Source organism: Garra rufa, chromosome 3, assembly GCF_049309525.1.
Source record: "Garra rufa chromosome 3, GarRuf1.0, whole genome shotgun sequence".
Classification (NCBI taxonomy): Eukaryota; Metazoa; Chordata; class Actinopteri; order Cypriniformes; family Cyprinidae; genus Garra; species Garra rufa.
Window position 1 is genome coordinate 52,967,592 of NC_133363.1, and position 60,948 is coordinate 53,028,539.

The 60,948-nt window shown below is 35.9% G+C and overlaps 2 protein-coding genes across 2 annotated transcripts; one reads left to right on the top strand and one right to left on the bottom strand.

Annotated features, from left to right (window-relative positions):
* Nucleotides 1-19,723: 19,723 nt before the first annotated feature.
* Nucleotides 19,724-30,566, bottom strand: rce1a (Ras converting CAAX endopeptidase 1a). The gene is made up of 8 exons (XM_073837321.1): nt 30,267-30,566; nt 29,385-29,487; nt 29,097-29,180; nt 28,814-28,892; nt 28,399-28,566; nt 25,050-25,121; nt 24,891-24,953; nt 19,724-24,032 (listed from the first exon to the last, which is right to left on the bottom strand). Exons 1-8 carry the CDS (start codon nt 30,428-30,430, stop codon nt 23,806-23,808), a joined length of 960 nt encoding a protein of 319 aa, XP_073693422.1. The 5' UTR covers nt 30,431-30,566; the 3' UTR covers nt 19,724-23,805.
* Nucleotides 30,567-32,771: 2,205 nt separating this feature from the next.
* On the top strand, nt 32,772-59,867 carry peli3 (pellino E3 ubiquitin protein ligase family member 3). The gene is made up of 7 exons (XM_073837324.1): nt 32,772-33,017; nt 41,461-41,654; nt 46,801-46,930; nt 47,727-47,828; nt 49,438-49,659; nt 52,707-52,895; nt 59,060-59,867. The coding sequence occupies exons 2-7, from the start codon at nt 41,482-41,484 to the stop codon at nt 59,675-59,677; spliced, it is 1,434 nt and encodes a 477-aa protein (XP_073693425.1). The 5' UTR covers nt 32,772-33,017; nt 41,461-41,481; the 3' UTR covers nt 59,678-59,867.
* Nucleotides 59,868-60,948: the final 1,081 nt, after the last annotated feature.

Sequence of the window (60,948 nt, forward strand, 5' to 3'; positions counted from 1 at the left end):
ATTTATGCAGAAATATAGAACTTTCTAAAGGGTTTACAAACTTTCAAGCAGTTACAAACTTTCATTGCCTCTAAAAATGTAACTACACATAAAACTCAAGTTCTATAGTGAACCTGGTAAAACACTGCACTTGCACTCGCTCGGTTATGAGTCCTGTTTGTGATGACACTCAATAAAAGAGTACAAAGACTTAGAAACAAGCTAAAACAATAGAGCTAACCTTTTATGTCCAAACTACTCAAATACGTACAAGCAACATATACATTTCTTCTTCTTTTTTTTTCAAGAAAAATTGAATATGCATTTAATGTCACTCATTGGACATTTTAGTGTCACAAAACATGCAAGCAGCAATCATTTTGCAGCGATTTTCCAATGTGTGTTGAAAAGAAAGCTTCATCAGTGCACAAAAATTCATACGACCACAACAACTGAGAAGGTGAGCAAGATAATGAAAATACCAGACAGGCATTTCTTCAGTCTGAAAAGATCATTGCAGGCGACCTTGCGAGAAAGAATGACAAGAGGTATGAGGTACAAAAACTGACATAAGCAAAGATAATGACAGAGACAGACAGAGGAAGACAAAGAACTTGATGCTTTGTCATTCATTACAAAAGGCACGGAGACTATCTTTACCAGAGTGCAATAAATATAAGTAAAAATGGGCAGGACATAAAGAATAAGAAAGATGGAGGAGGGGGTTTGTTCCTGCTGTGTGTATATATTTCAAAAGTTGTCTGAATGCTGAATTTGGCACAAGTTCCTGACCCAGTTTCCACAGACTAATTATTTTAAAGTACACTGACAAGCAAAAGAAGAGCACAATCTGTGAGTACTTCCAAAATCAGTGTCATGGTACACTAATAATTCAATTTGCACTTTTTATTACAGTATTCATGTTATACTACACTGTAAAAAAAGCCGTAAAATTTACAGGAAAACCCTGGCAGCTGTGGTTACCAGAGTTTTACTGTAAAAAATACGGTAGCAATGTTTTACATTTTACGGTTTTCACTTAAATATACAGGTAAATACCGTAATTTCTGATTTTTTTAAATTGATATAATGGTGATGTACCAACCTTTTGAAGTACTGAAATCTGTTTTGTACCTTTGCAATACACTGATAACCACCAAAAGCAGGTGGTGATGACAACATCACATGATCAACCAAAGCCCATTACAAGGGGATTTTAAATAATAATATATATAGAAGGTGCACAGTGTCATTCACACAAACACTAAACACCACCACGGTAACACACATAAAACTGATTTAAGGCAAAAAACATTAATTTAACAGCATTATATGTAACATATAACCCTAATGTACAAAACTGGCAAGAAAAATCTAAGAAGAAAAAGTTATTTCCACAAAAAACATCGAACAAAAAAAAAATGAAACACAGGGAATTCTGGGAATGTCAGTTTACGGTTATTCACTGTAAATTTTACCTTCTTTTTCACTTAAAAAAACGGTATACTGCCGTAAAATTACATGCAATGTCCAACACAGTTTTTTACCGTATATACAAGGGGAACTTACCGTTAACCATATCACAGGTTTTTACCGTAGCATTTTTACAGTTTTTTACCGTTAAATTCACGGTCATTTTTTAATAATGAATTACTATAATGACAGAAGCGTGTACTTTTATTAACGTTTGGTTATAAAGTGCATGCAAAAAGTTCAATTCCCATTGAATGCATGATCTGGTAAAATACTTAATGTTAATGCAAAGTCATTGAAGATAAAAGCATCAGTCAAATACCTAAAATGTACAAAAAAGGGAACAGTTGCTTTAGTAAACACCACAAATTATAATGTGCCTGTTGTTATTTAGAATAATTATAAAGTGTGACCTTGATTTTATGGTTTCCTATTTAGTTAAATTCTTTCTGAGTATCTAAGAGGCCACATTATTGCTCTATTGTTTCTGAAAACAATTACACTCAGTAGAAGAACATTGAATTATAAAACAGAAGCCAAAGCGGATTCTAAAAATACATTTTCACCATGTGGATTGTTATGTAGGACACTTCTGCAGCTTCAGATTAAATCTGTACATCATCTCTGAAAAAAGCTTTCATTTTATAAAGAAAAAAGTACTTTTGTTGGATCAGGACACAGTGATATGTCAGACAGTAATACCAAGTACTTTTATAAATATACCATGGTAATAATTAATTACATTTGCATTTAATCATTTGTGACCCTGGACTACAAAACTAGTCTTAAGTAGCACGGATATATTTGTAGCAATAGCCAAAAAATACATTGTATGGGTTAAAATTACTGATTTTTCTTTAATGACAAAAATCATTAGGATATTAAAAGATCATGTTCCATTAAGATATTTTGTAAATTTCCTACCATAAACATATCAAAACTTAATTTCTAATTAGTCATTTGCATTGCTAAGAACTTCATTTGGACAACTTTAAAGGCAAATTTTCTCAATATTTAAATTTTTCACACCCTCAGATTCCAGATATTCGAATAGTTGTATCTCGATCAAATACTGTCCTATTCTAACAAACCATACATCAAAGGGAAGCTTATTTATTCAACTTTCAGATACTGATTGAATCTCAATTTTGAAAAACTGAACCTTATGACTTTTAAGGTCGGGGCCGGGGGTCACATTTAGCAGACACTTTTATCCAAAGCGACTCACAAATGAGCACATGATATCCATTCAAAAAATCTAAAGTGCACTATTGGGGTTGAAGATTTTGGCAAAAGGGAACACTGCAGCCCTTATTTCTCCAGTCACATAGCACATATTGTTTTATTTAAAGCCAATCATGTTGGTGGTGAATTCCCTCTTTAAAATACTTACTCAGCAAACATGGATAATATTGAGGAATTGCTTTTAGATTATCAGATGAGTATGGCAGTCACACAAACTCTGTAAAAAACAAAGGACACTTGTTGGTACAGCTGCACAAATGAGTAATTATCTACTTGTATGAGTTAGTGGATACATTGAGACAGCACATATGCTCAACATATTACCTTTCACAGTAAGTGTCACATGTGATAGTCATAGCTCGTGATCACTCTCATGAGGGTTAAGGTCTCTATTGGGGCATTATGTGTTATGCAACCTGTAAATTCTTACCAACTTCTGCTCTTTAGGGCGAGATGGTTAAGTTATGGCATCTACTATGAGCCTTGACCCTATGGTTCAAACAAACAGATCAATGTTTTGAAATTGTCACTAGTGTATGAGAAAGTATTATATATTGGCCATTCTACAGAATTGGTTTGAAGTCAAAGTTGGAAACATCTTGAAAAAAAAGTGTCTTTTTCCACAAATTGTGCATGTATGCAAATTTTATAATATCTAAAATACACATTAACACGTTAATTGTCATATTGTACTTTTGGAAAGTTTTGAAATATTTTTCCACTCCCCAAATGTGTCACTACTGAAACACAGTAATATATAATTTAATAATAAGGGCTATAAAGTGGCCAAAAGTTTTGAGAATTACATAAATATTGGAAATTGGAAAAGTTGCTGCTTAAGTTTTTATAATAGCAATTTGCATATACTCCAGAATGTTATGAAGAGTGATCAGATGAATTGCATAGTCCTTCTTTGCCATGAAAATTAACTTAATCCCAAAAAAAAAACTTTCCACTGCATTTCATTGCTGTCATTAAAGGACCTGCTGAGATCATTTCAGTAATCGTCTTGTTAACTCAGGTGAGAATGTTGGCGAACACAAGGCTGGAGATCATTATGTCAGGCTGATTGGGTTAGAATGGCAGACTTGACATGTTAAAAGAGGGTGATGCTTGAAATCATTGTTCTTCATTTGTTAACCATGGTGACCTGCAAAGAAACGCGTGCAGCCATCATTGCGTTGCATAAAAATGGCTTCACAGGCAAGGATATTGTGGCTACTAAGATTGCACCTAAATCAACAATTTATAGGATCATCAAGAACTTCAAGGAAAAAGGTTCAATTCTTGTTAAGAAGGCTTCAGGGCGTCCAAGAAAGTCCAGTAAGCGCCAGGATCGTCTCCTAAAGAGGATTCAGCTGCGGGATCGGAGTGCCACCAGTGCAGAGCTTGCTCAGGAATGGTAGCAGGCAGGTGTGAGCGCATCTGCACGCACAGTGAGGCCAAGACTTTTGGAAGATGGCCTAGTGTCAAGAAGGGCAGCAAAGAAGCCACTTCTCTCCAAAAAAAAACATCAGGGACAGATTGATCTTCTGCAAAAAGTATGGTGAATAGACTGCTGAGGACTGGGGCAAAGTCATATTCTCCAATGAAGCCTCTTTGTTTGTAATAAATTGTTTGGGGCATCTGGAAAAAGGCTTGTCTGGAGAAGAAAAGGTGAGCGCTACCAACAGTCCTGTGTCATGCCAACAGTAAAGCATCCTGAGACCATTCATGTGTGGGGTTGCTTCTCATCCAAGGGAGTGGGCTCAATCACAATTTTGCCCAAAAACACAGCCATGAATAAAGAATGGTACCAAAACACCCTCCAACAGCAACTTCTTCCAACAACAGTTTGGTGAAGAACAATGCATTTTCCAGCACGATGGAGCACCGTGCCATAAGGCAAAAGTGATAACTAAGTGGCTCGGGGACCAAAACTTTGAAATTTTGGGTCCATGGCGTGGAAACTCCCCAGATCTTAATCCCATTGAGAACTTGTGGTCAATCCTCAAGAGGCGGGTGGACAAACAAAAGCCCACTAATTCTGACAAACTCCAAGAAGTGATTATGAAAGAATGGGTTGCTATCAGTCAGGATTTGGCCCAGAAGTTGATTGAGAGCATGCCCAGTTGAATTGGAGAGGTCCTGAAAAAGAAGGGCCAACACTGCAAATACTGACTCTTTGCATAAATGTCATGTAATTGTCGAAAAAGCCTTTGAAACGTATGAAGTGCTTGTAATTATATTTCAGTACATCTCAGAAACAACTGAAACAAAGATCTAAAAGCAGTTTAGCAGCAAACTTTGTGAAAACTAATATGTGTGTCATTCTCAAAACTTTTGGCCACGACTGTATACTGATCTATAAGCCCTTACAATTTTAACAATATTTCAAGTATGATTTTTGAGATTTGTTGTATTTTGAATCTAATCTTTTTTGTAAAAGGCATAAAGTTGATAATGATTTCAAACTGAAGGATTCATTACTGAACTAAACACTATCATAAGGCCTTAGTTGATAATTCAGTATACTTTATTTCTGACAAAACAACTCATGTTTCGGTCGTGACTACATATTCTCGCTAGTGACAGTAATGTTTTGGTAGCAACTACATCACATTACAGAATTTGCATACGTGAACTTGCATACTAAAACAGTACTAAAACTAAAAATTTGCATAACTGCCCCAAAATTTTGTTTATTTGCCCTAAATAAAGAATTACGTGTTCCCCTTTTGTCACTATCGAAACATGTTTGTGTTGTGACTGTTTTGGCAGTGACAACTTGAGGGAAAAATACCCAAAAAACAAGGATGTCACTATTAAAACTGTTTTGGTAGTGACAATTTTAGATACTTTTGAGCCTACCTCAAAGAGGCTAATCAGCACATGGTTAGCTAGCACAGTTTGGAACAGTTGTACACATAAAAACTAAATGTTATAGAATAACTCCCCCAAAAAAGTGTGCTTAATTGCAGAAAAACATGTTTAGTAGTGACGTTCCTTATGGTTACACACAGATTTTCAGACTTTTGAACACATTTACCTCAAAATGATGGGACCTATCTACTCATACCTTGTATCTATGAGAGAGAGGGACACATGAATATTTCCTGATCATAAATGGCTCTACGCACACTTTTTTTTAAGTGCACTTGTGCTCCTAACTTCAAAAATTTATAAGCAGTCAAAATTTCAGGAGCATCTTCTCAATCAATAATCAAAAAAACCTGCCTTCCCGTTACAAAGGTGATATTTGACTCTGTAAAGTGATTTCCCGGGGAATTTTGTTTTTACCTTTTTAATGGCATTTTTAGCAACTTTATTAAAAGTATGTAATCTTTTATGTCAAATAAAAAATATATATATATATATATTTTTAAGCTTTTTAAAAGCTCTAATTAAAACAGCAGAATAAGAACAAGTAGAATAAGTTACCATTTACCATCAAACAAAATCAGTATTAACAAAATTTATTTGTACTACAGAGGTGGCACAGAAGAACACAAAAGTGGCTTGTAGGTCTATTTTCATATGTTTAATGAGGCTCAGAGGTGGCATGAGTGCAATCAAATTCATGTTGAGATTAATGTTTTAAATATAAAATTTTGAATACAGAAATATTAAATGATTGAAATAACTTAAAGCAGCTCAGTTGTGACTTGTTTCAGACCACTTTTGACAATAGATCAAAATCAGGAAAAAGTGTTATAGTCAGACAATGTAAGTCACTTAATATTAACTTCTTGTTTGTTCAGCTGTTGTATTAAATCAATATCTCATTTACAAACTCTCTTAAATCATTAAAAGCTGTCACTAATCTCACAAAGTTCTATTATAATCAACAACGCTCTCTAGACTGCACAATGAATCTCTTATTTTCACTCTTTCTACACTTTTATGAAAGTATTTGTGTGATATGTCTGTGATACATTACTTAACATTGCAAAAACACAGAAACTTTTGAAGCTCCCCTCAGCGCAAACACAAATTGCTGATCGGGTCAGTCGCACATGGTGCTCCTAAATATTTTTTTTCATAGTCACACAGTAGTTTTCAAAATACAAAATTAAAATACAAACCTTTTTTTCACTATTGTTTTCATAAGTTGAAATTTAAGGGTTAGTGTTGGGGACACCCATCTCCCAATTGAAAGTACCCAATAAAAGATGATTGTACATATATTAAGCCTACTGATATTGTAAATATTATTTTGAGTTTCAATAGATAATAGAAGGATTTTAGTAAACATCTAAGATTTGAATTTTTAAACGTTTTTTAAATGTGTAGAATGGCCCATATTAGGGTTTTTCTGTTATCATTTTCTAGCTAACTGGTTTCTAAAATAGCACTAGTGCACAGATCATCATTAATAATAAGTCTCCTTGTGGCTGCATATAAGTGTCAGACTGATCCAGCTTCATTTGCATCCACTTTTCGCACCTGATTGCTGATTGGAGGATGAGAGGTGGCTGTAATGTGCAATCTGGTCTCAGGAGTAATTGAACGCAAACGCATCTTTGACTATTTCTCGGGTTGGACTTCAGTGGTTCATTGTAAAACGTTACACGTCAAGTTTCCTCAGCTCTAATCACAGTGGTTTTCGCATAACATGCTCTCACATACATGCAGTGTGTGAAGACTGCGAAACGTACAATCAGGCCAGCCGTGAATGGGCATGGCAATTATGTTGATAACAATTACTCTGTGTGCCTGGGGTACTTTATGCCCTGAACGTGCACAAGTGGTTGATTTGTGTGGGCATATCAGGGCACAGACTAACACAGGAGAGGCCACAGTGTTTGCTGATCAACTAAAATAAGCACAAACCACTTGCATTCATGCTGGAGCCCGTTTAAAACAAGATGAATTGTGATTTTGGTCAATGCTCTCGTGGAATTACGATGAGAACTAAAGTCATGCATCTCAAGTTTAATTCTGAAGCTGGCAAAACAGAACAAGACCCTTGAAATCTACAAAATGTAAATTATTTGGGGCATGCAGATAGAGATGACCTGAAGGGAGAATAGAGGCTTTTCCCGTTCAAAAGTTTACATACACTTTATTCTTAGTACTGTGTTGTTACCTGAATGATCCACAGCTTTGTTGTTTTTTTAGTCATAGCTGTTCATGGGTCCCTTGTTTGTCCTGAACAGTTAAGCTGCCCGCTGTTCTTCGGATAAATCCTTCAGATCCCACAAATTCATTGGTTTTCCAGGAGTTTTGTGTATTTGAACCCTTTCCAACAATGACTGTATGACTTTGAGATCCATCTTTTCACACTGAGGACAACTGAGGGGCTCATATGCAACTATTACAGAAGGTTCAAATGCTCACTGATGTTCCAAAAAGAAAAACAATGCATTAAGAGCCAGGAATATCAACTTTTGAACAGAATGAAGATGTGTACATTTTTCTTATTTTGCCTAAATATTTTTTTCCCTCATTTAATACTGCCCTTCAGAAGCTACTGAAGCTACTAGATACTTGCATGTTCCAGAAAACAAAATAAGTTAAATTTACCCTTATTGTCAAATTCAAAAGGTTTTCACCACATTTCCTTTTGAAGCATCAGTGAGCTTTTAAACCTTTTGTAATAGTTGCAAATGAGTCTCTCAGTTGTCCTCAATGTGAAAAGATGGATCTCAAAATCATACAGTCATTGTTGGAAATGGTTCAAATGTTGAAAAAACAAAGAATTTGTGGAACCTGAAGGATTTTTCTGAAGAACTGCATGCAGTTTAACTGTTCACGACAAACATGGGACTCATGAACAACTATCACTAAACAAAAAAACACAGCTGTGGATCTTTCAGGTAACAACAGTAGAATCAAATGTATTGTAAACTTATAAACAGGGTCGTTTTTTTTTTAAATGGGGTCGTCATGAATAAAAGAAAAATCATAATTTAAATTGCAAAGTAGAACTGATAACTGCCTTGAAAATTACACAATGAAAACAATCCTTTAAGGGGACTAAAAATAGATTTAATTTAATGTACACAAATCAGAGACATAGGAACAATCTAAAACCAGAACACAAATTATAACGCTTATAAGCTTGGCTTATAAATATTAATTAGGTGATTATTTGTTGAAAGGAAGGTAAATGGTCTCTATATACTGCTTGTACATTGATTTAGTCTCATGCTGAAATGATAATGGACTGCTAAATCCATGATCCAAAATATAACTTTTAGGGGTGGGAATCTTCAGGCACTTCACGATCCGATCCGATTCCGATTCTGGGAGTCACGATACGATTCCAAAACGATTCTTGATCTACATTTTTTCCCCAATTAATTCTTCTGCTGTGCAAATACAACTTTATTTTAAAAACATGTAAAATTGCAGTTTCTATGCTTTTTGTTTATAGTTGGAATCTCTGTAAAAGTAGGTGTGTCAATCTTCACCAGTTTCAAGATTCAAGTTAATTACTGTTTTCATTAACAACTAAATATCACAATGAACACATTCTCAGTTTTCAATAGTACTGCACATGGCTACATTTTCATATTTGTTTTATATCAAATGTAATTTGGGCCAACTTTACTTTATTTTTTAAATTATGTAAGCAAGGTACTTTTTAAAACAATTACTTATTTAAAATAAGTTTTCTTCAGGTATCCGAAAGTTTACAGACAATAGTTTTTCTTTTTTCCTCAGCATTACTGCCATTTTATTATTACTGATGAGATCATAGAAAGGCAGCTTTAACAGGCTGCATTCAAACTAATGCACAGCAGTGGCGAGAGGTGACACTTTTATTTACCAGGTATGCTGAGTGCTAAAACCACCAGTAATACCAAAAATAATAATATCTTTACATTATTTAGACACCAATAAAATCAGAGACGAAATCATATTTTAATATTTCCTCTTTTTCCTGTTTATTATTATTTTGAAAAATATATATACATTTTATATGGGCTATTTTTTTCTGTGGACTTTAAACTTTTGAATTGTTGAGAAATTATGAAAATATACATATTATATATAATATACAAAAATACAATACATTTTTGGCAATCAGGATCTGGCAGCAACAGCGCGTTTTTCCGCTTGGGCGAGCGCTTCTCGGACAGCTTACCCCGCGAATGAAATCACGCGCATGACAGCGAAACAGAATGCGCATCAATTCTGAGGAGTCGAGGAAGATACGGAGAATCTGCTTGCCCAGAAGATTCAAATAAGGGATTCATTTATAAGCATGTTTATATTATTTAACACGTGAACGCATTCTCTCTGACAGCCTGAGTATGCAGGGCAGCAGCTTACTGTATATGGAGGGAACGCCAATGATGCACAGATCTATTTCAATATATCAGATGTTTTGTCCTGCTCTGAAAACATAACTGACTGTATGTACAGTTTCGTTTGAAACTATTCCAAAATGCAAGTGCATTTAACCGCATCTGCAATCGAGCTTTAGGACGAACAAACACAAACCGCACGTGAGTCTGTCAGTGCAACAGTTTCTTGCATTCCAGACGGCAGAAATGAATGCATATCTAAAGTAAAACAGGACAGATGGAAGCACACTGTCAAGCATTATGCGGACGTGTCTCACAGTGCAAATTCTGTGCGCTGTAGCCAGCCGCGTCTCTCTAGCGCGCACACGTGCCATATGCACAAAAAAAAAACAAGCTCAGAATCGATTCTGAAATATTAGGAATCGATTCAGAATCGTTGAAGAGAGAATCGCGATGCATCGATTTTTTCTCCCACCCCTAATAACTTTTGATTTTTGGGGTGAAAAATTATTATTTGAACAACATTTCTTTCAAAAATGAGAAATTTGATTAAATTACCATCACTTAAAACCATTTTAAATACATTGCCTAATGCACATGGGCTAAAATGCTAATTAATCAGATATTTAAAACCATCACTGACATTCACTAAAGTTTTCTCCATGCTTTTGGCCCGTTGCACATTCTTGCTACGAGTTCCCAGCAAAAGAGGTATTGTGTTACTGTCTTTCAAGGAGGATTTTGTCAGTATGACTTCTGCGTTTGTGTGCTCAGCGTCTCTGGAGGACGATGGAATTAGGCCTTCCACATTTGGTCTTCCTAATTTACCCTTCACCCTGCAGTGTCCGTGGCCCTAGACAGCAATAACAACAGGAAACGTGAAAAGCGGTTCCGAGTGACATGAGAACGAACAAGGCCAAAGTACTGCACTGCATGGGCGGCACAACTCTGCTTTAAATTGAATTAGAGCAAACGTACTGGTTGATTTCAGAACACAGCACTTAAGAAGTCAAAGCAAAGCAGGTTGCTCATACTATCTGTTTCCAATATCTTTATGCTGCTCACTTTGGAGTGCTAGAGTAATAGCTTAGATTTCTCTCCGAGAAACATTTCATCTTAGTAGCTTATTTCCTGAGCAGTTTCTTTGCATTTTATTCCATTTGAGTGCCATTTTTTGTACCTTCAGGGTACAAGGAGATAGTACGATATGTCTCAAGTGAGCATATAGCCTGAGTTTAATAACCGTAGTTTCAATTCACTGGTGACCTTTAAAAGTGCCCTTATCACCTTCTCTTTCACAACTATTGAAAGAGAAGCGCTTTCAGCTGAAGCTTGACATTCCACGTACAAATTTATCACAGACAGCAAAGCTAGTGGTCAGTTTTATCACGACAAGGTCATGTGAACAGACAAAAACCTTATGCCCTTAGTAACATCAGCTGATACTCAGCCACTGACATTGAAAAGCAAGTTCCTAGAACCACCACAAAGAGTCACGACCAAGACCATAATCTCACCTCACGACAGCTGAAAAATATACAAGTGTGAGGGATTGAGTGTGTGCTTATGGATATGCACATTATTTATTCTCGTACCTTCATAAAATTAAGGTTAAATCACTGATGTCACATGGACTATTTTATCAATGTCCTTACTACCTTTCTGGGCATTGAATGTCTCACTTGCGCTGCTGTCTATGCAGGGTCAGAAAGCTCAGATTTCATCTGAAATATCTTAATTTGTGTTTCGAAGATGAACAAGGTCTTACAGATTTGAAATGACACAAGGGTGAGTATTCAATGACAGAATTTTTCTTTTTGTGTAAACTATGCCTTAATGTAAAACTGAAGCATTTTCACAAATGCATTACAGACATTTTAGTTTAAAGGATTAGTTCACTTTCAGAACAAAAATTCACAGATAACGTACTCAACCCCTTGTCATCCATGTCTTCTTTTCTTCAGTTGTAAAGAAATCATGTTTTTTGAGGAAAACATTTCAGGATTTCTCTTTATATAATGGATATGTATGGTGCCCACAAGTTTGAACTTCCAAAATGCAGTTTAAAGGAACACACTCCACTTTTTTTGGAAATAGGCTCATTCTCCAACTCCCCCTGAATCCTGTTAGACCAATAGCATCGCGTTCAAAAATAACCAATGAGTTTCGGTATTTGTCCTATTTAAAACTTGACTCTTCTGCAGTTATATCGTGTACTAAGACCGGCGGAAAATATAAAGCTGCGATTTTCTAAGCCGATAAGATTAGGAACTACACTCCATTCCGGCATAATAGTCAAGGAAGTTTGCTGCTGTAATATGGACACAGCAGGCGCAGTAATATCACACAGCGCCTGAAATTAGTTCCCATCTAGGTAACTTCCAACGAGGAACGCTCCCTGTGCATGCAGTTGGTCACGTTGTGCTGTGTGATATTACTGCGCCTGCTTCGGCCATGTTACAGCAGCAAACTTCCTTGACTATTACGCCGGGATGGGATTGTAGTTCCTAATCTTATCGGTCTAGAAAATCGCATCTTTACATTTTCCGCCGGTCTTAGTACACGATATAACTGCAGAAGAGTCAAGTTATAAAGGACAAATACCGAAACTCGTTGGTCATTTTTGAACGCGATGCTATTGGTCTAATAGGATTCAATGATCTATGCTAAGCTATGCTAAAAGTGATATTGCTAGAACAGGAGAAGGGCTGAATGGATTTCAAAACGGTAAAAATCAAATTACTACCTCGGGGGGAGTTGGAGAATTAGCCTATTTCCAAAAAAATTGGAGTGTTCCTTTAATGTAAAACTAAAGCATTTTCAAAAATGCACTACAGATATTTTTAGTTTAAAGGATTAGTTCACTTTCAGTACAAAAATTCACAGATAAAGTACTCAACCCCTTGTCATCCAAGATCTTCATGTCTTTCTTTCTTCAGTTGTAAAGAAATTATGATTTTTGAACAAAACATTTCAGGATTTCTCTCCATATTATAGATATGTATGGTGCCCCCAAATTTGAACTTCCAAAATGCAGTTTAAATGCAGCTTCAAAGGGCTTTAAACGATCCCAGCCAAGGAAGAAGGGTCTTATCTAGCAAAACGATTGGTTATTTTCGAAACAAATTGACAATTTATATACTTTTTAACCTCAAATGTTCATCTTCTCGTCTTTGCGATACGCATGCTTATTCATTATATGGAGAGAAATCCTGAAATGCTATTGGAGAGTTATGTGGAGAGAAATCCTGAAATGTTTTCCTCAAAAAACAATTTCTTTTTACGACTGAAGAAAGAAAGACATGAACATCTTGGATGATAAGGGGGTGAGTACATTATCTGTAATTTTTTGTTCTGGAAGTGAACTAATCCTTTAAGGCATAATTAAATAAGCCAAAATATTTAATAAACAAATACGCGGGGGGTCAGGGAGTGTAGTAGTTTGTGAAAAATACATAATCCAGTTCAGCATGTGGGATGGTTTATACCTCAATACCTCAAGTGGTAGAAAAGTGACAATTATATGAAATACAGGCATGACTTCATGCTAGCATGCGGCAAAGGCATAACGGAGCGATGGTACACGCAGTGCTGCTGTCATTATTTTTCTCTGTGGGAAATAACACTGCCTAGAGATAATGTCTCATATGCCACTGTAACTGCAAAGCATAAAAAACATCAATGGCTGGAAACTCTTCCATCATTGTGTCCCTCATTGCCCCATCATCAGACATGCGGCAAATACCGTGAAATGCAGTGCTTCAGTTTCTGGAGATAAACTGTCTTCAGAGACTGTGAATCTATTAAGATCGTCGGAAATGTGCACTCAGCAAGAGCACCTTCATTACAGACAACGTTGTCTCTTCCACCCCTTCAATCTCACGACCATCTGTTTTCATATGAGACCAGAGCGAGCACAAGAGGTATATTGCTTTTGGAAAAAAAATAAAGTGTGAATCAAAACCACCACACAATAGGAGGTAATATTACAAACTTAATGGGAAAGTTAGAAGGCAATTGAAAAGAAATGAAAACGTACTTAAAATATCTGAATGCCATGGCATTAGATACAAAATATCAAAAGTGGCTTCTGCAAACAAATTATAAATGACCTTTTCTCAGAATTTACTTCACTGCTATCTTACAATTGCCTTTAAAGTTCACACAAAAAAATTGCTTAAAATTTACTCAGCCTTAGGCCATTCAAAATGTAGATGACAGTTTTATCAGAGCAGCTTTAGAGAAATTTAGCTTTACAGCACTTGCTCACCAATGGTGCAGTGAACGGATACCGTCAGAATGAGTCCAAACAGATGATAAAAACATCACAATAACCCACACTAGTCTAGTTCATCAATTAATGTCTTTTAAAGAGAAGAATCTGCATGTTTGTTAAAAGAAGAAAAATCTATCATTAAAGCATTTTAAATTTAAACCATTGCTTCTGACCAAACTTTGTGTGAAAAGGAATAAAAGGTGTCGGAGTTTTACTGCCTCTAGTGTTCATTTCTTTTGGAAACTGCAGTGATATGTACTTATTGGTACGTTTTTCGTGTAAGTTCTTGTCATGAGACCTGGTAGTAATATTTTCTTCCTCTGTGAAATCATCACTTCTCATAAACATGTTTAAAAAGACTTTCACATTTCTGTTATTTCATGCATTGGCAAACCCAAGTGTTTTTCTGCGAAAATGCACACTCAAAAAAATAAATAAAATAAAACTCTTGAAGTTTATACACCAGACACACCTGTGAGTTTAGCAATGGTAATGTCCTTTACAGCTGAGCGGATCCTCTCTGTAGTCAGACCTTCACCCTAGAGACAGGTTTGCTGAAAGGTCACCGCAGGACAACGCTCCAGCCTTCACTGCCTCCTTCTACAACCACTGCATGAACCGCTGAATCAATAAGGTCCTTCCTTGCAAAGAATTTAGAGAAAGTTACCAAAAAAAAGTACAAAATGCAGACTGCAAAGTGGAGTTTTAATTTTGAGTAACAGTAAAGGCAATTCTACAACCCTCAGCACTGCAGTAGAATATAACTAGTGAGTTTGCATGAGCCTCTGCTTCCATTGAACTACATATAGACAGTTATAATAAACAGAGTACAAATAAGAGCATGAGACAGAGAAAGCAAGAAAATATAAAATATGAACAGACGGTGTATAGCCGTATAAACCTGGTGAAAGACATTTGGAGCTGCATTCCTGTTGGAATAGTTTTACTGTTAAAGTGATCAAGAGGTTTCTATGAGGGCCTCAAGACAATTCTGATTTTCCATCAGATTATTTCTCTTTTTTTTTTTTTTTTTTGAAAAATCAAAGTAATCCCTCTCCGTATTTTATTAATTTAAATATATTCCAATGAAGGAACTGAAGGAATGTGATCCCAGTAATACCCAGCTTTTTAATAACAAGGGCCAGGTGTGATATTTACATACATGAATTTACATACTTTCTCCCGTGTGATGAATAGCATCACATAAGAGAATATGAATATGCCAAATGTTCCTTTCTGTGCAATTATCAGCAACATATTCATTGCTGCCAAAATGTTGAATAATGCATCTGACAATTTCACCGCTTACAGTATTACAGCCACATAGTCTAACGTGCTCGGATTTCCAAAGAGACTTATATAATGCAACTAATGTCAGGCATGCAAAACACAGGTAAAGAAATGCTCCGCTTTTCTTTGCTTTGTCCATGAAAACACCTAATGCACAGTGTTTATGCAATGGACATGACTGAAATTGTAGGAGAACTCTACTGTTACTTTCAGCAAATACAAATTTTGTATGGTGGACAAAAGCGGCCAAAAACTACCTATAAAATTGGATCAGTAATGGTCCATGTATGAAAATGGCCACATATTAAGAGTCCCCACTTTGGTGGCATAATGCTACATTTACAAGTAATAGTCCATTGTGAAGGCCACATCAGTGCAAGCTCGGCACAAGAACATCAAGTATGATATTTTGGACAAATCCATAGACTTACATACAGGCTCTTTTGACTTGAGCCCATAAACAACCACCCAGCAACAAAACAAATTACTACTCTTTTCATGCCCCCAAAAATCTACCTGAATAAAGACAAACAAATGAAAACTTGCAACATAAATCTATCGAAGCCAGAAAACCCTGATGTTTGTTCATCTATCCAAATGAATCATCACTAGTTTCTTCCCTGCAAGGGCACCTGCAGGGTTTTCTACATCCAACAGGTCGATATTAATAACAAACATTGCGTTCTTCAGCTCATTTGTTTGTATTGATATTTCATGTCAACAATGCACTCTCACCGGGTTAAATCAAGCATGAAAAAAGCAAAAACGGCTTTACTCGTCATCAAGATAAGCACTCGCATTCATTTGGATTAAATTAAGATTTGACTGAGAGAAGCTTTTATGAGAATTCATGCAATGGATGGAGTTTTACTCTTTAGTTACAGCAGTTTTTACAACTCTCCATTCAAAAGCTTTGGCCAAGCTTTTGAAAAAGACAGATGCCCAAAAGAGATTGAAAACAGAGCGACAAAGAGAAAGCAAAGCATAGAACAGATACATAACAGTGAAGCAAAAGAAAAGACCTCCTGCTATCTTTTCAATGTCATAAAAAAAAAGTTTTTCTTTTTTTATAGAAATTAATACTTTCATTCAGCAATGGTCAAGGTGCATTAAATTATTTGAAAGTGACAGTAAAGCCATTTGTGACCCTGGACCACAAAACCAGTCATAAGGTTAAATTTTACAAAACTGAGATGTATACATCACATGAAAGCTCAGTAAATAAACTTTCTATTGATATATGGTTTGTTGGGATAGGATAATATTTGGCCGAGATACATCTATTTGAAAATCTGGAATCTGAGGGTGCAAAAAAATCAAAATATTGAGAAAATCACCTTTAAAGTTGTCCAAATTAAGTTCTTAATGCATATTACTAATTAAAAATTACATTGATATATTTATAGTAGGAATTTTACAAAAAATCTTCATGGAACAGATCTTTACTTAATTTCCTAATGATTTTTGGCATAAAAGAAAAATCAATAATTTTGACCCATGCAATGTATTTTTGGCTATTGCTACAAATATACCCCAGCGACTTAAGACTGGTTTTGTGGTCCAAGGTCACATTTGTGGTGTTACAAAATATTTCTATTTATAATAAAGGTGGTTCTTTTAAACTCGCTATTCACCAAAACACAAATAAAAAAGCATATTAAAAAGTCCAGACAAAATGTAGTAATAATAAATGCTTCTTAAGCAGTAAATCAGCATATTAGGATGATTCTGAAGGATCATGTGACACTGAAAACTGGAGTAAGGATGCTGAAATTTTTGCTTTGCCATCACATTATATTACAACAGAAACGTTTTAAATTGTAATACCTTTTAACTAACTCAGTCATCAAATGAATTCTTGGTAAGCATAAAAGATTGTTTCAAAAACATGAGACTCATACCAACCCCATTTTCAGATGTTGAGTAGACCTGTAATGAAGAAAATGAATCATCACAGATGAGATAACATGATTCAGCGTTAACAGTTATCCATACACCCACTTGTAAAGAATGCCAGGCCTGCATAGAATGATTCTATAAATCCAACCTCCAAAACATCACACATTCAAAAAATCTAAAAGAGTGGGGCGAATAGATACATGTCTTGACATCTCTCCTGTGGCTGAACAAGAGACCACAATAGCACTGTCAGTCTCCAAGTGTTTTTTGGCCCAGTTTTGTCAACGCTCAAAAAATGTCTCATGCGATGAGCTGTCACTTGTACTGAAATGAAGAAAAATTAGGGTGGAACAGGAACAAGGAACAAGAATGTTCAATACAAACATATCTTACATATGCCTGAATGTAAAATCATTATAATAACACCTCTCCCTGGTGGTCAAACACTGGTAACACAATTTGGAACAAATAGAAAAGAACTTAAGTTTGTTATATTTTGTAGATTCGATACAAAATTCTATATTTCTATATTCTGTAGAAACATATAAAAAAAAATTCCACGTTAAACATACAGTTGAGGTCAAAAGTTTACATACACGTTGCACAATCTGCAAAATGTTAATTATTTTACCAAAATAAGAGAGATCATACAAAATGCATGTTATGTATTATTTAGTACTGACCTGAATAAGACATTTCACATAAAAGATGTTTACATATAGTCTACAAGAGAAAATAGTTGAGTTTATAGAAATGACCCAGTTCAAAAGTTTACATACACTTGATTCTTAACACTGTCTTGAAACCTGAAAGATCCACAGCTGTGCTTTTGTGTTTAGTGATGGTTGTTCATGAGTCCCTTGTTTGTCCTGAACAGTTAAACTTCCAGCTATTCTTCAGAAAAATCCTTCAGGTCCCACAAATTCTGTTTTTTCAGCATTTTTGTGTATTTGAACCCTTTCCAACAATGACTGTATGATCTTGAGATCCATCTCTTCACACTGAGGACTACCGAGGGACTAGCATGCAACTATCAAAGAAGATTTAAATGCTCACTGAAGCTCCAGAAGGAAAAACTGCATTAAGAGCCAGGGATGCAAACTTTTAAACAGACGAAAACTTGTTTTCATATTTTGCCTAAATATCTTCTTTTTTCCTCATTTAGTTCTGCCCTTCAGAAGCTACAGGAGATACTTATGTTTCCCAGATAACAAAATAAGTTAAATTTACCCTGATCTTAAATTCAAAAAGTTTTCACCTTTCTAGCTCTTAATGCATTGTGTTTCCTTCCGAAGCATCAGTGAGCATTTGAACCTTCTGTAATAGTTGCATAGGAGTCCCTCAGTTGTTCTTAGTTGGAAAGGGTTCAAATACACAAAAATGCTGTAAAACAGAAAGAAAAGAAATTGTGGGATCTGAAGGATTTTTCTGAATAACAGCAGCCAGTTTAACTGTTCAGGACAAACAAGGGACTTATGAACAACTATCACTAAACAAACAAAAATCATACAGGTAACAACACAGTATTAAGAATCAAGTGTAAGTAAACTTTTGAACAGGGTCATTTTTATAAACAACTATTATTTTAACTTATAGACTATATGTAAACATCTTTTTTGAGAAATATTTTTATTCAGGTCTGTACTAAATGAAATATTACATGCATTCTGTAAGATCCCTCTTATTTTAGCAAAACAATGAATATTTTGGAGATTCTGCAAGGTGTATGAAGGCTGTATATACATAAACCTCCATAACTATATCACTCAAAGCTGAAGTGTTGAACATTGTCAAAAAAAACTAGTTTAACATGCAAAGACAATTACAAGTTCTAGAGATAGTTCATCCAAAAATCATAGTTCCAAACTCCTAAGACCTTTGTTCCACTTTGGACCACAAATTAAGATATACTTGATGAAATCCAAGAGCTTTCTGACCCTTGCATAGACAGCAATACAACTACCACATTCAAGGCCCAGAAAGGTAGTAAAAACCTCATTAAAATAGTCCATGTGACATCAGTCGTTTAACCATAATGTTAGAGAACTATGAGTACTTTTTATATGCAAAAAATAACTAATTTATTCAAGCGTCAGTCACTGACATTTACAATTACATTGCTCTCTATGCAGGGTCAAAAAGCTCTCAGACGTCATCAAAAATATCTAACCAACCTGTGTTGAGTAAGGCAGGATTACCTGTTTGCCCAAAAAATGGCAGGAGTGTTTTGGAAACCGTTCTGCTTGGGTGGTGCAGAAATGAGACACTTCACCTTTTGCAGAGATACAGAAATAAAGATATACAAAGAGAACACAACTTCAAGTGAGGTGTTTAAAGAACCTTTAATTTATTTACAAAGGGCAGAGTTTTGCAGAGTGGATTGAAAGACCCCCAGAAAGATTGTCATAAAACATTTGTCCATCAGTGAATTACAGAAAATTGCATTGCACGTTAGTCAAAAACAACTAGCATGCACATTATTCTCTGAGTCACCAAAATAGATTTGATTATAAAATATAGCTCTCAGTATAAACATCAGGCTTGTTTGTAATCACCAATCAGTCAATTCATCTGTGTAGAGATTCTCAAATACTTTACATCTCTTCAGGTGATGTTTCAATGAGCTAAAACAGCGCTCAGCTACTTTTCACATTTGCAAAAATAGATTTAAACGTCTATTGCTCCTCCTAACTGTAAATATGACGTTCAAAGCATCTACAAACGCAAGTCCACCTCTGGTGTGCATGTTTTGCTTGCAAACAACCAGATTAAAGAAAGAACTGTGAACTCATAAAGGGGATTATAAATGATTGCATACTAATTGAACGCAGTAAATTCACAAATTAAGAAAGTGAGGATAAGAGTGTTGGACTGTGACAACTAACAAACTCCTGACACAAACAAACATTCTCCTACTAAAAATTACATCAGTTATCAATCACAGTGCTGACAGGAAGCCTATCCTCGACTCCTCGCCAGAGCACCTGTGCATTCAGCTTTCCCTAAACTATCACAATTAAACATGGCATTTAATCCAAACATCCCACAGTGCAGTTTAACCACTAAACTAAGCTAGCTCCATCTCAGCTCAATTCTAGAACAATGAGTGAATTTTCACAGATGCAAAATAAAGTCTACTTTCTTCAACAGGTTCTTTGCATATCAGGGCATAATTTAATCTTAGATTAATTAAATTATCTAATAACAGGATTAAATATGCAAAGCAATACAGATAAAGTTGCTTAATAAAAACACAGAGGTGACTGCTTCTTAATCATGACAACAGCGAAAATACACAAACACACAAAAAAGGTCCTCTGGCGCCCTCTGTTGACCACAACCACAAAGCAACTAAACTAAAGCAGCATTCCGCGTAGCCAGTCACAGTTTAAACAGTGCTTACAGAAAACATCCTCTCATTGGGTAAACGCATACACACTATGGCACACACTTCTTTCAACGCTAGAGACTAGTAAACCAGGCTAACTGCAGTAAGTCAAACAAGTTGCGATAAATTCTTACCATAACTTTGGCTGTTCAAGTGATGTTATACATATCACTGTTTTCTTTGTAGCGAGCCAAATAAGAAATTATTTTGGGAATGAATAAAAGAAACATCCAAAACAAACCTCTTATGTGGCAGTAGATGGAAATCCCTGATTTGTTCCTGTTTGTGAGACTATTGCTTAAAAGGTTCACTTTGCATGGTCTCTCACAACACAGAAAAGCCTACAAATGACCCTATTATTAAACACATAATGAATGTGAGGGCAAGCCATGCCAATATATTAATTAACAAATTACAAGCAATAAAGATGATAGTTCTATATACTCTTTCTATATACTCTGCTTTTTAATTAATGAGAATCGAAACCAAATACAACTATATGACATTAAATGTTCTGCACTAAGCAGCCTCTGTTTGCTGACTTAAAGGGATAGTTCATATAAAAATGAAAAATAATTTAATGTACTCACACTCATTTTGTTCTCTTTCTTTTTAGGAGCACAAAGGAGATGTTATGCAAATTTCTGGATGAGCTAAATTTATAGGTGCATATTCAAACCACACATATGAGAAATACAGTTGAAGTCAAAAGTTTGCATACACCTTACAGACTCTGCAAAATGTTAATTATCTGACCACAATAAGAAGGATCATACAAAATGCATGTTATTTTTTATTTAGTACTGACCTGAGTAAGATATTTCACATAAGACATTTACATATAGTCCACAAGAGAAAATAATAGTTGAATTTATAAAAATGACCCTGTTCGTAAGTTTACATGCACTTCTTCTTCTGCAGTATTTGTTTTTTCAGCATTTGTGTATTTGAACCCTTTCCAACAATGACTGCATGATTTTGAGACCCATCTCATATGCAACAATTGCAGAAGGTTCAAACACTCACTGATGCTTCAGAAAGAAAACATTTCAGAGCCAGGGGGTAAAAAACTTTTCACATTTTTATGCTCCAAAGTTTTCACCCCTGGCTTTCAATGCATAATTTTTCATTCTGAAGCATCAGAGAGCATTTGAACCTATTGTAATAGTTGCATATGAGTCCCTCAGTAGTTCTCAGCATGAAAAGATGGATCTCAAAATCATAGTCATTGATGGAAAGGGTTAAAATAGACAAAAATGCCGAAAAACCAAAGGATCCGTGGGACCTGAACGACTTTTCTAAAGAACAGCGGGCAGTTTAATTGTTCAGGACAAACAAGGGACTCATGAACAGCTCAGTCAAGTAACAACACAGTATTAAGAAACAAGTGTGTGTAAACTTTTGAACAGGGTTATTTTTATAAATTCAACTACTATTTTTTTTGTGGACTATATGTAAACATCTTTTATGTGAAATACTAGTACTAAATAAAATTACATGCATTTTGTATGATCCCTCTTATTTTGGTAAAATAACATTTTGCAGATTATTGAAGGTGCATGTTAACTTTTGACTTCAACTGTATAGCACATACGTCATACGGGCTACAATAAATTAATGGAAATTATATGGAAAAGAGCAACATGAACATTCTGCCTAATGTCTCCTTTTGCAGTTTTCGAAAGAAATGACGTGAACGAGTAAATGATTACAGACGTTTGGGTAAACTATTCCTATAAGCTGTTATGAGAGTTGTATTTGGTGTTTCTGTATCAATCATCATTCGAACATCCATATGTCACCAGTGTAGCAGCATGCAGATCAGTGGTATGAGTTTTCACTAACACTCCATGGTGAAGGAACCCGCATAAAAATTCATGAAGCCATGACCCATATCATTTGTAATATATAAAAGGTTTATAAAAAGCTTAATATTTTGATTTAGAATGTAAAACATATCGTCCAAAGAACTCAAAGTGTAATTCTCCGATATAGGTAGTTTCGATGTTGTTGCAGGCGGTTAATAACATGTTGGAATTTCGACCATTACTAAAGCAGATGCGTAGAATTTACCTCAACATCCTTCAGTGCTACCATACTAAATTAACAAGAAATTAAACTCCTACACTGATGTAAAAAAAGAATGTCTTTAGCTCTGCAATTAATATGAATGAAATACCGTTGGTCAAAATCCATCAATGAATATCCACTATACAATATAAACACTAATTGGTATTTCCTCTTTTTTTTCTAATTAGCAAACGGCTGAGGCAGGATGGATCAATGCTTTAAAAAGACCTCATATTTGAATCATTGTGCATGAGGCCATAATGTAATATAGACCTACACATAAAGCTGTGTTCAGGGTTTTTCAACTTACACTCACTACATTTTGTTACTCTTAATAGGTCTATTGCTCCAAAAGCGTACCTAAAGACATATTTAAGTTTAAATTTAAGCCTACTGACTTGAGTAATGTGATTTTTAGACTATGAAATCATGAGTTAATTAAAATCAAGACTGTAATGTCTATGAAAACAAATGTCAATTTCAAGTAAGAGTATGTGAGAGAGCGAGGCTCTAATATTACAACAAAAAACAGGGATTCTAGCATTTTAGCAATGCACATTTCAGCATACAAATCTTCCTAGGAAACCCGTAATAGTGTCTAATCTTTATCCCCAGCACCAATCTCATGATAAACACACTGAAATATTATCATATAAACATGCAGACGCATATTATCAACTTGTCTTCATCAAACGTAGGCCTGGCTCTTAGCTTAAGTCACTTGATAACACAACAGCGGCTGAATGGTGAAAAGAATGGCCAGTGCAACCTGAGGATGTTTTACATCCACTGAGTTCTTCTACGCACCACCTCACAGAGGCTGCGAATTTTCATACCTGTTCTCCAGCAGTCCCTCGCTCTCCTGGTGAAACCAGCAGCAAAACAGCCACTCCTTTTCAAATGGCTGGAGAGAAGGAATGGATGAAATGCGGGATGGATGTATGGATGGATCAAGAGCAGATGGATCCAGGTGTAGAGGTCAGTGTGCAGACAGGTGTGGGCAAACCATAGAAGAGCGGGTCAGTCATGGGGAAGATGAGGAGGAAGAAGAGAACGACCCCCAGCACGTAGAAGGAGAGAATCGTGAGTCGATATGGGTGGTCCAGGGCCGTGCTGAGAGCTGGAAAACCCATGTAGTTGCAAAAGGAATGGCACAGCACAGGACCCACCAAATGACCTAGAGACACGCACATAGAAAGAGATAATTGCAGTTATTTCTTTGTATGCCGTTACAGTTTGTTTGCTACAAATCTAGTTTAATCAGAGCGATAATAAACATATAAAGCCTCCGAGAGTGTCAGGTCTGTCTGTAAGATTTCCAGGTTACATTTAATAAAAATAAAAAAATATATTACACAAAGAAAACAGAGACTATTTTAGTTGAATTGTGATATTATTTCCATGACAATTTAGTTTAATTCCTTCCCTAATTATCATTACTGTCTGCAACACAAACTAAAAACATAGCCTTAAAACCTTCAACCTTAAAGCTTTTCAAATGATTTAAAACAGCTTCAAACTTAATCTTTAAAACCTCAACCTCAACTACTTAAACTTTATTGCTAGGCTTTCTTAAGCAAACGTTATCCAATTAAATTATGAATCATCATCATGTCTGGACACATGATATTTTTAATAAAAGCAGCATGAAGGCAACACCACACATACTTCCCACCCAGGATAATCCCTTCTCAAGTTGATATCATTGTTAGTAACACAAACTATAAGTTTGCAATTCTCATTAATTTGCATTAAGAACATCCTCATGTCTGGACACCTTAATATTTTTAATAAAAGAAAGGCAATACCACAATTACTGTACTGTTAATTTTTTGTGCATTGCAGTCATAAGACTTGGGAAGAATTGGAAAGTCAATGTGCTTCATTCTCATGAAAGTAGTCAAAATACAAAAATATTTTAGTGGTTTCTTACTATTAACATTTTTAATGCAATTTTTATTTTATTTTATAATTTTTTGTCCTCTTGTGAAGTAGTGTATGCATTAGTAGTATTATAGAAAAATATCGGACGCACCTGTCCTGATGAATATAAAGGCTGTATAAGCTCCAAATACTGCAGTGTAGGAGAACTGGAACACTGAAAAGTACACAAACAAACACAGACATTAGTAATTATGTCTCACAGGCGGCACTCCTCGCACTAAAGATGACAGTAAACTAATGACTCTATTACCTGCAGAGAGGAAAATCCCTGAGACAGTGCCTTGTCTGAACCGCAGGAGCTCAATTACATGGTGAAAATGAGCTGCAGTCACACGCAAACAGAGAGAAAGAGAGAGAAAGTGAGAGAGAGAGATTATTCCACAATGATGGAAATAAAGTTACAACAATGGCCAAAAAAGCTATGCAAATTAAAATATAAACAGTCTTGTTTTTTTGAGCACGTTAGTGGTCAGTCATGCAAACATTATTACAGGTGTGACTCTTTTTGTCAAATATAAATCGAGTAGAGTGAACTGTATGGAATGCTTAGGCTACCAATTACCAGATATCTAGGTAGTGCCAAGTATCAACAATAATTTCCTTGGAGAGTATCCGAACACTTCTTCTTCAAATCTGTTTTTACTATTTGCTGTTATCGCACTAACCTTTATTACATTAGTTGGCATGAAATAAAAACCTTGTAAATGCATACCTGCATACCAGAGTATACGTTTATACTTTAAATCTTGGTGTTTTGGCATCTTATAATTGGCCGTATGTGAAAATTCTGGATGTGTTATTGGTCAGCGTGTCAAAGCTTCTACCAGTTGTCAACCTTGGTAAAAATGAAGTCCTTTCTTTCTTTTACTAATGTTAATAGAGTAATCCATGCTTATTATAGAATAGTCTACCTACTTAAATCAGAACTGCTCCCACACCATCCATTTTTAAATCTAGGTTAAAATAATTTTTATTTGATCTGGCTTATCCATGATTTATAATTGATTCGCTCTATGTTTTGCTATTTTATTTGTGACCCTGCCTTTGTCTCTGTTCTGTTAATGGTTATTTATTTTGTACAGCTCAGTGGTCAGTCATGCAAACACATACAGGTGTGATTCTTTTTGTCAAATAAGACTTGAGCAGATTGATTTCCTGCCAATTTCAGAGAGCTGTATGGCATGCTCCGGTTACTAAAGATATCTAGGTAGTGCCAAGTATGAACAACAATTTCCCAGGAGAGTGTCATAATACTTCCTTTTCAAATCTGTTTTTAGTATTTGCTATTATCGCAGTAACCCTTATTACATTAGTTGCCATTAAATTAAAATTCAATTGATCTTTAGAGATCTTATAGTGAATGATTCATCCATGTAAAACAGAGACTGTGGTTTTTACCCCTATTGATACCCAGAGTATACCAAACGTTAAATCTTGGTGTTTTGGCATCTTATGTTAGGCCGTATTTGAAAAAGCTGGGTGTGTTATTGATCAGCGCGTCAAAGCACGATAGAGAAGTCAACCAAGCTGTAAAGTCAAGCTTTTACCAGTTGTCAACCCAGGTAAAAATTAAGTCGTTTCTTTCTTTTACTGATTTTAATAGAGTAATCCACGCTTAGTATAGAATAGTCTACCTACTTAAAAATGGATAGTGTGGGAGCAGTTCTTATTTAAGTCTAGGTTAAAATCATTTTTATTTGATCTGTCTTATCCATGATTTATAATTGATTCACTCTATGTTTTGCTATTTTATTTGTGACCTTGTCTTTGTCTCAATTCTGTTAATGGTTATTTATTTTGTATCCTAATACTTTTTTCCAAATCTGTTTTTAGTATTTGCTATAGTATCGCAGTAACCTTTATTACATTATTTGGCATTAAATGAAAATTCAATCGATCTTGTAAATGTTAGAGATCTTATTGTGAATGATTCATCCATGTAAAACAGAGATTGTGGTTACCAAAAGTTAAATCTTGGTGTTCTGGCACCTTATGTTTGGCCGTATGTGAAAAAGCTGGGTGTGTTATTGGACATTGCAAAAAAGCTTGATAGACAAGTCAACCAAGTTGTAAAGTCAAGCTTCTACCAGTTGCGAACCCTCGCAAAAATGAAGTCCTTTCTTTCTTTAAAAAAAGGCTTGATTATTGTATTGTTATCTCTCTATTTGGAGATTAGTTAATCTTCTTTAAACCGCCTTTAGATGATTCAGATGTGGCTGCCAGAGTCCTAACAGGAGCTCAAAAGTGTGAGCAAATTACCCATGTCCTACTGTCTTTACATTGGCTACAGAATTCATTTTAAAGTGCTCTTATTGGTTTTACCTCTCTGATCTGTTGATAGACCACCAACCACCATACTGTAAGTCTTTAGACAAAAGTCTAAAGGTGATCAAGCATTTGCCATAGCCGCTCTGAGACTTTGGAATAGTCTGCATACTCAAATAAATGTTTTATTTTATCTGGCTTATTATCCATGATTTATAATTGATTCGCTCTGTTTTTTGTCATTTTATTGGTGAACTTGTCTTTGTCTCAATTCTGTTCATGTTTTTTAATTTTTGGTTATTTATGTTATTCATTAACCATGAAATGTTTAATCAAAATGGCATACCTCCCCTGGATGGTTAAGTTATGAAGTATATAAGTAAAAAAAATTGCAGACCAGAGGTCCCGGGCTCAAATTTTTGATTTAAATATTTTTTCTGAAGAAAGATAAACATGTACGATGATGAAAGCCAACATATTAAGTGTCACAGATGTATATTGTAATCCACTATTTTGCAGAGGAGGGTCAAAACATTGGAGACAAAAAAGTACTTTTTGCCATATTTGAAAAGCCACCACTGGCATATAATGCAAGATTTACTACATTTTACTAATAGACTTACCAATCTGTGTAATAACATAACATCCCATCTTTCTGAGAATATTTTCAATTCCTGCATTTTTGCTCTGAATCTTAGGTGAATATTGCCATTTGGACCCTCCTCTACAAAATTCTGGATTACTCAGTAATATACATCTGTGGTATTTACTATTTAGTTGTTATGTTTATCTTTCTTCAGAAAAAAAAATACTGACAAAATCAAAAATGTGAGCCAAAAAACTTTCTGCCAAAAGTAGCCTAAAGCAATGGGTCTTATACATTAACCATGTGTATGCAAAGATTTGTGAATTAAGTCTGCATATGAGCATCACACACAGCTTCACAGAGCGTTGTATGTTTGCTGAGACTGACAAAAGGCTGTAACTCAAAGGTTGTTTAAAAGCCCGTATATGATCCTAGTTTGGAAGGGATCACTCATTTAAATTACTCCAAATTTATTATCATTAGAACATGGTTAAAAATCTGCACAACATTGGCCAAAAAGCCAAGTTGTTTCAAAGGCAAAACAAATTATAACATTTGATGAAAAGAAACAAGACTTTGGAATAACATGCACGGATGAATAGTTAACGTGCATAAAGAATGTAAATAGTCAGTTCTGATTTACTGTTGACTTCAGGACTTAAAGTAAGAAAGGTATGAAGGTGTGAAAACAAATAATTAATGAATTTACCCCAACTTGTATCAAAGCAAATGGTACGTCACCACTCACCAACACCAAAGAAGAGTGGACACGTAAAAATTGCGGTGGACGGGCCAGCACAGGGTACTAGCATGGGAAGCATGCATGCCCGAAATACCAACTCCTCTGTTAATGGAGCCACAACCTGGTTCCTCAGCCAGCGCATGTCACTCAGACACAGCGACCAGAAGCAAGGGTCTGCAACAACATAACAGACCAATCACATTTACATTAACACTGACACTGAAGCCAATCTCATTCTTTTACAGCAACTTAATCGCTTATTGCAATTCACCAAAACAGAATTGGTTTGGCTGACACTTATTGTTGTCTATAGTAGTTTAGCATCATGACACCTCACTAACAGGTTATTTAAATCCCAGAATAGCTTTATAATTAGAGACATTCACTGGAGAAATCGTCTGAAGGGGAAAAGGCTGCTTACCGACTACAACTTTCATCCCATCAATGAAACCCCAGGGGCAATCCATGGCTAGCTGGATCAGAGGACCCAGAAATAGCACCTGACAGAAAACAGAGTCATAAAATAATTAAATACAACACACAAACACATCAGATCAGGTGTCCAACGGAAAGACTCTTCTACAATCTGAAAGTCTCTCAGAATCTTCAATTTTGATAATATGTTGCTGTAGGCTGAAGTTAATCACTTGTTTTCTATTATCTAAAAAAAAAACACCCAAGTACAGATTTTGTCATTTAATTACCATGGTCAATAGCAGCGGAAGAATGATAGCAGGAATAAGACCCTCAAATCGGATCCCCATAAGGGCCAGTAATGAGGGACCAGGCTATAGGAGAAATCAAAGCAAATCTGAGTAAGTCTGGATTTTTCTGGTAAACACAATGGCAAAGACAAACTACAAAATGTTTCACAGCAAAATTGTATGATGCAGTGAGATCTAAGACCACATATCAAATGTGTTAAATATGTATTGTACACACATACAGCAAACAACAGTAAAGATTAAACATTTGTGTGGCAGTAAACTAACCTGGATGCCTGTGAAATCTTTCCATGCCCACACAAACACTGGAGACAGAGCGGATACAATCAGTACACTGGTGAAGCGCCGCTTTATCACTGCAGGATGATCCCTGATAGTACAAACAACCACACAAACAAACAATCAGTGCATTATAAATAGTGCAGTTCCTGGAGGGCACAGCCCTGCATAGTTTAGTTCCAACCCAGCTCCAACACACAAACCATGTATTTTTCAATTAAGCCTGAAGGACTTGATAAGCTGGACCAGGTGTGTTTAAGAGGGCTGTGTTTGACACTCCTGACATTATAATGCATTATATTATGTATGCATCCTACCACCAGTTTATTTTACAAAAGACAAGACAAACATAAGTAATCAAATAGGTTTGACACTAGGGCTGCTTCAACAAAATATGAATAATATATATAAAAATATAATTAAATAAGTGATTGCTTTTACTTTAACATTATTTTAATTTAACATTTTTAAGATTTAAATAATTATTAGCTTTTATCACTGTACTAATGTTATATTTCTTGCACTTCATGTTGTTCATTTAAAAAAGTGGGAAAGCTGTTGTTCTGAAAAACAGCACCAAACGTTCCATTCGATTAATATTTTTAACATTCAATTTGAAAAGCATTTTAAAACATTTGATTCGAATAGTATTTTTACTGAACGTTCGATCCAAGCTACATTTAAATATTAGATTAGAACTACATTAGAAAGACATTTAGAACAATATATTCGGTTCCCTAATCGTTTGAAACAATGTTTTCGAACATTACATTCAAACAGTATACTGTAAGCGACGTTATAATGCTCCAAAATGCTGTCTAGCTAGGGAGCTCACTAGGTTGTCACACAGCCAAAGACTACGTACAATACCTTGGTAAATCGCTTTTCCAAACGTATAAACTTCCAACATAGGAGCACGCCAGCAGTAGACAGGAGAGAATTGACACCCAGCAAAGTCCATCAGGAACAGACGCCACATTAGCATGGAGTTGACCTGAATGAAAACTTGACTTCAAATCATCGTCGTCGTTCATGGCGAGACAGACAGGAGCTAAAAACCACTAGACGCGCTAAAAAACTGCAGGTGTGGCTGACACATTAAACACCACACGTGTGATTTTGTTTTCGTCCTAGATAAGTGTGTATGTCCACAATGGAGGTACTACTCTGATGAAGCTGAGAGGAGACTGTTTTGGCGCCACAGAATGACGCCATCAACGAGAGACGGTCCTACCGGCCCATATTTCCATTCACAACTCATGACAGCTGATGATGATGCACACTGTATGTTGAATGGAGAGAAGAAAAATGACGATCAATTTCTAAAACACTTAACGGCCCATTGAGACGCTGTACAACCATTACAATATGGCTGCAGCTTATGGCTGCAATAAGTTCTCCCCACTGTGCAATAAATTACATTTATATTTATCTAACCCTTTTCTTATTTACATTTGCTTGCAAAATTATAGATAGATGATTGATAGATAGATAGATAGATGGATAGATAGATAGATAGATAGATAGATAGATAGATAGATAGATAGATAGATAGATAGATAGATAGATAGATAGATAGATAGATTTTGATTCTCATGTGAATACATATTAGATAGCCTACATATTAATTTTAATCTATCTACACTACCAGTCAAATAAGGATTTTAAATGTTTTTTTAAAGTCTCTTCTGCTCACAAAGCCTGCATTTATTTGATCCAAAGCACAGCAAAAACAGTAAAAAAATGAAATAGTTTTACAATTTAAAATAACTGTTTTCTATTTGAATATATTTTAAAATGTAATTTATTCATGTACTTTCAAAGCTGAATTTTAGCATCTTTACTCCAGTCAAGATCATTCTTGAAATCATTCTAATATTCTGATTTACTGCTCAAAAACATTTATAATTATTATGTTGAAAACAGCTGAGTATTTTTTTCAAGTTTTTTGATGAATAGAAATAAATACAGAATCTGAAATAAAAATATTTTGTAACATTATAAATGCTTTTATCAATTTAAAGTATCCTTGCTAAATAAAAGTATTCATTTCTATCATTTCTTTAACAACAACAAAAAAAAAAAAACATTACTGAATCAAAGCTTTTGAATTGAGTATATATAATGTTACAAAAGCTTTTTATTTCAGATAAATGCTAATCTTTGGATCTTTCTATTCAACAAAGAATCCTGAAACAACACTTACCTGTTTTAAATATTTATAATAATAACACAAATGTTTCTTGAGCAGCAAATCAGCATTTTAGAATAATTCCTGAAGGATCATGTGACACTGAAGACTGGAGTAATGATGCTGAAAATTTAGCTTTGATCACAGAAATAAATTACATTTTAAAATATATTCAAAAAGAAAGTAGTTATTTTAAATAGTAATTCACAATATTACTGTTTTTGCTGTATTTTGGATCAAATAAATGCAGGCTTGGTGAGCAGAAGAGACTTCTTTAAAAAACATTAAACTCTACTGTTCAAAAAACGTTTGACTGGTAGTTTATCTATATCCGTCGGATATCTATTCAAGGGACTATTACGGGCTTTTCACCCTCATTACTCTTTGAAACAATTAGTAATAGAGGAATATCATCCCATTGTTAACTTTTTTTATATTATTATTTGTATTCATTCAATTAGAGGATAGAATTCACAATTATTTGATAATGTTAAACTAACCCAAACTAAGAAAAACAGACTTTTGATTCATATTTTTTTTCCACAGCTCTATATTTTTTGATTTCCACAAAGACAGAACTCTAGATTAACAAGTTGCATGTATTAGCTCTTTTTTTTTGGTTGTGAAACTATTATAAAACTATTATTAACTATTATTTCATCATTGCGCAGATGGTCGTCTTATTTAAAAGGTGTCATTGAAAGTGACAGCGCAATCGCTGCATATATTACAGGTGTAAAGGACGGATACAATTCCACAGGTGTATTCCTAAGTGCGGAGAATGCGGAGGATTCCGCGGGCTGTCAGATGCCTCGCTCGAACGTCACTGTGCGCGTATATAACAGCACTGATGTGGTGCCAACCCCACGAACACCACCCTGAGGCGAAACTACGGAGCCTACGCTTAGCTCATGAATATTATCTAAGCGAAAAAATCCTCTAATAGCGAAGCCTAGCTTCTGAATATTGACAACCCACTCCTGACGTTGCGCTTTTACGTTCCAATGGCAAAGGCTTGGCTCATGAATATTAAAAACTCCGCTACCATATTAGGATTCGTAAATTCACATCCGGGGGCGGGGCTTACGCGTGTCGTGGCACCCTGACCAACCGCAGAGGCGCATGATGTGGGCGAGGGCAAAACCCGTCCTCGGATTTCTTTAACGGCAGAGAACTGAGAGGGAGAGATGGGCGTGACAACGGAGTGTCTGGACTAGGCTGAAAACACTCTTCTCCTGGATTAAGATCCGCGCTGTCTTCCGTGAAACTGATGACAACGGAGTGTGGCAATGCAAACCACACGACGTGATGCGTGTGCCATCCTGTTTAAGACCGCTAGTGATGAATTAACAGCACGACGCCCTCTTTTAAGGCCACACGGGGATTGACAAGCCAAGGATATTCAAGGCAGGGGTCTGTAACATCATCAGGTGCGTATTTGGATAGTTTTTTGCTTGGCGTGCTTGTTCACCTAAATATGTTGTTCTTTTAATTATCACTTAAACAGTCTTCTGTTATAGATGCGTGTCTTAATTTGTAGTTGGTTATTTATTTTACATGCAAATCATTTATTATTTAGATTTTTTCAGGAGTAAAGGTGTTTTTAAAATTTATAATAGGTGTAATAAATTAAATTATTAATTAATTAATTTTCTCTTAAATCCCTTGTGTATCTCCCAGGCCTCAGGCAGCCGTGAAATTGCTTAGTATAAATAAGAGCATTTTAATGATATCGTTCTAGTGGGATACAATTGCAGTGATGATTCTGGTGAATACCAAATAGGTCAGGTTTTGATATGATAACGTTATGTAATACGTCCATATGTAATATGCATTTTGAACAGTCTGAACAGACGGATTAAAAGGAATGGGAATACTTACATCAATGACACTTGATCATATAAATCAGCTGTTAAAAAACTGTTGCCTCACTTTTTATATTTCATCTATAGTAAGCGTCTCGCATGCGTGCGTGTATTTCCTGGGGGGAATCAGTATTGAATGATTACGTCGTAAAATTCGAATTAGACATCGAATTATAATTCGGATTTTAGAATTCGAATCTTTTGATGCTGTTCTGCTGTTACTGAGACGCAATCCGCTGCAATCTGTCGTCTGAGAGAGCACGGGCTGGTCCACGGGTCATGCTGTCTCGAGTAAATGAGCAGAATACGAGCAATGCCATTACATAATCTTGCTTATAATATTAGTTTCTGAGGTGTACAATAATCTCGAACGTTTGTAGAGCAGACCATGGGAAAATGACTTTCACAGGGCCTGTTGTAAACCTAAATTGCACAATGTGGTGAAGCCACATCACAAAATGTTGAGTGAATATTAAAACTAAAGAATGTTATTATGACCCTGGACCACAAGGACAGTCATAAGGGTCAATTTTCTTATTTATTATCTAAATGCATTGATGTATGGTTTGTTAGGATAGGAGAATATTTGGCAAATCTGGAATCTGAGGGTGCAAAAAAAATCTAAATATTGAGAAAATGGCCTTTAAAGTTGTTCAAATTAAGTTCTTATTAGTGCATATTACTAATCAAAAGTTAAGTTTTGATATAATTACGGTTGAAAATTTTCCAAATATCTTCATGGAACATGCTCTTTATTTAATATCCTAATGATTTTTGGCATAAAAAATAATAATAATTTTGACCCATACAATGTATTTTTGGTTATTGCTACAAATATACCCATGCTCCCTAAGACTGGTTTTGTGGTCACAATTTAGCATATTGTTTGGATGTTTTGTTAGTGTAAATTTTTCATAATTGCTGAGCCAGTTTTGTTAGTTTGTTTACAACTTGTTTGAAAAAGTAACAAAATTGAAAAGCATCCAATAAGCACAGCCTATATGATTTTTTTTTTAAATATGTTTGTCTCATAAACATATAGGTAAGCTATAGTATTTGTTTGTGTTGAGGTGGGAATGACATGCTTTTCTCGTGAATAATCAATCTGAAGATCATCTTTCCCATTTACTTGTCTGACATTAATTAATATGTGCATTAAGAAGCATTCGTTTAGATGTCTCTTACATTTTGACTGCATGTGATGATGTATATGGATATTAGCCTTAAAACAGAAGTTTTAATCATTATGATTTCCAGTAAACATTTTACACACTGTCCTTAAAATTGAATGGAGATGGATAACGACCCAAAAGTTTTCAGTAAAATCTAGACATAATATATTTTGCTTGTCAAGGAAATCTGGATTCAAGGAAAACAAGACAGTGACTAAGAAAATGATTGTTTTGCATTGTGGATGAAGTCTGAGAGGAGAAATTGCTCAATTCTCATTATATTGAGAGGGATGATCGCTCTTGTTTGGCAAAACATAACATAATTAAACCAAAAAAAGTTCTTCCCAATGTCTTAACTAAGGGCAAGAAAAATATTTAAGTAAAAAAAACACTGATGCTTAGAAGCAGATTTTTAATTAGAGAATGAGACGCTATTGAGGTTGGGTAGGTACAGCGTAATTTCTCTTGATCTAAATTTGATTGTGTTGTGAGATAATTATTACATGTCAGTTTAGTGTGCACTGGTAATGTTTTTGGAATAATATTTTGAGTAGTGCCATTATGCTTGAAGTTTACACGTTTGAAAAATATTCCTGTTCATTCATCTTATTTTCATTTCATTGCCATAGCTTTCTTTATGGGCTGCACAGTATTTCCTCTTAGCAGGGTTTATTCTTGATCGGCATGCTGAAAAAACGAATTATAAACAAAGCATCTTTGCAATGTCACATAGGTGACCCATATACCAGTTTGCTGACGTGCATTTGTAACTGCTGATGTGCCGTTTAAACAGGAAGAGTGTAAATGATAGAGCTTCTGTGGAGGTCCCTGCCTCTGAAGGTCACTATCAAGTTTCACAATCACGGGGAGACGATGTCAACGTGTTCTCGCACTTTCTCTCATTCCCTCTCTTTTGTGGCTGCAGCTCTTTCCACTGCTTACCCAGACAGGAGCAGTGGGGTCAGACAACACTGTAGGACACTCACTCCATCATGGGTCGCGCACACACACTCACACACACCTGCTGCAGACCATGGCTTCACAGCACACTGCCACAGACAACAGCTATGATGGGCATTCAACAAGCTGCAGCTGACTACAGACATACACTGACAGAGATAATGACATTATACGGTACAGTGAGCAACACTGTTATAGATGGTGTTTTCGCATTAATTATGCAATATGCACCATTGTTGCACTGCAGACCGCAGTCTATAGCAGACCTCAGCTAACAGATAGATGGTGTTATACTGTTAAAAGAAAGTGTAATAGACTTGATGCTAATCTAGAACATAGTGTACTGCATATAAAAGAGATTTGCATCATGTTTTGGTGCACAAATATTATGTTCATTTAGTCTAATGATTTACAAGGCAAAAATCAACAAATTTGTGAAGTACTAAAACACAAAACACATATTTTTTTAAGAAACAGAAAGGATGCATTAAACTGATCAAAAGTGACAGTTACAATGTATACAGTTACAAGAGATTTCTATTTTAATTTAATGTCTTGAGCAGCATATCAGCATATTAGAATGATTTCTGAAAGATTGTGACACTAAAAACTGGAGTAATGATGCTAAAAATTTCAGCTTTGCCGTCACAGGAGTAAACTACATTTGAAAATATATTCAAATAGAAAATAGTTATGTTAAAATATATAAGTATATACTTTACAAAGTTACTGTTTTTATTGTATATTTGACAAAACAAATGCAGCTTTGGTGGGCATTAAAGACTGTATAGCAGAATTACAGATAGGAAACAATGACAGAGTCACTCTGGAGACATTTTAAACAATATCTAATAGTTATCTCAAACTATAATACATAAGTAAGGGTTAACATAGTAAGTCAGTTATTATTGCAAAATAAAAACCTTGATATGATCAGAATCTGTAAGAAGTTTTTGAAATACTTAAGCAGCAAATCAGCATATTAGAATGATTTCTGAAAGATCATGTGTGACTAAAGACTGGAGTAATGATGCTGAAAATCAAGCTTTGCCATCACAGGAGTAAAAATACATTTTAAAATACATTCAGATAGAAAACAGTTGTGTTAGAATCTATAATTACACTTTACAATGTTGCCGTTTTCATTGTATATTTAATAAAATAAATACAGCTTTGGTGGGCATTAAAGACTATAAAGCAGAGTTACAGATAGAAAACAATGACTGACAGTCACTGCAGACATTTTAAGCGATATCGAATTGTTGCAAACTATAATACATAAGTAAGGATTAACACACAGTGAGTCTGTTATTATTGCAAAATAGGAGTTTTTGCAGTACTTTAGCAGCAAATCAGCATATTAGATTGATTTCTGAAAAATCACAGGAAACTAAAGACTGGAGTAATGATACTGAAAATTAAGCTTTGCCATCACAGGGTTAAAATATATTTTAAAATATATATATTTAAATAGAAAAAAGTTGTGTTAGAATCTATAATTATACTTTACAATGTTGCAGTTTTCACTGTATATTTGATAAAATAAATGCAGCCTTGGTGGGCATTAAAGACTAAAGTTGTCTTTTAAAGCAGAGTTGCAGATAGAAAACAATGACGGACAGTCACTCTGCAGACATTTTAAACCGTATCTAATAGTTATCCCAAGCTATAATACATCAGTAAGTGTTAACATACAGTGAGTCGTCATTATTGCAAAATAAAAACCTTGATATGATCAGAAACTGTAAGGAGTTTTTGCAATACTTTAGCAGCAAATCAGCATATTAGAATGATTTCCGGAAGATCATGTGACACTATAAACTGGTGTAATGATGCTGAAAATTCAGCTTTGCCATCACAGTAAAAAAAAAAAAAAAAAAATTATATATTCAGTTATGTTAAAATCTATAATTATACGTTACAAGGTAACTAGTTTACAGATAGAAAACGAAGACTGACAGTCACTCTGACATTTTAAACAATATCTAATAGTTATTGCAAACTATAATACATAAGTAAGTGTTAACAGACAGTGATTGCAAAATAAACCCTTGATGTTATCAGAATGTACAATCTGTAAGCAGTTTTTGCAATAATAACTATACGCTGAGAAAATGTTAACCTGAAAATGTATTAACATCACCAAATCAGCCTAAACAAATAAAGTTACACCAACAAAACTAAAGGTAAGATCAGGTAAAAACAGATCCTTAAAGTGAAAAATGCACCATTTTTTACTACTTGTCAAGTGTACATAAAATATTAATTTATCTCAAAACAATTTTATTATGTGAGAAGAGAGTCTGCTAAGAAATATCATACTAGCTGAGTAGGAAATTGCTTGTAATACAATACATTTAACCCCAGATTGCTCCCATTGACCAATGAGAAGCAAGTGATCCAGAGAGCCATGCGATCATAAACAATAACAGACCATTGTAGACACTATAAATACATAATGGTATATCATTGCATTTATGAGATGCCATCACTTTGAGCTGACTCCAGCATACAATACTACTATTCTGCTACCTATACAAATTCACTCTGCTAGGATGCCAGATGTGTGAAAGCACAACACCAATACTATTGTTTGCAGACAGAACAACAATGCAGACAGAAATTTTGCAGCCGTATGAGCATTCAAGATTTGTACTGACAAAACTGCAAAACAGCTAATGATCTGCTGAAAAGCAGATATAGATTTTGAAGAATTAAGTTTGGCAAGGCTGGACTCGAGTAAAGCCTCATAAGTTATTCGTGAGATCATTTCCTCGTGCGTGTATATTTAGAACCCACTTCATCTGGCTCCTGATAGAGATGGATGAGGCAGACTCGCTCTCTGTCTACCCCGCTCACACTCACACGCTCGGTCTCACGCGCCGCACTCGCTCACCCCGCTGCAGAGGCAGCAGAGAGGATTGTGGGAATGAGGAGAGAAGGTGACGGGAGATGATACAGTAACCAGGGAGGACATAAAATCAGACCGGAGGGAGAATGTGGTGATCTGAGAAGTGGAGATGAAGGGAATAAAAAAAGAAGATATTAGAGGTACCTGCACTGTGGGACTCAAGTCTTTTAATAAAGGCACCAGAAGCCAATGAATTATTGATAAGCTGGCCAATAATGTGTGGAGAACAGTTCGAGCTCAGAGACGCTGCTTGTCAATTTATTATACAATAAGCCACTATGCACTAAGGTTGTTGTGTCTAGAAAGATCTCATTCCATAATGGAGCATCTCGTCCTTACCACCACTCCACATTGTTGCATTCCTGTTGATCTCCCTTCCCATATCTCTCTCATTCCCTCGTTCCTCCCCCAGGTTGTGGGCTGAATAGAAAGTGTGTGGCATAGAACAGGCAATCCATCACTCTGCCAAACCTCAGCACACACAAACACACACACACGCAATCTCTTCGTAACTGTGGTTGTTCATCCCTAGTAATCTTGTGTTATCTACAATCTGCTGTTTTGTAAGCACTCCATGTATATTACACCTCTACATACCCTTCTCCATCCCGCTGGCCCTCCCTGCTCCTCTCCTCTCCCCTCCATCACCTGCACCACCATGCTATTTCTATTTTTGTCCTCTCTCAGTTTCCCTCCCTCTCCTTACTCACCCTCTCAGCCTCCAGTCCACCTCTCACCATTGCACACCCACAGTCATGCAGTGCCTTAATAGCGCAGCGATTGGCTCATCTGCGCTGTCCGTCATCTCTAAACCAGTCAGCGTCCTGTGGGTTTGCACTCGGTTCAGATTCATTTGCTGCATAAAGGAGCCTGGAAGAAGCAAATGGACATATAACCAGTTGCTGTTAATGTTTTTACTCTAGAAGCATTACACGTTTTTTTTTTCATGTTGTGTTAATTTGGTTGAACATTATACAGTTCTGCTTAAAATTGCAGAATCTAAAAAAGACACTTACAGCGTGTTTAGTGCGCTGCAGACTAGAGGACGCATCACACAAATATTTTCCACAAGCCAAAACAATACTGAAATAAAGCTGAAATAAAATAAAATGTAAATATACAAAAATAAATATTAGATGTGAAGGTTAACGCAAATTAGAAATGGTTCCTTGGCAACTAACTGAAATAAAGTAATTTTAAGTACTAGAATAAAAGTAGATAGATAGATAGATAGATAGATAGATAGATAGATAGATAGATAGATAGATAGACAGACAGACAGACAGACAGACAGACACACACACACACAGATAGACAGACAGACAAACAGACAGACAGATGATAGATAGATAGACAGGCTGATGATAGATAGATAGATAGACAGACAGACAGACAGACAGACAGACAGACAGATGATAGATATACAGGCTGATGATAGATAGATAGATAGATAGATAGACAGACAGACAGACAGACAGACAGACAGACAGACAGACAGACAGACAGACAGATGATAGATAGATAGACAGGCTGATGATAGATAGATAGATAGATAGATAGATAGATAGATAGATAGATAGATAGATAGATAGATAGATAGATAGATAGATAGACAGACAGACAGACAGATTAGATAGATAGATAGATAGATAGATAGATAGATAGATAGATAGATAGATAGATAGATAGATAGATAGATAGACAGTCAGACAGACAGACAGACAGACAGATTAGATAGATAGATAGATAGATAGATAGATAGATAGATAGATAGATAGATAGATAGATAGATAGATAGATAGATAGATAGATAGACAGACAGACAGACAGACAGATAGATAGATAGATAGATAGATAGACAGGCAGATGATAGACAGACAGACAGACAGGCTGATGATAGACAGACAGACAGATAGATAGACAGACAGACAGACAGATGATAGAAAGATAGACAGGCAGATGATAGACAGACAGACAGACAGACAGACAGACAGACAGACAGACAGACAGACAGACAGATAGATAGATAGATAGATAGATAGATAGATAGATAGATAGATAGATAGATAGATAGATAGATAGATAGATAGATAGATAGATAGATAGATAGATAGATAGATAGATAGACAGGCAGGCAGGCAGGCAGGCAGGCAGACAGACAGACAGGCAGACAGACAGGCTGATGATAGACAGACAGACAGATAGATAGACAGACAGATAGACAGACAGATGATAGAAAGATAGACAGGCAGATGATAGACAGACAGACAGACAGACAGACAGACAGACAGACAGACAGACAGACAGACAGACAGACAGATAGATAGATAGATAGATAGATAGATAGATAGATAGATAGATAGATAGACAGACAGACAGACAGACAGACAGACAGACAGACAGACAGACAGACAGAAAGATGGATTTTCGCCTAAACAACACACATTAAGTACTCAGAGTAATGACAACACCAATTTGTCTGACAGTCAGTATCGAACCTTTGAAATGCCACTGCTGTGACTGTGTTCCATTAAGTCTGTATGAAAAACAACAATGAAGTCCTTTGCGTTGGAGCACTTGACTGTGTGTTTGCAGGGAGGTTGTTATTCTCCTGGGATTGGTTAAATCTCCTGTTCCCGACAGGTTGTCAATTGATGGTTGGCTGCTTGTTGACTTCAAAACACTGCAGAGACAGCCACACTATCTCAGGCTGTTCTCACAGGATCAGCTGTTACATAAATACATAACAGCTGATCCGTGATACGTCTGTTATTGTTTTTACAGGTGGAGTAACTGACGGGGGGAGGGATGGGATGCAGATAAGAATCGTACTGTTTTTCCATTTCCTCTCCCTGTAGCGCTTATTAGATCAAGTTGTCATTTCGCCGTGAGAAAACAAGCAAATGTGCTGATAAACAGTATCAATCTCACATACTTCCCTTCATTCTCTCTCTCTCTCTCTTAGCTGTGAGTCGTTCTTGTGGATATGGTTTTGGAAGGGAGCTCCGAAGCTCTTTGCCCTCCTCCGTCCCTGGAGCTGCGCCCATCATGCAACAAGAACCAGCCGTCTCCTCCTCTGGGCTCAGGATCTCAGTCCCATGATGCTCTCTGCCCTGAGGACAAGGAGCCCATCAAGTACGGGGAGCTGATTGTACTTGGGTAAGAAAACGTCCACAACAACCCTGAGGGAATAATATTAATATTTAAAGGATGAAGGTTAAGCTCTATACACTTCTATAGTTCAGAGTAGCTCTTTCTTTCATAATAGCACAACAGAACTTAAAAAATAGTTAATAAAAAATATTTACTATATATATATATATATATATTTTTTATTTTTTTTTTTTGGGGGGGGGGGGTTACTTTAAAGAAGTCTGTTATGCTCACCAAGGCTACATTTATTTGATTAAATATGCAGTAAGTATAGTAAGAGTTATGCTGTAAAATAAAATAAATTTTTTTAAAAATCAGTTTTTCTATATATTTTAAAATTTAATTTATTTCTGTAATACAAAGCTGAATTTTCAGCATCATTACTCCAGTCGTCAGTGTCACATGATCCTTCAGAAATCATTCTAATATGGTAATTTGCAGCTCAAGAAATATTTCTTATTATCATCAATGCGGAAAACAATTGTGCTGCTGTTTTTCTTTTTAAATTCAAAGTATCTTCAAAAGCTTTACAAATATTTGAAGCGAATGTTGTGGTATAAAGCAAGCCAGAAAGTAAAGAGGAAAATCCAATAAATTATAAAATGCACACTGTCAGTACAGCCACAAAATATGAATTATTAATAATTAAAGTTGTAGCCACTAATCATGTAAAGCTGATATTCTTTTAAAAAATTATATGCATGTAAGGATGAGTGAAAATGAAAAGTTGATGTTATTCATCCATCTAAAACACAAAAATTATGGTTTAGACAACTCAAATAATATACTTTTTTTCATTTAACTGTTTTATCTAAAATGCAAGCTTCCAAACTTGTACTGTCTTGCCTTAAACTTCCACAGTCTGTTACAATGGTAATCAAAATGATTAATGATTAAATAATTAATGATTATTATGCCACAAATTTTGTTATTGGAGCTTATTAAGTCCAGAATATTCATTGTTGCAAAGAAACAAAATCACAAAACGATTCCAATAAATATGCAAATGTTGCTGATTATTAAGTATTTAATATCTTGCATCTGACCATATTTAGTTATGAATAAACGAAACCTTTGACAACAGCAGCATTGAGTTTATCATCATTCAGGTTCACACACATTAGAACTGTACGATACCGTCCGATTTGTGAAAACCCATTTATCTAAATTACAGCTCCTCCACTCAGCCAGCGTTTTGCTGAATGCAGGAGTTCAGTGGGAGTTCAAGGGTAAAATTACCCCTCAAATAAATATGACTTTAATTACCATCTTTTCTCGCAGATGAATGAACGCCACGTCATCCGGGCCAATTGTCTCCCCCAGTGTACCTGCGGCTGGTTTTCCTGACTTATCTTTAGATTTCAGCTGCGGATGCAAAACACTTCATTTGACTGCCAACAAAGATGTCATTCAAATCACACAGTCATAGAGCAGAGCAGAGCGATGAATGTTTCCAGTGCCAAGAGGGGAAGTGGGTTTAACCCTTGAGCTACAAGAAGCACATAATGGTGTTTGTATCTTTCACAAAAGTGTTACATGTCATTTCTTTTCCATTTCGCACTACTATTAAAGGGTTAGTTCACCCAAAAACGAATATAAGCCCATTATATACTCACCCTCAAGGCATCCTAGGTGTATATGACTTCTTTCTTTCGTTCTGTCTCCTTCAAGCTTTATAATGCAGTGGGTGGGTGTTTCTCTTCATCAGTCTAAAACAAGTCCAATAAAGCGCATCCATCCATTATAAAAAGTGCCTCCTCCTGGGGGTGAATAAAGACCTCCTGTAGTGAATCAATGCGTTTTTGTAAGAAAAAAATAATAAAAAATATCCATATTTAAAACGTAATAATCACTTTTCTCTATTTTGCGCTAACAGTTGTACAATAAAGCAGCTCTGGGCAGATGACGTATGATGTTGGCATTGCACATGCGCCGCTCAGAAGTGGCGAATGCGGACACGCATTGGTGAGATCAAAGCAAAGTTCACGAATTAGAGTTACAAAACGAGGATATGTAAATAAAAATTTCGGAGGATTTCGATATAAGCCAAGAGAAGAATTTTTTTGTAAATAAACTTTGGTTTTTACGAGATTCACAAGCGCATGCGCTACACCGACGTCCAACCTCATGCTTCTTGAGTTGCTGCCATATACAACTTTTAAAGATTTAAGTGATTATTATGTTTTAAATAAGGATATTTTTCTTACAAAAACTACAGGAGGCCTTTACTCACCCTCCGGAGCCATGTGAGGCACTTTTTAATATGGATGAATGCGCTTTATTGGACTTATTTTGGACTGATGAAGAGAAACACTCACCCATTGCATTATAAAGCTTGAAGGAGCAGTACAATTTTTAATATAACTCCAATTGTATTCGTCTGAAAGAAGGAAGTCATATAAAGAGTTCAGATGCAAATGCCTCTAAATCAATCTGACGTATTTCTTTAAAATAAGCATTTTTATCAGGCTCCTATGTATAGGTCTCTACCTAAGTACCATTACTTCTGTTTGGGCTGAGGCTAGGATTTTAGTGAGTTTGAAGTAAAAGTATTTGATGGACATATAATGTGTTGAGAGCATTCACTCTGTATCATTATCTCATTTTTGACTGAGGTGGCTTTGAGAGGGTTTTGCATCTGAACTCTTCATATTATACACCTAGGATGCCTTGAGGGCGTGTAAATAATGGGCTAATTTTCATTTTTAGGTGAACTAACCTCTTAAGGAAAAAAAAACATGTTAAAAATGATATCTTCAGTTTCAAGTTTTCGTCTACAGATAATAATTGATAAAAAAGTGACAGTATAGACTTTATTTTAAATGCAGTTTTTTTAATCAATATATTTATAATATTTTTATTTTAACAGTAAAAGTTTTTTTTTTTTTTTTACTTTTTATTCATCAAAAAAATCCTTAAAAACATCATGGAACAGATCTTTTTAGCTTTGATCAAACTAAATGTTTCTCGAGCAGCAAATCAACATATTAGAATGATTTCTAAAGGATCATGTGACACTGAAGACTGGAGAAAAAATGGCGAAAATTCAGCTTTGCAACACAGGAATAAATTATATTTGAAAATATATTACAATAGAAAATAGATATTTAAAATAATTGAAATTAAATACTGAAAAATGCCACAATCTTACAATTTTACTGTATTTTTTATCAAATAAATGGAGTTGTGGTAAGTATAAAAAGATTATTTGAAAAAGTTTACCAACCCCAAACTTTTTAATAGAAATGTATATGATATAATCAGCTACACTACATCCAAAACATAAACATAATATGTGACCCTAGACCACAAAACCATAAGTCATAAGTGTCAATTTTTTATAAATATCGGAAAAAATAAGCTTTCCATTGATGTATGGTTTGTAAGGATATGACAATATGTGGCCAAGATACAGCTATTTGAAACTCTGGAATCTAAGGGTGCATAATATTGAGAAAATCGCTTTTAAAGTTGTCCAAATAAAGTTCTTAGCAATGCATATTACTAATCAAAAATTAAGTTTTGATATATTTACAGTAGGAAATGTACAAAATATTTTCATGGAACACGATCTTTACTTAACATCCTAATAATTCTTGGCATAAAAGAAACATCGATAATTTTAACCCATAAAATGTATTTTCGGCTATTGCTACAAATATACCCATGCTACTTAAGACTGGTTTTGTGGTCCAAGGTCACATGTGACAACTTACATTTGAACAGAAAATGAAGTAGTGTTATTTAGCAAATTATCACCAATTAAAACAATGTTTTAGAGACCAATGGCCAGATTACTAAACAGGGCAAATTAGCGTGAGAATGCAATCCCACAGAAAGTGGCAATGGGAGTGGAAAGTTCTAGGGGGATAAACTGTACGCAAAATGAACGTGCACGGACGCAGCCAGATAATTTCCATAATGACCAATGCAATCAGGCTGCAAAAGCAGCTGAAATTAGTCACAAACAAACAGAGGCGATCATAATTATGTGCTGGTAATAACTAAAAACACAAACTCAAAATGAGTTAAGACTTGCTTTTCTGGGTGTTAATAATGGTGGAGTTCCTACATAAAGGGAAACTCCTACAAATGCGTATATGTGACCCTGGACCACAAAACCAGTCTTAAGTCGCTGGGGTATACTTGTAGCAATAGCCAAAAATACATTGCATGGGTCAAAATTTTTGATTTTTCTTTTAATGCCAAAAATCATTAAGAATACATTCCTACTATAAACATATCAAAATGTAATTTTTGATTTGTAATATGCATTGTTAAGAACCTAATTTGGACAACTTTAAAGGTGATTTTCTCAGTCTTTTTAATTTTTTCAAATATATGTATCTCGGCCAAATATTGTCCTATCCTAACAAACCATACATCAATAGAAAGCTTATTTATTGGGCTTTCATATGATGTATAAATCTCAGTTTTGTCAAATTTAACCTTATGACTGGTTTTGTGGTCCAGGGTCACATATGAGTAAGTTTAGCCACAATAAAAAAATGTGTCCTCGCCTTTTCATCACAATTTTTTTCACTATGTGTCTTCAGTAAATCCTGACAGTAGTTTTTTAATGCCAAAAATGGGTTTGCGCTGGCGCAAGCTGTTTATAAATCTGGCACTAAGTATTCTAGTTCAGTAAAATAGACAAAAATTTGCATTTAAAGGCTGTTTTTATCACAAGATACTACAGCTAAAACAAAAAAAAAAACTCTAAAAATGTGAAAAAGACTGCCTCCCAGTGAGATAAAAAGGAGATAGAGAGAGCTCATTTAAGTGTCTGGACTATTGATCGTTGTCTAGATGAATTATAAGATGGCTTCGCCTCCTCATTGACAGCCTCCAAGAGGCCTGCATCAGCCATTTTGTGGAGGGCTCATGACTCCTGTCATAGTATCGACGGAGAGATAGATTAATGCCATTTAATTATTTTTAAGTACACGCCAATGCTCTTAAGTGAAAACAAGTATTGCCTAGTTTTTGTCATCCCCGAGACAACAGTCTGTCCTCAATCTGTCAGCTCTATCAAAATCAGTCAGCGGGTGAGGTGCTGCTTCTAAATTAAGCAGCAAATGTGTTTTTGATTAATTCATTCTTCATTGTTCAAAGCATTCACTAAGGACTATTGTGGTTTGATTACATGCAGGCACAATGGTTCGCTAGCTAGCGGGGACAAGGGCCGCAGGAGGAGTCGGCTGGCCCTTTACAAACGGCCCAAAGCCAACGGCGTCAAACCTGATGTCATCCACAACGTTTCCACGCCTCTGGTATCAAAGGTGACAGCATTTGCATAAATTCCTTACAATTTAAATGTCTCTGTCTTAAAGGATTAGTTCACTTCCAGAACAAAAATTTACAAGATGTCTTTCTTTCTTCGGTCGTAGAGAAATTATGTTTCTTGAGGAAAACGTTTCAGGAATGTTCTCCATATAGTGGACTTCTATGGTGCCCCAAGTTTGAACTTCCAAAATACAGTTTAAATGCAGCTTTAAACAATCCCAGATAAGGAATAAGGGTCTTATCTAGTGAAACGGAAAAATTAACAGATTGTTTCGCTAGATAAGACCCGTCTTCTTCGGCTGGGATTGTTTACAACCACATTTAAACTGCATTTTGGAAGTTCAAACTTGGGGCACCATAGAGGTCCACTATATGGAGAAAATTCCTGAAATGTTTCCCTCAAAAAACATAATTTCTTTACGACTGAAGAAAGAAAGACATGAACATCTTGGATGACAAGGGGGTGAGTACATTTTCTGTAGATATTTGTTCTGAAAGTGTTTCTTTAATGCAAATAATTGACAGGACAAGATACTTCATCTAAAACAGTTTTTTTCACGGATTCCAAAAAATATGAAATCTATTCCAACATAAGTGTCCTCTTGACCCACCCACTAATTTCTGTGAGAGTCATTGCATAACATCGCAACCGACTGAGTGTTTTGCCAGTCTATTGCATAAGGTTAGGGAACCTGAAAGTACCTTATGTTCCTCTGACTTGTTAAGGGATGAATGATGCAACAAAGGCCATTAGTCGAAGAGTTGTATATATGTGTGTGTGTGTCTCTGCAGGCCCTAAGCAACAAAAGCCAGCACAGCATATCCTACACACTGTCCCGGAGTCATTCTGTTATAGTGGAATATACACATGACCCCAACACTGACATGTTTCAGGTGAGTAAAGCATCATATTAGAGAGGATTCCTTCATTTAGCTGCCTGTTTAAATCTCATTATTACGTTCGTTAAACACGCAAATGAATGGAAATTTATATAGCATACTGTCTTTGTCATGAATGAATAGGAATACCTTCCTATATTTCTGGCCTCAGTGATGCAAAATGTCTTTGGTTCTCAACAATCATTTCTGACTGAAACCCAAAAATACAAACAACAAATTATAGTCAATATGGTATATACACTTCCATTCAAATGTTTAGGGTCAGTTAAGTATCTTATTCTCACCAAGTCTGCATTCATTTGATTAAAAAAATACAGTATAATATTGTGAAATATGTATTTCAATATTTTAAAATGTAATTTTTGTAATGGCAAAACTGTCATTGAAAACAGATTTTCAGGATTCTTTGGTGAATACAAGGTTCAAAAGAACAGCTTTTATTTCAAATAGAAATCTTTTGTAATGTTATAAATGTCACTTGTGATCAATTTAATGTATCCTTTCTGAATATACATTTTAATATCTCAAACCAAAACCAAACAAATAATAATAATAAATAAATAAATCCTACTGACCCCAAACTTTAAGGGTAGTGTACACTACCAGTCAAAAGTGGACAGTAAGATTTTTAATGTTTTTTTATTTATTTTATTATTTTATTGTGAAATATTTTTACTATTTAAAACAACTGCTTTCTATTTGAACATATTTTAAAATGTAAATTATTCCTGTGATTAAATCTAAATTTTCAGCATCATTACTCCAGTCTTCAGTGTCACATCATCCTTCAGAAATCATTCAAATATGCTGATTTGCTGTTCAAGAAACATTTATTATTATTTTTATCATCAATATTTAAAAAAGTAATTTTTTTAGGATTCTTTGATGAATAGAAATATCTAAAGATCAGCATTTATCTGAAATAAAAAGCTTTTGTAACATTATGTACCATTATGTACTAAAGCTTTTGGGGGGGGGGGGAAGAAATTATAGAAATGAATACTTTTATTTAGCAAGGATGCTTTAAATTGAACAAAAGTGATGATAAAGACATTTATAATGTTACAAAAGATTTTCAAATAAATACTGTTCTTTTGAACTTTCTATTCATCAAAGAAACCAAAGAAATTCTACTCAGCTGTTTTCAACATAATAATAATAATAATAATAATAATAAATGTTTCTTTGAGCAGCAAATTCAGCTTTGAAATCACAGTAATATATTACAATTTAAAATATATTCAAATAGAAAACAGTTTTAAATTTTCATTTAATAATTGTACTGTTTTTGCTGTACTTTGGATCAAATAAATGCAGGCTTGGTGAGCAAAAGAGACTTATATAAAAAACATTAAAAATCTTACTGTTCAAAAACTTTTGACTGGTAGTGACTGTGCATCCATTGTACATTTTTCCATTGAAATGACAATGAATGGGTGATGAGCAGCCAGTACATTAACATATTTTGTTTGTCTTCCGTGGAAGAATGAAAGTCATACGGGTTGAGAACATCATGAGGAAGAGTAGTCAATAAAATTGTATCATTGTTGAGTGAACTAATGCTTTGATATCTCACTTACTCTGGCTGTTAATGTGTCTACAGATTGGCCGTTCCACAGAGAGCATGATAGACTTTGTGGTGACAGACACAGCGAGCAGTGGCAGTGGAGGACAGGGGCAGGGGGGCGCGAATGGAGAGGGAGGACAGTCGGCCCAGAGCACGATCTCCCGCTACGCTTGCCGCATCATGTGTGAGCGTAGTGCTCCCTACACAGCACGAATATATGCAGCGGGCTTTGACTCTTCCAAAAACATCTTCCTTGGGGTGAGTCATAACAAGCTATTGAGTCATAGCCGCGTTTACTAATGCAGAATCTTTGCCAAAGTACAGAACAAGACAACACAGCGCAATAGGATTATTTACACTGACATCAAAAAAGCAACACGCTGGAAAAGGACACGTTATTTTCCTGCTGTTTTGCCTATTAAAGTCTGTTTATATTGCCTTAACAAGCCAAAAGAATCAGTTTACAGTACATCCACGTGGAATGTCAAACAAAGTGGTTTGTTTATTGGATATAACAAGATTTGTACATTTTTTTGAAAAATGTAAGTGGTTCTTACCTGTGCAGAAGTTGTCGATACTGGGATGCTTGGTTGCGAGGGAATCCCTGTATGGTTGCTGTATGTCATATAAAACCTGGGAATATCAATATAAAAAATGTTAATATGTTAAATAGAATTAAATACAATTATAATAAGAACCATTTTTCATAAGTGAGTGGCAATAATAATTAAGCACCAAGTCAGCATATTAGAATCATTTTTGAAGGATCATGTGACACTAGAGACTGGAGTGAAAATTCAGTTTTGCATAACGCGAATAAATTACATTTTAAAATATATTAAAATAGAAAACACTCATTTAAAAAAAAGGTAATAAAATATGACAAGAACAAATTCATAATGATAATGTCAGATAACTTTGATAGAAAGGTATGTAATTGATTACAATCAACCAAAAATTATGTTAGTATGACAATATTTACACAACTTTTTTGAACAATTACCAAGCAATGCTGAATTTTGTTCAGTCTGTGGTGTAAAAAGTTTGCATTAGCAATTAAAGAAAAACCACTTAAGCAAAACATGGTCAGGTCAAAGTGTCGGAATAATTTTTGGTCCCAAATGTTTATAAATTTTTCAGGTAGTCCACTGTATGAAGAATTTTTGGGTATAATGTGTCACAGTTTACTTTATTTTGCTATCCTTACTTACATAAATGAACTATAGTGTCCTGCCCCCACTAGTAAAAAAATATCAAAAAAATCTGGTGTCTGAATAATTTTTGGTTTGACTGTATATATAAATACACTTTTCACAGCCAGTGTTTAATAAAACTAATAAATTAAATTATTAATCTAAACATTTAGATGTCTAGACTTGGAAAGCAAATAAGTAAATATCTTGGACATTGCTATAGTGAATATATTTCTAATTTTTTATCGGTTCATAGTCTAATGACAAAAAACTGCAAGTGGGATTTATTAGAAAAGTATATCACCTCTCTTCAACAAGCATTATTTGAATATTATTGCGTACAAATCCACAGTACAAAGAGTGTTTGATGAATTATTTAGTGTAAAGGGTTTGTTTATACAGGTTTGTTGCCTAAGCAAACACGACTAATTACATACAGTAAATCTATATTTACAACATTAATAGGTTCATTTTACATCATAGACTGATATTAACATCAGTGTAAACATACTCAGTGTAGCTCACTGTAAAATCTCTGTTCATTCAGAAACAAAAAATTCAAAGCAGATAAAACCATCCATCATTCAGTGAAACAAAAACATGCAGATAAAAAAAAAAAATGCTGAATTTTGCAGATGCATATCATTCATAACAAACAGCAAGCATCTTATGGAGCTTTTCACAAGTGAGATGCTTAAAGGGATAGTTCACCCAAAAATGAAAATTCTGTCATTAATTACTCACCCTCATGTTGTTCCAAACCCACAGGACCTTCTTTCATTTTAGAACACAAAAAGATATTTTTGATGAAATCCAAGAGCCTTTTTTACCCTCTATAGACAGCAATGCAACTGACACGTTCAAGGCCCAAAAAGGTAGTCAGGACATGGTTAAAATAGACCATCTGACATCAGTGGTTCAACTGTAATTTTATGAAGCTACGAGAATATATTTTTATCCACGAGCACAAAAAAATAACAGCAATATTCAACAATTTCTTCTCTTCTGTATCAATTTTCGACGCACGTTCACAACAGTAGCACGAAGCATACATACTCTCTTGAACATGTAGCAGAGTCTGACACGAAAAAGAAGAAATTACACAAAAGGTATTCTCATAGCTTCATAACATTACAGTTGAACCACTGATGTCACATGGACTATTTTAATTAAGTTCTTACCACCTTTCTAGGCCTTGAACATGGTAGTTGCATTGCTGTCTATGCAGGGTCAGAAAGCTCTCGAATTTCATCAAAAATATTTTAACTTGTTTTCACACAAAGATGAACAAAAGTCTTACGGGTTTGGAACGACATGAAGGTGAGTAATAATGACAGAATTTTCATTTTTGGGTGATCTCTTTAAGAACTTCTTTGTTCGGTGTAGTCAGTGTAATTTTGATAAAAATGGCATGAGGGTCAGTAAATGCTGACAGAATTTTAATTTTGGGTGAACCTTCTGAGAAGATATGGATTTATGCATAATCTTTCATACACTCAGCAATGAAAGTTTTGACTTTGGACTTTGAATGGAGCACTACTTTAATGCATTACTGTTTGTACTCTTTCATTCAAGACCTTTTCAAATAGTGACCTTAATATTTGCTTTGACCTTGATAGTAGCTTACTCAATAGTGGAGATCTACGCTTTTAAAAATACACAGACACCTGAAGGATAGTAATGGTCCAGTAGCTGGCAGTGATGCATGACATATCAACGCACAGCTACGGCCTCATACAAATGTCCTTGACAGGCTCTCTGCCCACTGCTGTTCTGTGGAGGAGGAAAGCGAACGAGAGAGAAAGAATGGATACTGTATTCTAGTCGGGTATAAATATTTCAGACTCCCACTGTATAATGCAGCTCCAAGTAGTAGGTGTGTTGTGTAATAGCTAGTAGCTATAAACGGAAAGCGTACAGTGTCTGTCTGTACATTATAATCCTCTAAACTCGGTTAGTCAGTGATTTATTATATAACACACAACATACGTGTACATTAAAAGAGAACCGATATTAATCTGACAGTAAGCTGCAACATGTTTTGATCTCGCTGTGAGTTCATCCTGATACTGTAGAGATTAGTAAAATGCTTTTGATATGCTTGATTTCCAGGAGCGAGCTGCTAAATGGAGGACCTCAGATGGTTTGATGGATGGACTCACAACCAATGGGGTGCTGGTAATGCACCCAGCAGGGGAGTTCGTATCTGAACCCGCTCCAGGGGTGTGGAGGGAGATCTCAGTATGTGGGAACGTTTTCGCCCTTCGAGAGACACGGTCCGCCCAGCAGAGAGGAAAACTGGTGAGAATTTGCTTTAGTCTCGGTAATGAAGCGGCTAGTAAAAAAAAATGTCAAAGGTATACTGCAGAATCCTGGCTTCTCTGTGGACATCTGTGGTTGAAACTTATAAAACTGCTAATTTCTTCACTGGCCACATCGCACATGAAACTGAATTTAGTGAAATATATTTCAGAAATTTAACACAGATAGTGTTTTTCCATCATGTTGACAAAAGTGAATTTATTAAATATGATAAATACACTGCTGTTGAAGTTTTGGGTCAATATGTTTTTATTAGTGGTGGGCATAGATTAATTTTTTTAATCTAGATTAATCTCACTGTAATCTTGGAATTAATCTAGATTAATCATTGAAGGCTGAAGGCATTCAGAATATGTGTGCTACCCAAATAATGACTAAAAGTAAGTCTTTGAGAATGGGTTTCTCAAGCCAGGTGGCGCATTAGACCAGGGGCTCATCTCCTGTTTCCAAAATGCATCACAAACTGCTTGACAATTGCATTTACAACTAGGGCTGGGTATCGAGTTCGATCATTTTTAAGCACCGACCGAATTGTCTCGATACTATCGAGTATCGAAAAAATCATTTCATCGGTACCAAATTTCGATACCCAAGGGTATAATCTTGTCAACGTCAGTGAGCTAGAAAACGTGCGGCATCTTTAACGTGCCTGGATCAAATGCTGGTGATTAGCTGCGGAGAGGCTGCCTTGAAAATCAATAGTTTACAGCGGTTACGCCCACTCACCCAGAGCTTGTCAAATCTTAGGCTGTAATGTACACTATACTTTAAAGCATAGCATATATTTAACGCAAACGATGTTTAAGCGATCAAAAGTATTGCTACATTATGCCAATATTGACAGCAATATTGACCGTGCGATGCAATATTTGTAAAAAGGTTATCCGGTCCAAGACTGGCAACACGTCAAATATGAGAAAACACCAGACACATTCTGTCGGATACAATTCTGGCGCCTCAGTCTCAATATAGTCTCAGTATAGGTACAACGCGACATACATTCACATCAAATGATAACTCAGCGGCAGAGTTGCACTCACGCAGGGGCATAATTTTCACTGGGGACACGCTTTTCAAAATCCCGTTTGTGTCCTCCCACTTTCAAAAGGTTTTGTTAAAGTAATCTCTTGTATTGTAGAATGCACGCTCAGCACCGCCGAGTTTCGCGGGATCGTTAAAACGAAACCAAAAGTAAAACGCGCACACGCATTTAAAGCAATTTTAATACCCCCCGTTTAGAGAACGACTCCCCAATGTGCGCAAATTAGGCTACATCAAATATCGAAGCTGTTATAGTATGTGTGCTATAATAAGTTGTGTAGTTGTCTATAGCTCTGTATCATGCTTGAAGATTCGGTCTCTGTTTGCACTTTGAATTTTGAAAGAGTAGCCTATGATTATGGCTGTATTTAAGGTCTACACGACTAAGAAAGAACTGTGTCGTTTATTTTTTGTTATTTATAATATATTTTGTCATTTATTTCGATTTTAATCTAAATGCAGTGGCTGCCTCTAATTTAAATGGCTGTACCTATAATAGAGAAAATAAACATCTAGTTCATGTACTCATATTATCATTCATTCTTGTCCCTTGCTTAAGGTGTAAAATAAATATATTAAAAAAGGCTTTCAGAATCAGCCCATTTGCTTGTAAAACATCAGCAATCAAAATCGACCATGAAGAATCAATATCGGTGCTACATGCTAATTTTTCTGAAGAAGAACTGTTGAGTGATTTCAGGTGATCTTAAAAGGTTAGTTCACCAAAAAATTTTAATTCTGTCATTAATAACTCACCCTAATGTTGTTCCAAACCCATAAGACCTTTGTTTATCTTCAGAACACAAATGAAGATCATTTGGATTTAATCCAAGAGCTTTCTGATCCTCCTATATTTACTGGATATGCATTTTCAATGCCCAGAAAGGAACCAAAAACATAGTCAAAATAAGTCAATGTGATATAAGTGGTTCAATCATATTTATATGAAGCTGCGAGAATACTTCTGTGTGCAAAGTAAACAAAAATAACTTTATTCAAATATTTATCTATGGGAGGATCAGAAAGCTCTTGGATTAAATCCAAACTAATTCATTTGTAGATAATTAATGACAGAATTTAAATTTTTGGGTGAACTAAACCTTTAAGCAGCAGTGAGCCTCACAAATACTTAAATCTGATTGAGTTAAAACTGTTTGAGCTTCATTAAAAAACATTCACTGATAAATTGTGTTAACTACACTTTGTTCATTTTGTGCTTTTGTTCCTTTATTGGTCTTAGAGATAAGCCTGATGTGGAAGTGTCACAAACATCCTGAAAAAGTGTTGTAATCTTGTTAAAATACATTTCTTAAAATAAAAGTATCGAAAAAAGTATCGTTCGGAACCGGTATCGAATTCAGGGTATCGGTATCGGTATCAAACATTTTGGAACGATACCCAGCCCTATTTACAACACACAACTCAAATTTGAGATTTTACTGGGGCACAGCAGATTTTCACTGGGGCATGTGCCCCAGTAAAAAGAGTCTAGCAAAGCCCCTGCCCTGAAACAAACCTGGCGGCTTCATAGCTGCATCCATGTTAGCACGTCTCGTTTGAAGTGGTAATTTCACAGTAGGCATACACACAGGTTCAAAGACTCGTTCTCGCCCCCTACAGTGCAATTCAGCTAGGTAAACATCCGCGCTAAAATATCAAGGTGAAAGTCATCATAGCTTGCGTAGTATAGACCCAGCTCCCAACCCAACTTTGAGAATAGATTAACGGCGATATTTTTTTTATCGCCCGATAAGAGTCTCACGTTAACGCAGCACGTTAACGCTGATAACGGCCCACCACTAGTTTTTATAGAAAGAAATTAAAGTGCCCCTATTATGCCATTTTAAAGGTAGTTAATATTGTTGTAATAGTCTCTTAAAACAGGTTTACATGTATGCAAGTTCAAAAAACACTTTAGTTTTCTCCAAAATTAGATTTATTTTTACCCCGTTTCTAAATGATTCGTAAACGACTCGTTTGAAGCAGTTCGAAGAATCAGTCTCTCTAAACCCCTCCTTTCCGTGAGCCCTCACTGCTGTGATTGGTCAGATGGTGCAGTCCTTTTGGATTGGTCTACCGCTACAGCACAAAACGAAACGCCCATTGGCATAACTGAATGACAGCTGCGGAGACCTGTTAATGCATAGAAAAGATAGCCTCGATTTTACCCTATCAATTCGAGCCGGAGTCTGACGATGAAACGGTTGAAGTGTCACATCGACAAGAAACTGTTTTGCAAGCACGACCGGAGCAGGACGTTTCTCAGTGGATATGTTAACTGTGGAAAGTGTTTGCAATTTGCTTTTGTAAGCGAACCGGGCACACCTCTACGTTGTGAACTTCAACACTGTACAATCCATAACACTGCGTTAAGCCATCGTTTATCATTATCATTACTTAAACTAATAAGGCAGACAGACAGTCAAGCTGCATCAATCACAAGACTTTTTAGACTACATTGCACTCACAGCTGAACAACAGAACTACAGAAACGCAAGTTAGCCGGTTACCAAGACATGTGCGGGGTTGTTACACACCATAACGTACACAAAGACGTATTTTGAACGATCGCTAGAAAATACAATTATTAATCATACTTACAGGTAGAAGTTCAGAGGAGCAAGCCGGTCCAAATAAACTGGGCACTGATCCATTTTTTAAAACCAAGCGTTTGGTGAATCTCGCGTTGTAACGTTACTCCCCAAGATTAGAAAAGCAGTCATCAGTAAAATGACGCGAACACAACACAAGATTGGAATTGGACTGCTGAGGTGTTGAAAAAATTAATGTTAACCACTGATAGTTTCATCTTTCGGAAGGGCATATAAAACAAATTCACTCGCACAGGCTGTCACAGCGCAGGGCGTCTTCTTGGCATGATGTAATCCACGTGAAAATGGTAGGCCTACTGTTTGTGGGCGGGCAAGTTGTTCGCGAAATTGAACGTGGGCGGACATTACGCAAATGTGTAGCTCGTGACGTGTGGCCGTTACAGAAAAAAGATTCGAATTGCTGACGACTCGTTTAGGCGAATGTGAGCCGACTCTTTTTTTTGATAGACAAAAACTTTATTTATAGTGCACTGTCGGCGTCACAACTTTGCAGATAGTTTATGTTCACATACAGCTACATGACACACTACATGAAATATCATATTTGAAAAGGCATAATAGGGGCACTTTAATGCTTTCATTTAGCAAGGAAGCATATAATTGATCAGTAAAGATAAATATATCAATAAATCAATAAAGATGTTTATAATATTACAAAACATTTCTATTTCAAGTAAGCGATAGGGTAAGTAAATGCTGTTCAACATTGATAATAATAAGAAATATTTCTTGAGGACCAAATCATCATATTAGAGTGATTTCTAAAGGATCATGTGACAGTAAAGACTGGAGTAGTGACTGATAAAAATTCAGCTTTACAATCATAGGAATTGATTACAATTTAAAATATTTTCAAACAGAGAAAGCTTTTTTATTGTAATAATTTTATTGTTTAGAATCACCTGTCGCATGTGCTCACCAGGCTTTGTGAAGTTTTGAGTTTTCGTTTAGGCTTTATAGGCTTTTGAGTATATTCGGACAGGTCCCTTTTCTAAACAACCCTGTTATAGCCTCCAAAAGGGTAAATTCCAAAAACATTTTTTGATAATTATTGACCTAGAGAGTCCAGTGAATTGTGCTTCAGTGTTTTTTTGTTTTTTTTTTTCAGATTGAGCGAAAAACCTAGGACTAGTTCACAAAAGTAGTTTTTTTACATTTTCTCAATAATTTAACAAACGGTTTGATTGACAACAGTGGCTCTAGAGGCAAAGTTGTTCAGAATGAGGAGGTCTATCGCCTGATACGAATATGTGTGGAAAACTGCGCAATATACAATTGTTTATGCCCTTGAAAAATGTGGCATCGCCCCTCACAGACCTGTAGGGATGAGAGTCAAACAGGCCCACCGAGTTTCGTTCTCATCATTCTATTAGAGCCACTTGCGGAACTTTGGACCAAGACCTTGTGTACCAATTTACATGTCGACAGGACAAATGGTCAAGTAGTTATGGCCATTTTCATGTTTTTTTTTCCCTCTTATAGCATCACCAAGTGGCCAAGCTCCGCAACTTTTTTCACATGACCTCAGATTCAGCTCTTACATACGCGTTGTGAGTCTGGCAAAGATTTGTTCAAAAGTTATAGTCATTTTAGTAAAGGCGGCCCTGCCCCTTTCGAACGTTTTGGCATCCCTTTGCGACGGAGAGTCAAAAGTTCTTCTTTTTTTTATAATTATTGATATTCACTCTCCAGAGAATTTTCCTGCACTGGTTTGGTTCCGATTAGGTGAAAAGCCTAGGACTAGTTCGCAAATTTTGCCAGGGTGACAGACGAATCCAGGGCGTGCTTTCGTCTTTGATTCCAACGACATAAGACACTTGAGCCTGCATCTAATGGTTTGGGAGTTATAAGTGATTTTTTTTTTTGTACTTTTGATCACTGTATCGCTCCTGTAAGGTCGATTGGGATAAGCCTTGGTGATGTTGTAGACGATGTGAGTACATCCATCCCTCCAAGTTTCAAGTCTCTACAACTTACAGTTTGGTCTGCCCGATCAGTTTTACGTGGAGATTGCTGGTCCTTGGCCATTCTAACAATTACAATAGGGTTTCAGCGCTATGTGCTTAAACGCCTAAAAAATCTTCCTGAACCCAAACTTTTGAGCAGTAGTGTATATAAACCAAAATTTAGGTGTCATTTCAAACATCTTTATGTTCTTAAGGCATATAAACTTGAAAACATCAAGCTTTCAAATGTCATCTTTTTTAACTTTTTTTAAAGGTAAAAAGCCCAAAAAAGCCCCACAAAATTTGCTTTTCTAGCTAAAAGCTACTGTCAACTTGTACTTTCTTACATACAAATTTGAATTGGATCTAAGCGTCAGTGTTCACTACCTTCAATTTCAGAAACTCAAAAATGTAAATTCTGTCATAATTTATTCACCCTCATGTCAATCCAAACCTTTTTGGACTTTCTTTTTTCTGTGAAACACAACAGATGACATATTGCTGAATATTTTAAGTGATTGCTTGTGTGTGTTTTACCTCACAGGTAGAGAACGAGTCAAACATGCTGCAGGATGGCTCTCTCATCGATCTCTGCGGGGCCACTCTGCTTTGGCGGACCCCTAGCGGTCTTCGTCACACCCCGACTCTCAAACAACTTGAGTCTCTACGCCAGGAACTGAACGCTGCCCGTCCTCAGTGTCCCGTGGGTTTCAACACTCTCGCCTTTCCCAGCCTGGCACAGCGTGCCACCATCGACAAGAAACAGCCCTGGGTCTATATGAACTGTGGCCACGTGCACGGCTACCACAACTGGGGCTTTCGTAAAGAAAAAGCAGGATCGTCTGCGTTGGCGTTAACCGGGGGTGGAGGCACAGCTCCGGCCACCACAGGAGACCGAGAGTGTCCCATGTGCAGAGGGGTGGGTCCCTACGTGCCCCTCTGGCTTGGATGCGAAGGGGGTCTGTACCTAGACGCAGGGCCACCCACACATGCGTTCTGCCCCTGTGGTCACGTGTGCTCGGAAAAGACGGTGCAAGGCTGGAGTCAGATCCCACTGCCGCACGGAACGCATGCCTTCCACGCTGCTTGTCCTTTCTGTGGAACATGGCTGACTGGGGAACAAGGCCACATCAAACTCATCTTCCAAGGGCCGGTTGACTGAGAGGAACAGCCGCCGTGTGGAAAGTGAGATGTTGAGACTGAATGACACAAACGCGTTTGGACTGTGGAGGAGGCAAGATTAAAGGACACAAAATTAAGAGCTTGTGAAAAAGGCAAGGATGACAAAAAGGGAATATACTTTGTGATGCAGAATGTGTAAATAAAAGTGATGAAATAAAAGTTAAAAAACACGAGTGTTTTGTGTAAGAAGAAGCGAATGGAAACTGCATACATTTGCATTTTTAAGAGCTTCATGCAAGGCCTTGATTTACATAATGTGTAATGTTGACAAAGCATCTGCAGGCAGCTTTCGGCAATGGAGTAAAACACATTAGTCACATTCCACCACTAAATCACACAGGAAAAAAATATTTAAAATTATCTGAACATTAAAAGCACTTACATCACTATTTGGTCAGTTACCCAGATGCATGTCCATGTTGGAGATACTTGGATGTAAACAACAGCATGGATTGCATGGTTTATGTACTGCTGAATACGTTGTTCTGCTAATTTATGCTGTCTAATGCCTGTTTCACACATACTCCGTCTGCAGTGCGTATTTTTTTCCGCACCCATGTTAACGGATTAGATCGTTCACACTGCACGCGGTTGCTGTCCGGCAGTACATCCCAGAAGCAGTGCGTTTGCAGCAGTGCAGTGGTCGTTTCGGCACAGAGTCTATTCTTTGCTGTGCTGCATTGCGTTGCATGCGCTGAATTAAAGTGACAGCGCATTGTTCGCTGTAAAAATGAACATGGATTGACACGGAAATGTACCATAAATGCATATAAATGCAGTCTACTGTGTTTCACAGTCAATACGTGGCTTTTTGGCTAGGTTTAAAATAGTGCAGTTTTAAATAAACAAGGCAACATAATAGATGCACTTCTCCAGGTTGAAAAGTTCTTTAAAAGATTGTTTTTAATACAGATTTAATTCGAAAGAAAGGCACAGAGAACCGACTGTTTCTGTCAGTGGTAAGTTTTAATTTAAAATATTTCTGATAGCCCAATTTCAATAAGAAAAGGAAACTATAGTCTACCTATGCTGTTTAAATGTGTTGCAACTTGCTTGAGCAACTTAATATACAAATCTAGAAGTCAAGTGCATTGAATAATACGTTGTTTATAATACGTTGAGTTTAAACGTGAATATATCTAGTATTGTATTAGTGTACTGTGATAAAAGAGTATCAGGAACGGACTGCAAACGCGTCCTGTGTGAAAGCAAAACGAGTCCGTGCTGCTCCTGCATCGCACGGACTGCATA

What these genes read in the sequence shown, in the direction of transcription:
- rce1a (XM_073837321.1), bottom strand. Translation starts at nt 30,430, where the DNA reads ATGAACGACGACGATGATTTGAAGTCAAGTTTTCATTCAGGTCAACTC. An exon ending in TGGGATGAAAGTTGTAGTCG is followed by an intron (nt 28,567 to 28,813) that starts GTAAGCAGCCTT and finishes ATGTTGTTGCAG; the next exon opens with ACCCTTGCTTCTGGTCGCTG. An exon ending in CTTTATATTCATCAGGACAG is followed by an intron (nt 24,033 to 24,890) that starts GTGCGTCCGATA and finishes GCGTGTCTCTAG; the next exon opens with GTCATTTGGTGGGTCCTGTG.
- peli3 (XM_073837324.1), top strand. Translation starts at nt 41,482, where the DNA reads ATGGTTTTGGAAGGGAGCTCCGAAGCTCTTTGCCCTCCTCCGTCCCTG. An exon ending in GGGGAGCTGATTGTACTTGG is followed by an intron (nt 41,655 to 46,800) that starts GTAAGAAAACGT and finishes GATTACATGCAG; the next exon opens with GCACAATGGTTCGCTAGCTA. An exon ending in CCAACACTGACATGTTTCAG is followed by an intron (nt 47,829 to 49,437) that starts GTGAGTAAAGCA and finishes ATGTGTCTACAG; the next exon opens with ATTGGCCGTTCCACAGAGAG.